This window comes from Juglans regia, chromosome 11 (genome assembly GCF_001411555.2).
Source record: "Juglans regia cultivar Chandler chromosome 11, Walnut 2.0, whole genome shotgun sequence".
NCBI lineage: Eukaryota > Viridiplantae > Streptophyta > Magnoliopsida > Fagales > Juglandaceae > Juglans > Juglans regia.
Genome location: NC_049911.1, coordinates 306651 through 368979, shown reverse-complemented (window position 1 = coordinate 368979; position 62329 = coordinate 306651). Strand labels below are relative to the sequence as shown.

The 62329-nt window shown below is 35.0% G+C and overlaps 5 protein-coding genes across 9 annotated transcripts; 4 read left to right on the top strand and 1 right to left on the bottom strand.

The window, feature by feature from the left end:
* Nucleotides 1-1657: 1657 nt before the first annotated feature.
* LOC108984272 (glutamate receptor 3.6-like) lies at nucleotides 1658-8631 on the top strand. 4 transcript variants are annotated; one of them, XM_018956169.2, is made up of 8 exons: nucleotides 3682-3762; nucleotides 3899-4301; nucleotides 4756-5028; nucleotides 5126-6462; nucleotides 6560-6837; nucleotides 7028-7059; nucleotides 7171-7577; nucleotides 8009-8631. In XM_018956169.2, the coding sequence occupies exons 2-8, from the start codon at nucleotides 4298-4300 to the stop codon at nucleotides 8495-8497; spliced, it is 2820 nt and encodes a 939-aa protein (XP_018811714.2). In that variant the 5' UTR covers nucleotides 3682-3762; nucleotides 3899-4297; the 3' UTR covers nucleotides 8498-8631. The 4 variants fall into 4 exon arrangements, with proteins under 4 accessions (XP_018811716.2, XP_018811714.2, XP_018811715.2 ...); XM_018956170.2 differs by lacking the exon at nucleotides 3682-3762 and having other exon boundaries at nucleotides 3776-4178; nucleotides 4265-4301; XM_018956171.2 differs by lacking the exons at nucleotides 3682-3762; nucleotides 3899-4301 and adding an exon at nucleotides 1658-1773.
* A 5350-nt stretch (nucleotides 8632-13981) lies between these two features.
* On the top strand, nucleotides 13982-18620 carry LOC108984273 (glutamate receptor 3.6-like). Its single transcript, XM_018956172.2, has 7 exons — nucleotides 13982-14063; nucleotides 14743-15024; nucleotides 15150-16489; nucleotides 16620-16897; nucleotides 17131-17162; nucleotides 17264-17670; nucleotides 17950-18620. The coding sequence occupies exons 1-7, from the start codon at nucleotides 13982-13984 to the stop codon at nucleotides 18343-18345; spliced, it is 2817 nt and encodes a 938-aa protein (XP_018811717.1). The 3' UTR covers nucleotides 18346-18620.
* A 14274-nt stretch (nucleotides 18621-32894) lies between these two features.
* On the top strand, nucleotides 32895-37831 carry LOC108984269 (glutamate receptor 3.6-like). Its single transcript, XM_018956163.2, has 7 exons — nucleotides 32895-32928; nucleotides 33512-33798; nucleotides 33902-35253; nucleotides 35433-35710; nucleotides 35990-36021; nucleotides 36123-36529; nucleotides 37361-37831. The coding sequence occupies exons 2-7, from the start codon at nucleotides 33531-33533 to the stop codon at nucleotides 37829-37831; spliced, it is 2808 nt and encodes a 935-aa protein (XP_018811708.2). The 5' UTR covers nucleotides 32895-32928; nucleotides 33512-33530.
* Nucleotides 37832-38719: 888 nt separating this feature from the next.
* On the top strand, nucleotides 38720-44298 carry LOC108983671 (glutamate receptor 3.6-like). The gene is made up of 7 exons (XM_018955385.2): nucleotides 38720-39020; nucleotides 39816-40133; nucleotides 40275-41626; nucleotides 41712-41989; nucleotides 42477-42508; nucleotides 42610-43016; nucleotides 43273-44298. The coding sequence occupies exons 2-7, from the start codon at nucleotides 39869-39871 to the stop codon at nucleotides 43762-43764; spliced, it is 2826 nt and encodes a 941-aa protein (XP_018810930.1). The 5' UTR covers nucleotides 38720-39020; nucleotides 39816-39868; the 3' UTR covers nucleotides 43765-44298.
* LOC108983672 (serine/threonine-protein kinase/endoribonuclease IRE1a) lies at nucleotides 44110-54498 on the bottom strand. 2 transcript variants are annotated; one of them, XM_018955386.2, is made up of 7 exons: nucleotides 54102-54498; nucleotides 52945-53170; nucleotides 50334-51757; nucleotides 49363-49535; nucleotides 45978-46224; nucleotides 45028-45331; nucleotides 44110-44478 (listed from the first exon to the last, which is right to left on the bottom strand). In XM_018955386.2, the coding sequence occupies exons 1-7, from the start codon at nucleotides 54248-54250 to the stop codon at nucleotides 44332-44334; spliced, it is 2670 nt and encodes an 889-aa protein (XP_018810931.2). In that variant the 5' UTR covers nucleotides 54251-54498; the 3' UTR covers nucleotides 44110-44331. The 2 variants fall into 2 exon arrangements, with proteins under 2 accessions (XP_018810931.2, XP_018810933.1); XM_018955388.2 differs by having other exon boundaries at nucleotides 54148-54257.
* Between the last annotated feature and the right edge of the window lie 7831 nt (nucleotides 54499-62329).

The following is a 62329-nucleotide window of genomic DNA, read 5'->3' as shown; positions in this document are numbered from 1 at the left end:
GAATGGTTGGTTTGACTTTTCATATTTCAAATTTTTAAAGGAGTCAATGAGAATAATAAATAAAAGTAAAATAAAATAAAAACATATACAAAAGGATAGGTTCAATCGATATGTACAACTGTTTCTTGTAGTGGCCCATTGGGAACAAATTTTTCAAAGCTGTGGCCGAAAGACAAGACTTGACTTGACCTGACGTGATATAGATATATATATATAAATACTTGTGAACCCAAATTTGTAGTTGTCCACTACTTTGTCGGATTTGATGATGTCTTCAAGGTGTGCTATGTCTGAGCTTTAAATAATTGACGCATGAAAATTGAAACCCCCCAACCTACTTTTCTTATTTTTGGTCGTCAAATTATAATAAAATATGATGCAGAACGCCTGATCTTATTTGAAAGATGTAAAAGGATGCAGTCCCAAACAAACTAGGCAGGTCATGATGTTCTGGAGACACTAATTATTAAGTGGCTTTTCAATTTTTCTGTGACACACATGGTGATTATCCAACACACGTACTCCTACTTCCTCTAAATAAATATATATATATATATATATATTATATATTGATAAAACGGATCATAATCCTTTATTAAAAGATGATTTATAAAATTAATTTGAAAAATAAATCAATTACAATTATTAGTAACTTCTCAATATATTTTTGTGACTGACATGATCTAATTCAGACGGTAAATCTCTAAAGACTTGAGTCTTAAAAAAAAATCACCTATATTCATGACAGAGGTTACAGAACCCTTATCCCGACTAAGCATGATAGGGTTCACCAAACTCCGTCAACACAGAAGGGGACCACTACTCCATTCGGACCACTATATATATATATATATATATATATATATATATATATTAACGCATTAGCATGGTTGATAATCATGAAGTTTCAGATCAACACACAACAAAAATAAAAAATAAAAAAGTATGTGCCTTTTTAGGCTACCCAATGAGTGAATTGCAGTTGTAATTCGATCGAAAGCATGACGTTATAATTAGAATATGATTTATTAATTATCTAGAGGTCAATTATATATATATTCTGCAAGGATTATCTAATATTTATTTGGATTGAATCGTAGTTATACATACATGAATGCATTAAGGTGGTTTCTTAGAGAGTTTCTTCTCAAGCCTAGAGGATATATATATATATATAAAAGACAGATAATTACATTATCATATATAATATTATAAGTCATAGAATTACAAGTTTAACTTTTTTCTAAATAATTCAAACTGGCGATAATAGATATACTGAATGTATCTGTTAATAACCGATTGTAGAAGATGACATTCAGCACTAAATCCCTTCATAGAATTAGTGGGTTGGCCACAAATGGTGGAATGGCAAATCAAGTTGTAAAGAGCTGAGACTATATCAGCAGGTCATTATGAATCCCATTAGTACTGTGATTTACAAAAATATTGCGATGGAGAAACAGTATCCACCAATGGTGCTGCCTATTCTCAATAATCCAAATGATCATCGATCAATGACAACTGTCGTCCAATTATTATTTTCAAAAAAAAAACAATAACCATATATTCAAATATACCAAGTATATATATATATAATGCATATATATATATCATGTGATGATCATCCATCAGATCTAAAACACATGACATTGCTGGCTAACTCGATCCATGCAAGCTTGCTAGCTAGCTTATGCATGCAGCATTGAACAGCAGCACTGCACATAGCAAGTGAAGGCTCAGTACTACTAGCTGCATATATCTTTCCAAGCTAAGGTTGGTAATTAATTTAAGTTTTCATTCCACTAATTTTGATCTTTTCTTTTCTTTCAACTTTTAATTTTTCCACAAGAGTAAGCTAGCCCCATGCAAGGTGAGAGTTTTAATAATTTGTTTCATAAAATCATGTGCATGGTCTGTCTCCATTAACAGATCATGGAACAACTATATATCCTTCGAGAGAGGCCAGTTATTATAATATTGTATTTTTCCAGTGCGTAGTAATTTATCTTTCGCTTGAAAATTATTATAAATCAGTACGTACCAACGTATATAAAATAATCTAATTCACATGGTAGCCTTTTTATTAGGAGAATGATAGTCTTACTACGGATTTACATCCATTGTACACCATTTTGCCCAGAAATCTGCCAAGTACCCACTAGAACTTCTGCAACTCCCGCCCACCGATATTCTCGTTTGTTTTTAAGATGGAATGAGAGAGTTAAAATAAAAGTTAAATATTAAATAAAATATTTTTTTAATATTATTTTTATTTTAAGATTTAAAAATTTTAAATTGTTTATATTATTTTGTATAAAAATTTAAAAAAATTATGATGATTAAATGAAACGAGATGAATTGAAAATTTTTATGAAAACAAACCAGCCCTCAGTCTTCAAACGGCACAATATTTAATATTCTTTCCTAACCAAGATTATCACGGTACCACTCCTCTTCACCGTTGCACAAAGATTATCTCCTAAAAATCATCTCTAACGAATACTTTCCGAGTATAGCCTCTCATATTTCCTTTCTTGCACAACTCATTTATTGCTTGTAATAGTATATCCAAGACTGTAATATAGTGAGATTTCTTATAATAAAAATAAGAATATTGGTCCTTAATTTACTTTCTTCTTGTATCGTACTAACAGAGTTTTTGTAATCTGAATCCTAACTCTATATTTTATCTTATTGCTTGTAATAGTATATCCAAGATTGTAATATAGTGAGATTTCTTATAAGAAACCCTAATCTGGCAAAAATACGTATTTCGCTCCAGCGGTGTGTCGAGCGAACAATCAATGATCATTGGCTCGAGCGGGATGTCGAGCGTGGTTCAAACGAATACTAGAGCTTGTGTCCTGGTCGAGTCCACTGTCGCGCGAGACTCGAGCGAACTCACGGGTTGAATTTCGCTCGAGCCCACTGTTGAGCACATCTAAAGTGAACTCACGGATTGAGCTTTGCTTGAGCAGTGCTAGGTCGAGTGACAGTAGAGCGAACTCTTTGATTCTTGATTTTCAGCTCCAAAACCAATCTCCCACTTGGAGACTGGATCTCCACACACCAGCCATTGTTTCCAGCCAAATCCTATCATCTCTGTAGCTCATACTTCTGTCTTCAAGCCAGAAAATGAACTGCAATCTTCCATGTACATCGCCCTTAGTCAGCACATCTACTAGACGATTCACAACTCCCATCATACTAGGTGAATCTAGTCTCGAATCGATCTTGGCAACCTCAGTAAACTTCCTAAGGCTATATCAAGAACCCCTTTGGCCTCCTCATATGTTTCGCGTGATCAAACCTGTTTTTTTGCACTCTTATATTTTCCTGCACATTATTGGACCTTGATGTTAAATACAAAGAATTAGATTTCTTATTCTGGCAAAAATACTTATTTCGCTCGAGCGGCGTTTCGAGCGTGCCTCGAGCGAACAACTAATAATCATTAGCTAGAGCGGGGTGTCGAGCTTGACTCAAGTGAACACTAGGGTTTGTGTCTCGTTTGAGCTCACTGTCGCGTGAGATTAGAGCGAACTCATGAGTTGAGTTTTGCTCGAGCCCACTGTCGAGTGCACCTCGAGCGAACTCACGGGTTGAGCTTCGCTCGAGTGACAGTCAAGCGAACTCTCTGTTTCTCGATTTTCAACATCAAAACCAGTCTTCACCTCTCTCTCTCTCTCTCAAATGCCTTTTCTTCGGAAAATCGCTTTTGGGTTTGTCCAAAACCACATATCTTCAGACCAGCATATGAAGGTGAAACAAAAACAAGAGCTAAATCCATTGTTTTCATTTTTTTTATTTATTTATTTTTGTTCAAGAATTGAGTAATTCTCTCTCCCTCAACTAGTTTCACATTTCAAAAATCTTCTAACTCACTTCTCTTTATAAGATCGCATCCTCCGGTCACGGTGCCGCATCCCTTTCTCCCTGGACATTGTGCATCTCACCAATTAAATGCCCTCCTTTTCACAATCATGCATGGCCAATGCGCCTCCAATGTCGAGTCTCCAGGTAGCATCCATTTTCTTGTCAGATTTCAAGTCGAGAGAGAGAGTCACCTGATGTGGGGTGGTGCACTGTGGAGGCCTGACTTCGCACTGTGGGGGTCGGGAGTTGTAGAGCTGTGCGTGATCTATGGTAAAATTTTGGACAAGACGATGTAGAAATGGGTACTGATCGAGCTTCAGACTCAGAAATTTCAAAATTTCTTAATAAATAACATGCCACGTCAACTTCCCTTTTAATTAATGGCCAGGAACCTCATTCACACCGGCAGCCGTCCAGATCAATGGGTACGTAGTTCTTGTTTCCCCGTGTTTCATGAATATAATGTCAATCCAACGCGTCTGGTATAGACTTATAATGTGAGTCACCCTGCCCCTACCTGCACGATTGTATTTGCCTTTGGCTTTTGAAGTCTATATAGGTTTTTTTATATATATCCACACACATCTAAGTATAGAACAACATTCAATTTCATAGCTTGTAAACAACTCATGTGCAGGGGTAAGAACTATACTTGAAAGAGCAAGTAGTCATGTTTCCATTAGTTTTCTTCATGGCCTCCTCATATGTCCATAATATAATACATATATACATATATATATATATATATATATATATTTGTGTTTTCTGTGTCGGTACCTTTTAAACATAATTTTGGTAGGAAGCAGGGCCTGTATGTAGTAGTGTTTCTCCTCTAATTTTCATCATTTATGACTAGGGCGTTGTTTGGTGTTTTTGCAGTGCAATCCACCATGAATATATTGTGGATTCTGTTTATGTTGTTCTACAATTGGCTTTTATTCACCACCGGTACTAGTGTTTCTAAAAGACCCGATGTTGTCAACATTGGGGCTATTTTGTCCTTCAATTCTTCCATTGGCAAAGTGGCAAAAGTTGCGCTAGAAGCTGCAGTAGAAGATGTCAACTCCAATCCAGTTGTTCTAAGTGGAACAAAGCTGAAACTCGCGATGCAGGATTCAAAATCATCTGGCGGATTTCTCGGAATTGTTGAGGGTACATCCTCTGTAAAATCTCTTGCACGTTTGTTAATTCCACTAGTCAAATTATAGAATCATATATAGATTACAATATTTTTTTTTTCCTTTCACAGCTTTACGGTTTATGGAGAATGATACAGTGGCCATAATCGGTCCCCAGCACTCAGTAATGGCTCATGTAGTTTCACATATTGCGAATGAGCTCCAAGTCCCTCTATTATCCTTCGCAGCAACGGACCCCACTCTGAATTCACTTCAGTTCCCTTATTTTGTTCGAACAACGCAAAGTGATCTCTTCCAAATGGCTACAGTTGCAGATATTGTACGATACTACGAATGGCAAGATGTCATAGCAATCTATGTTGATGATGATCATGGCAGGAATGGGGTTGCTGCATTGGGGGACAAGCTAGCTGATAATCGCTGTAAAATCTCATACAAAGCACCTCTGAACCCCAAACTAAGCCGGGAAGACATCACCAAGACACTGGTTAAGGTGGCTTTGATGGAGTCTCGGATTATTGTCCTCCATATTTATGCTACTTGGGGTCTAGAGGTGCTTGATGCGGCATGGGATATGGGGATGATGGGAAGTGGATATGTGTGGATAGCTACTGATTGGCTCTCTACAGTACTTGACACAGAGTCTTCCCTCCCATCTGAAGCAATGGACAGGATGCAGGGGGTTCTTACGTTGCGTATGCACACTCCGGATTCAGAACTCAAAAGGAAATTTGTTTCTGGATGGAGCAACTTAACTGCTGCAAAGTCGGACAATGGTCTTTTTGGACTAAATAGTTATGGTCTTTATGCCTACGACACTGTTATGCTTCTTGCGCAGGCACTTGACGCATTCTTAAATCAGAGGGAGAACATTTCATTTTCAAATGATCCGAGTTTAAGCGAGTTTCGTGGAGGGAACTTGCATTTTGATAATATGAGCATCTTTGATGAAGGGAATCATTTGCTTAATAGCATTTTGCAGGTTAACATAACTGGAGTAACAGGCCAAATCAAGTTCACTTCAAATGGGAATCTCATGCATCCTGCTTATGAAGTCATCAATGTCGTTGGCAAAGGGATGAGGACAATCGGTTATTGGTCCAATTCTTCCCGTTTATCTGTTGTGCCTCCAGAAAAGCTCAACACAGGAACCCCTTCCGATCATCTTTATGGTGTGATATGGCCTGGACAGACAACCCAAAAGCCTCGTGGGTGGGTATTCTCAAGCAACGGAAGGCAACTGCGAGTTGGAGTACCAAACCTTGTCAGTTTCCGTCAATTTGTCTTCCGAGTCGGTAACTCAGACATCTTTCATGGGTATTGCATTGAAGTATTCCTTGCTGCAGTTGAATTATTACCTTATGCACTGCCTTATAAGTTTATTCCATTCGGAGATGGACATAGCAATCCAATAAAGACGGATCTTCTATACAATATCACAACGGGGGTAAGTTATACGATCAGTTTCGAAGTTTATTACACTTGGTAAAGTTTTACCTTTTTTATACTCCTAGTTCACTGGTTTTCATGTTGCATGTACGTAGGACTTTGATGCTGTAGTTGGCGACATTACAATTACCACCAATCGGACAAAGATGGTGGATTTTACACAGCCATACATCGAGTCCGGGCTAGTCGTAGTTGCCCCTGTTCGGAAGTTGCACTCTAGTGCTTGGGCTTTTCTGAGACCATTTACTCCGATGATGTGGACCGTCACAGGTATATTTTTCCTTGTTGTTGGAGCAGTTGTTTGGGTTCTGGAGCGCAGGACAAATGATGATTTCCAGGGTCGTCCTAGAAAACAATTTGTCACGACCGTATGGTGAGTCCCTAACAAATATTACATTTCTGTAACTAGTGCTTTTTTTAAATTAAACATCATTTTGGCTCCGTAGATCCTCAAGTACTGTTCTTAATTTTTAATTTCCTTTATTTTGGCCCAATGTATAGATCTTTAATCTTGATCTAATCCCCTAGCTAATTGCTAATTAATCTCGGGCATCACTTTGCAGGTTTAGCTTTTCAACCTTGTTTTTTACTCATAGTAAGTCAAATCTTCTAGCTTATCTTCACTAATTAATTGCAGATTTAGAGCATCTTATAGCACAAGAATTTACTCCAAAATTGCTCCTTATAAATTTCCTGCTTTATATAGGAGAAAAGGTTGACAGCACCCTCGGTCGGTTAGTGCTTATCATATGGCTATTTGCGGTTCTCATACTGAATTCGAGTTACACTGCAAGTCTGACCTCAATCCTTACGGTGGAACAGCTTTCTTCCCCCGTCAAAGGGATCGAAAGTTTAGCAACAAGCAATGATCCCATTGGTTACCAGAATGGTACGTTTATTGACAGTTATTTAACAGAAGAGTACCACATACAGAAGTCCAGACTTGTTCCTCTCAACTCGGCAGAAGAATATGAGAGAGCCTTGAAGGATGGTCCTCAGAAGGGTGGGGTCTCTGCAGTTGTTGACATGCGTGCATATATGGAGCTCTTCCTGTCCACCAGATGCGATTTTAGCATAGTAGGTCAAGAGTTCACCAAAATGGGGTGGGGTTTTGTGAGTATCTTTCCTTTCGATCTGATTAATTATTTTCTGACTTTGGTGGTATAAAAAACAAAAATTTCCCCTGTTGTGAAATGCTTGTGTGGTTCTTTCACTGACCATTTATGGAGCTACCCGTGCAGCACATTGAAAACATAGAGCAGGAATGCTTGCTTGATTTCAAACAGTATACGAATGCGAACCAAATGAAGCATAGAAAGGGCATTTGTGCATGATCACACCTTTGAAACAACGCTGAGGACAAAATCATTTCTGCATCTTATTCTTGCTCATCTATGATTCTTTTTAAGGCATTCGACATTAGTGCATTCTTATGCGATCAGAACTTAGCTATATATATATATAATTAGATTCGGACTGCTTTACTTGAGATTGATTAGAGATGGATAGCATACAACATTTGATATACATTTCTGATTGAATAGGCGTTTCCAAGGGAGTCGCCACTGGCCGTTGACCTGTCAACAGCCATCTTGAAACTGTCTGAGAATGGGGAATTACAAAATATTCATGACAAGTGGCTTACAAGAAAAGCTTGCAGCTCAGAAGGTGCAAAGCAAGACGTAGATCGCCTTCCGCTTAAAAGCTTCTGGGGACTCTTTCTACTCTGTGGGTCAGCTTGCCTGCTTGCTCTGCTTTTGTTTATCATCAAGATGGTCCGCCAGTACATGAGGCGTTCTGGACAGAGCTCGCAATCGCAATCTGCACCAATTCAATCATTTCTGGCTTTTGTTAAAGAAAAAGAAGAGGATGATAATAGAATGGAATTAGAGGATGGACAAAGCAGGTCCAAGAGAAGGCCAAGGAAGATGGTCTCCAATAGAAGAGTGCGTGAATTAGATGAATCTGTAAACGATTCTGATCATGCTTCTGTTTGTGGTGGCAATGTGAATGAGGTCCACTACGTAGTGTGATTACGATGGCTGGCCTGCCTCGTAGTTGCATCGAATTGCGAGTCTACGAAAAGGACGTGGACTTCATATATAAATTAATGGATGCTCATGTTAATTATGTTATTATATAGAGTGATCATCGAACGTACGTATAATATTAATGATAGCAACTATATATATATATATATGAATGTATATGTATAGGTGAAGCTTATCAATAATAAAGATTTATAAAATATTTTCATTTGTAGGAGATAATAATAATGTGACTGCAGCTAATTGGGCAATATTGCCCCGAATTATATATTTTTCTTGTTTATTGGTGCGAGTTCACACAATTAATCTCCGAAAAAGAAAGAAATGCAACCTGCAGCCTCTAGCTCACGTTGCACTAGATGATTTATGATTTACCATTTAGATCGAGAAATCATATCAATTCATCTCATCTTATTAATATAATATTTTTAAATTTTTATATAAAATATAATAAATAATTTAATTTTTTAAAATTTTAATTCAATTTTTTTAAATTTTAAAATAATAATAATATTTTATTTAATTTTTAATTTTTAATTTTTATTTAAAATTATCCCATTCCATCTCAATGACTAAATTGGCATTTTTATGTTTTTACATTTTAATTAGCTCAAGTACTAGTACTCTTATCTTCTACGCACGACTCACGTACGTCTAAGCCCAAAAGTAAAAGATCAAATTGATCTAGCTAGCCTACGGATTGCCTGCGTGCACATGATGATCATCAGTCTAATTTACGTTAGATCGATCTTAATTAACTGATCGGCGTACGGTGTAAAGTTTATGTAGGCTGCAAATTTATAATTTTGGTAATTTGTAAATAAAAGTGCGGATGATGAGATGGATTAATTAATTGCGGTGATCAATATTATGTAATATTTCTTGTCAATTTCCTTCAATTTTAACATTGATCTAGGATTATAAATGAACCAGTCTGTTTGATAGTTCGCTCGATACTCGCTCGGTTAAACTCGAATCGAACTTGACTCGTGAAAAAAAAAAAGCTCGCTCGTAAAAGCAGATATCCGCTCAAATTGTAAATGACACATACCCGACAAACTCGACATGACTCGACTAAGCCTCGTTAAAGCTCGCTCGTTTATGCTCGAGTCGACTCGATTAAAACTCAGTCATATATTGATAAATATATACATACACCTATATATACATACACATATATATATATATATGTAGTAAGTAATAATATAAGCAAACTAATTTTATAATTAAATATATAATAATAATATGTAATCTAATTATTTATGTCTATATAGTGAATATACTTCATAAGTATATTTTATAATTTGTATAATAATTAGTCGATAAAACTTAATAATTTAATATACTAATATGTAGTAAATATATACATACACCTATATATATACACATATATATATATATATGTAGTAACAAATAATATAAGCAAACTAATTTTATAATTAAATATATAATAATATGTAATCTAATTATTTATGTCTATATAGTGAATATGCTTCATAAGTATATTTTATAATTCGTATAATAATTAGTCGATAAAACTTAATAATTTAATATACTAGTACGTGGGAACCATATATGAAATAAATATATGCTATCATATTAAGTGTATGTACTAATAATATATGTAGGCATATAATATATTGTTATTTTGGATAAATATCAATTAGTTAGATATTAATTATTTATAAATTTTATAATTAAATAGAGATTCTACTTGTTAGTTGTATAAATTTAATATTAAATTTTTTATTTTTATTTTTTAAATTATTAAATCTTATTCAAAAAATAAAAAAATCCACAATTAGAGCTCGAGCAGCTCGGCTCGACTCAAACTCGTTTGTGGGATGAGCTCGAGCTGAGTGTTTAGCTTATTGAGTCGAGCTCAAACAAAGAATAAAAGAAAATTTCGAGCTCGAGTATTTTGAGTTGAGCTGAGCTCGACAATCTAAAAATAGGCTTGGTTCGGCTCGATTACAGCCTTACATCGATCACACGTACGTATGTACATACATTAATTTTCACCTAGCTAATTGACTGGTTGATTAATCCTTTAATTTTTAGGAACCGATGATAGTGATGATGATACACTTCGGTATTTCTGTTCTTCCAATATTATAGATCACAACAACTCATCATGAAAGCATATCAGGAACTGCATGCTGGCCACGTTTTGCTATATCTGCTGATCATGATTCATTGCTATTGAATTAATCATGAATGGTTATATACATATATATATTTATATATATAATGATCAGCTTGTTGCATGCATCTAGGGCTGTAATTGAGCCAAGCCAAGCCAAGCCAAGCTTTGGCTTGTCAAGTTCAACTCGACTCAAAATACTCGAGCCCGAGCTTGAGATTTTTTTTTTTATTCTATGTTTGAGCTCGACTCGATAAGCTTAACTCTTAATTCAAGCTCGAGCTCGAGCTCATCCCGCAAACGAGTTCGAGTCGAGCCGAACTCGAGCTCGAGTTCGAATTGTTTATTTTTTTATTAAGATTTAATAATTAATAAAATAAATAAATAAAATCTAATATTGAAATTATACAATTAACAAGTAGAACCTTTATTGAATTATAAAATTTTAAAAAAATTTTAAATAATTAATATCCAACTAGTTGATATTTATCCAAAATAATAATATATTATATGCGTGTATATATTATTAATATATACACTTAATATGATAGCGTTTATCTATTTCATATATAGTTCCCACATACTAGTATATAAAATTATTAAATTTTATCGACATAAGTAATTAGATTACATATTATATAGACATAAGTAATTAGATTACATATTATATATTTAGTTATAAAAGTGGTATGCTTATATTATTAGCTAATACATATAGATATATGTATATATACATAGGTGAATATATATATTTATCAATATATGAATGAGTTTTAATTGAGTCGAGCTAACGAGTCGACTCGAGCATAAACGAGCGGGCCTTAACGAGTTTTAGCCGAGTCGAGTCGAATTTTGTCGGGTATGTGTCATTTACAAATCGAGCGAGTATTTGCTTTCAAGAACGAGTTTTTTTTTTTTTACGAGTCGAGTTCGATTCGAGTTTAATCGAGCGGGTTATCGAACAGACTGGTTTATTTACAGCCCTACATGCATCATTTTTTACTTTAAATTCAGAATTCGTACTCTAAATTATATATATTAGGGTTCTACAAAAAATTGATAAACAAACCTAGATCGGCTCAAACCGGCTGTCGAAGCTCAAAAGTGGCCGAAACCGGTGGAAACTCGGTCGACGTGCGGCAGCAAATAGAGAAAACTAATATTGGCATGTTTGGCGTCAGTTCAAACCTGGTTCAACCAGCTAAATCGACCAACTAAAGAAACTATTTTTTTATATATATTATGTACTCAAAACGATGCCATTCTACTTAAGTTTAAGTGGAATGGCATCATTTTAAGTCTGTAGTTGTCTTTTAAACACAACTGAAATTAAACCAAACGACGTCGTTTCAAAATAACGTTGTCTTCTTTCTTGTGTCGTCTTCCCAATTCTCTCTCTCTCTCTCTCTCTCTCTCTCTCTCTCTTAGAAGAATCTCGATCTAAGAACCGACCGTAAATTGTCAGAGAAATGAAGCATCGGTTTTGGCTAGTGTTTCTCCTCTCTGTGACCGGTTTCGGTCGGTTTTCTCTCCCAAATATTAAGCATCGGTTGGCGTCGGTTTTGTCCAAAAACCGAACCCAAGGGGTTGGTTTTCACCACTAATATACATGATCATAAATAAATATAATATTTAAGATAATATTTAACAATTGAAATTTAAATGATAAGAAATAATAATGGTACGATAAAAAGGCCAAATAAATCATTGAATCCAAAGCGAAAATTGGATATTTTTGGTCCGGTCCTTAACGGGTTAGGTGAGTGTCCTTTTCTCTTGAAGGGTGAGGTTGTGGAGTAGGGTTTGCAAAATTAAAACAGAATTGTTCAACAAACAGATTAGTAGCAGGTATGGCTAATGAATTGACTAGCTTATGAGAAAGTTTCAAACTAACAAATACATAGAAAGAAGAGAGAGCTATTATAGATGAAACCAAACATGCTGATGTGAGAGCACAAAGATGCCTTATGTTTGTTTATCTGGAAGAATGAGTTAGTGTTTAGGAATATTCTCATTGATCTTAAGATTGTGGAACATAGGGTGAGTCAAATGAAGATATATAATAGCTTCCAACTCGAGAGAACACAACCAAGTTTTAACTACAAATACAATGAGCGTTATCTGGAAATGTCCACCACAAGATTTTTGCAAGATCAAATGGGATGTGGTAGTAGATAAGAATCTTTGTAAAATAGGAATAAGAGTTGCTGTTAGAGATGAACAAGACAATTTTTTGGCTACTATAAGGAAGAAACAAGCATGATCTCTTCCTGACCCTTTATTAGCAGAAGCCACGACTGCATTGAAAGCGGTCATTTTTGGACCTGAATTGGGCATGACAAAGGTGATAATGGAAGGAGATTCTCAATTAGTAGTGAAGGAGATCCAATAGTTGAAGGAAAAGGACAACTACTTCGGAATGATCATATCAAACATTAAAATGTTAATGGCACAGTTTCAATCTTGTATCTTTAGGCATGTGCTTAGAGAAGGCGACTCAGTTGCCCATAACTTAGGACAGAATGTTTTAGTACTTTTAACGGGATGTGTAGTTGACATGGAGGAGCCTCCAAAATGTCTACAATTCTTGTATTAGAACAGTTTATCAATGAATGGATGTTTATAAAATAAAAAAAAATAAAAATAAAAAATCATTGAATCTAAATTATTCCAGCTGGCTGGCCTGCGAATATTCGGATAATTTATTATAAAGACGGTAGCTTTAATTTTTTGTTTGATGGTCACGTTTCATGCATGATATAGAAGATAAGTCATGTTAAAGGTTACCCCATTTATATTAATAATGTCTTCGCAAATAGACTAGAGCTAAAAGCGCAGCTCTAGTCTTATCCACACCTCCCGGGACCACCAGTTCCAACCACACACGTACACACACACACACATATATATATATATATATATATATATATATATATATATATATCGACAAAAAAAGCATTGAAAGCAAACTGATATATAGATGTGAGTAATTAATTTGGAGATCAGATGATTCAGGAACTTGACCTTCATGACCCTTAAATAAGTGAATTATATATATATATATATATATATATGATATAAATGCATTCAGCAACATCTCCACCACCATTAACAATAGTGGTACTGTCAATATCATGCAAAATAAACCAAGCACAGCCACAGGAACATTTGATAGGGCCCAGCTACTAATTACGCAAATTCATTCATGATAATTACATGTGTAGGACCATGAGGTAACAGCTAGCTAATTTATTTGCCAGTATTAATATTGCATGCAGAAGAAGTTATATTATTGATCATCATCATCGGCTTTCGTCTTGCGTATTATGAATCGACGGCCACCTCGTAGATTTCCATGCTCTACAACTCCTTACGTACCAATATTAATTCCCCACAGGTCAAATCCAGGTACTCGGTATTAATAATTAATTAATACTATATTTTAGTTCGTTCATGCATGCATGCTTGTAATTCTTTCCGGCCGGTGAGTACATGCATGACTGTTGCCTTTCGATCGGTTTTAGAGTTTCAGATCTTACATATGCTAACTGGCTGTGAAATCACCACTTATCTTAAAAATTAAACTTAAACCGATAAGAATATGTAAATTTTATTATTCGTATTATATTTTTAAAATTCTTCCTCATGTGTGAGCCAGTTTCTTTCTCAATAAATAGGCCCAATACGTAGAATATTTAATTAAATAAGTATAATATAGAGTCCGAAACTTATAATTAGGATCTCAATTCTAATACTATGTGAAATCACTATTTATCTAAAAAATTTAAATCAATGAGAATAAGTAGATTTTATTATTAGTATTATATTTTTAACACTAGCTAGCTAGGGACTTACTTTTAACATTCGAACCACTAATATTACTCATGTCCATATCATTGGAGTGCTGGCGATGATCAATTGATGTTTATGCTACCACTTTCTATTACATGCATTCATATATATTATTATAAGCTAGCTAGCGAGTTTGATGAAAAGGAAATACAAGATTTTCAGAACTATATGTGCCGCATATTTTCATCTTTTATGGCTAAAATCGATGCTTAATTGGTGTCTTGGCATGCTACAGTACTGAAATCCACCAGGAATATGTTGTGGCTTCTGGCAATGCTTTTCTGCAATTGGCTTTTTATTAGAACTGGTACTAGTAGTACCGTTTCTACAAGACCAGATTTTGTTAAAATTGGAGCTATTTTGTCCTTCAATTCTTCCATCGGCAAAGTGGCAAAAGTTGCATTAGAAACTGCAGTTGAAGATGTGAATTCCAATCCAGCGGTTCTTAATGGAACTAAGCTGAGTCTTACGATGCAGGATACAAAACTATCTAGCGGGTTTCTGGGAATCGTTGAGGGTGCTTCCTGATCTTCAGCATGCATCTCTCGCGCTCGCGTTTGTTATTAAAAATTTTTCATTACTTCTTTTAGACAAGCTGTCAGAGCATCTGATTCATAATTTTTCTTTTCTTTTCTTCTACAGCTTTGCGGTTTATGGAGAATGACACAGTCGCTATAATTGGCCCCCAGCACTCAGTTATGGCTCATGTAATTTCCCATATTGCGAATGAGCTCCAAGTTCCTCTATTATCCTTTGCCGCAACAGACCCCACTCTGAATTCACTTCAGTTCCCTTACTTTGTTCGAACAACTCAAAGTGATCTCTTCCAGATGGCAGCAGTAGTAGATATTGTAGGTTACTACGAATGGCGAGATGTAATAGCAATCTATGTTGATGATGATCATGGCAGGAATGGGGTTGTTGCATTGGGGGACAAGCTAGCTGATAATCGTTGTAAAATCTCATACAAAGCACCTCTGAACCCCAAACTAAGCCGGGAAGACATCACCAAGACACTGGTTAAGGTGGCTTTGATGGAGTCTCGGGTTATTGTCCTCCATATTTATGCTACTTGGGGTCTAGAGGTACTTGATGCGGCATGGGATATGGGGATGATGGGAAGTGGATATGTGTGGATAGCTACTGATTGGCTCTCTACAGTACTTGACACAGAGTCTTCCCTCCCTTCTTCGGCAATGGACAGGATGCAGGGGGTTCTTACGTTGCGTATGCACACTCCGGATTCAGAACTCAAAAGGAAATTTGTTTCTGGATGGAGCAAATTAACTGCTGCAAAGTCGGATAATGGTCTTTTTGGACTAAATAGTTATGGTCTTTATGCCTATGACACTGTTATGCTTCTTGCGCAGGCACTTGACGCATTCTTAAATCAGAGGGAGAACATTTCATTTTCAAATGATCCGAGTTTAAGCGAGTTTCGTGGAGGGAACTTGCATATTGATAATATGAGCATCTTTGATGAAGGGAATCATTTGCTTAATAGCATTTTGCAGGTTAACATAACTGGAGTAACAGGTCAAATCAAGTTCACTTCAAATGGGAATCTCATGCATCCTGCTTATGAAGTCATCAATGTCGTTGGCAAAGGGATGAGGACAATCGGTTATTGGTCCAATTCTTCCGGCCGTTTATCTGTTGTGCCTCCAGAAAAGCTAAACATAAAAACCAATTCCGATCATCTTTATGGAGTAATATGGCCTGGACAGACAACTCAAAAGCCTCGTGGATGGGTATTCTCAAGCAACGGAAGGCAACTGCGAGTTGGGGTACCAAACCTTGTCAGTTTCCGTGAATTTGTCTTCCGAGTCGGTAACTCAGACATCTTTCATGGGTATTGCATTGAAGTATTCCTTGCTGCAGTTGAATTGTTACCTTATGCACTGCCTTATAAGTTTATTCCATTCGGAGATGGACATAGCAATCCAGTAAAGACGGATCTTCTGTACAAGATCACAACGGATGTAAGTATGATCAGTTTCAAATTAATTAAACTTAAAAGATACTTTGTCATGCATTACGCTAATTTCCTTTTCTAATTAACTCGATGACTAGTTTTCCTGATCATCTATATTGTACGTGTATATATATAAGGACTTCGACGCTGTGGTTGGCGACATTACAATTACCACGAACCGGACAAAGATAGTGGATTTTACACAGCCATATGTGGAATCTGGGCTAGTCGTAGTGGCCCCAGTTCAGAAGTTGAACTCTAGTGTTTGGGCTTTTCTGAGACCATTTACAGTAATGATGTGGTGTGTCACAGGTATATTTTTCCTTGTTGTAGGAGCAGTTATTTGGATTCTTGAGCGCAGGTCAAATGATGTGTTCCAGGGCCATCCTAGAAAACAATTTGTCACCACTGTATGGTGAGTCCCGCGCGCCCTAAGAATGTTAAGATCAGTACGTAGCAGCTTTTATATGAATGCACGAATACTAGATTTCAGGTGCACGCAGGATAAGTACTACTCATGTTGACCTTAAACTATATATGATATATCCCTTTAATTGGCCGGCTCTTTATAAATTAATTGGTCCTTAAAATATAATCATGATGATCCTCGGCCTAATTGCTATAATTTCGTGATTCATGACTTTGCAGGTTTAGCTTCTCAACATTGTTTTTTGCTCATAGTAAGTAAAATGCTCCATCCATGCACTTATTGTTCATTAACTTTTACTAGAAATGAAATCAAAATTAATTAATGTTCCTCAATTATATATATGATTAATAGGAGAAAAGGTTGAAAGCACCCTTGGTCGCTTTGTGCTTATCATATGGCTCTCTGCGGTTCTAATACTGAATTCGAGTTATACTGCAAGTCTGACTTCAATCCTTACAGTGGAAAAGCTTTCTTCCCCCATCAAAGGGATTGAAAGTTTAATTACAAGCAACGATCCCATTGGTTACCAGCATGGTACGTTTGTTGAAAACTATCTAACCGAAGAGTACAACATACAAAAGAACAGACTTGTTTCTCTAAACTCTGAAGAAGAATATGAGAAAGCGTTGAAGGATGGTCCCAAGAATGGTGGAGTCGCTGCCATTGTTGACATGCGTGCATACATGGAGCTCTTCCTCTCCACCAGATGCGAATTTAGTATAGTAGGTCAAGAGTTCACCAAATTGGGATGGGGTTTTGTAAGTATCATTGCGCAGATATATAGATGATCAATCATGCATGCATGCATGTGTCATTAATTATATATTCTTTATTTTGAGACTATATGATCAATTGGTTATGATACACACACACACAAGCGCGCGCGCGCGCACACACATATATATATATATATGTTAGCTAGCAACTGGTTATTTTAATTAACATGAGTAGTATTAATTATGCTTATCAGCTTAGTTATATATGATAATAATCAGGTTTAATTAATGTGTTGTTTATCTGATCTGATCACTGATTAGGCCTTTCCAAGAGATTCGCCATTAGCCGTTGACCTGTCAACTGCCATCTTGAAACTGTCCGAGAATGGGGACTTGCAAAAAATTCATGACAAGTGGCTTGCAGGAAAGGCTTGCAGCTCAGAAGGTACAAAGGAGGACGTGGACCGCCTTCCGCTTAAAAGCTTCTGGGGCCTCTTTTTACTTTGTGGCTCAACTTTCTTGCTTGCTCTGCTTTTGTATATCATTAAGTTGGTTATCCAGTACGTGAGGCTTTCTCGCCGGAGCTCGCCTACTGATAATAATTCACGGCCTGTTCCTTCATTTTTCAAATTTATGGTAGAAAAAGAAGAGGACGTTCATGATCATCATCATGATATAGAAGAGGAAGGAAAAAGCGGATCCAAGAGAAGGTACTGATCATCATGAAGGAATATGAAGAGCGCATGCATGCCTGAATTAAGTTTGAATCTACAAATAATGAAAGGTTTTATATATAAGCTCGATCTGTTGGTGTTGATAACTTTTACACCGGCTATATATGAAACGTAGTTATCGGTGCAAATCCAAATTGATATGGGGTATCTAGATTTAGATTCTACGTTGATTGTTATAAATGTACTACTTTAATAAAATGAATTTGTATAAATATGGACGAAAAAACTTAATTTATTCCTTGGACTAGGACAATATTAGTTATTTTCCATCAAATCATATGTTTATGATGATCATTTGTGCCATGTTAGTGTCTCGTTTGGTTACGCAATTCAGATGAGATGAGATAAGAAGTTTTGTTAAAAATTTAATAAAATATTTTTATAATATTATTTTTATTTTGAGATTTGAGATTTGAAAAAAGTTGAATTGTTTATTATATTTTGTGTGGAAGTTTGAAAAAATTGTAATAATTATATGAGATGAGATAGTTTGGTTTCAAGTTTTGTAAGTGATTTTGATTTTGATTTTGGCCAAATTCTTTGTAGGATTCTTATTTATTTATGTATTTATTTCTCATACAATAATTTAGATTTTTCCTTTTTTGAAAAAATCTTTATGATTTCGAATTTTGTAGCAATTTAAGTCCAGCTTGTGGGTTTCATAAAATAATTTTGAATTTTACTATTAATCAATATTATTTATTTGTGTTTTGGGCTATCTCTTGTCTTCTCTGTGTTGATCATCTGTTGGAATTAACCGTCAGAATTAAGCTTTATTATGTCCAACGTCAGTTGACATAAAAGCTTAAGCATCTTTCCTAGGATTATATCTTATCAATTTTCATGGATGGTGGTCGTGGTAGTCATGGGGAGGTTCTGAATAATGAAGTCTTGCACCATGATCGTAGTGTTTAGGATATGATGATTGAAGATTTGTAGAGACAGGTTGCAGAGTAAATCCGGCATCTAACGACGCAGGATATTGGTGATCGTGATATGGAAGATCACGATTTCGATTCTAATCTTGCGAACCCGTATCACAATCGTGCTTTATTTTAGGAGTATCTTGGTAGGGAGGAGCGTCATGGAGACCTTAGTTTTAGAGTTGATTTACCAGAATTTTCTAATACTTTTCAAGCTGAAGGTTTCATTGATTTATTGCATGAGGTTGAGTGGATTTACTACTCTTATGAAGAAGAGTTTGAGGATGGACCTTTTTCCATATGGCAAACTCAATACCAATCTACAATACCCATCCTAATGAAGATAACCTAGTGGATGAAGTAACTATTTTTATTGAAAACATAGAAATTTTGAAAAAGAAAATGGTGGTAAAGTTTTGAAGTTTGAAGATCATGAAACAACTTTTAAGACAATTAACTATGTTGATTTTCTTGGAGTTGAGGATTGTTTTTTAAATTCTCATATGAAAAATATTTTTTTTGGATTTGAGATCATGTGGGAAAGAAACTTAATTTTGGAGTATAAGATGCTAAATATTACTTTATCATCGGGACAATACAACAAAAGGAAAGAAATATTGGCCTAATTGGACATCCAAAATATCAAGGCAAGAAAGTTTAGAATTCAAGGACGAATTCTCTCCAGTTTGGTGAGAATGGTGCAAACCCAAATTGATATGGGGTATCTAGGTTCAAATTCTGCGTTGATTGTGTTGAAGTATTACCTTAATAAGATGAATCTATACAAATATGGAAGAAAAAACTTAATATCTTCCTTGGACTAGGACAATATTTGTTATTTTTCATCAAATCATATGTTTATGATCATTTGTACCTTGCTAGTAAATATTTGGTTTCAAGTTTTGTAAGTGATTCTGATTTCGATTTTGGCTATATGTTTTGTAGGATTCTTGTTTATTTATATATTTATTTCTCATACAATAATTTAGATTTTTTCATTTTTAAAAAAATCTTCATGATTTCGAATTTTGTACCTATTTAAGTCTAGCTCATGGGCTTCATAAAATAATTTCGAATTTTACTATTAATCAATATTATTCAGAGTTGTTTTCTCTGTATTTTGGGCGAATCTCTTGTCTTCTCTATATTGATCATCTGTTGGAACTAGCAGTCAGAATTAATGTCTATTATGTCTGGCATCAGTTAATTAGCACTATTCATTCTCTTAAAGTTTAGTCATGCATGTTAAGTGAAATTAAAATATGCATATATCCTGCTTGTAAGTGACTAGCTTGTCAAATTTTCTCTAGAATATATATATATATATATATATATATATATATAATTGGCCTTAGCTAGCTAGCTTGGCATTGCAAATTATATGCATGTTGTAATATTTTTGTTGGTTTTGATCTATATATATATATATATATATATATATATGGAGTCTACAAGGATATATAATGTGAACAATTATATATAACTCATGTTAATTAATATTATACGATAGAGTGATATTGATTATCTTCTCTCTTATTTATAGGATTGTTCATCCGCCTCGACCTGAATTGGATACTTCCGACCTAACATGAAAGCAAGCAGTTCCGCTTGGTTATTTCTAGTCAAGTTTCCAAAACTGAAATTCCAACCCAAATTTATTTCCGAACATGATCGATTTTCTGACCCGTTTTGTTATGAATTTTCAGTTAGAGTCGGTCATCAGCTATTTTGTTCACCCTTACTAATTTATATAGCTTTTTTCTTTAGAATTAGAGCGACACTCCAATTTTATTAAAAAATATTTATTTATGGCAGATTGGAAGTTACAATTAGATCGAACATCTTAATTGGCAAGTACAACTTTGTGTAAATCTAACTTATATGATGAAATCATATTTTTTTTCTTTTTCTTTTCTTTTTTTAAAGAAGAGAAGAGGTCGCATGTCCAAGAGTGACCCCCTCTCAATTTTATTAAAAAAACCTTCACTTATGGCGGAAGAAAACAATATTAACATCCAAGACCCAAGGGATTTACAAAAGACAAACAAACCATCCCAAGCATCAACACTAACAAGTAAAAACATCACCTATACAAAACCAACAATAACAACTAAAAAAAATCCTTATTTATCCCTAAGATAAGCCATTACCAGTTTATCCAATCTATACATACCTCTTAAGTCTCTTGAAAGCTACCCATCCATTCGGAACACATTATTTTCCACCTTTGAACCACTTTGTGCCAAAGAATCCACCACTTTATTAGCTTTTCTAAAACAATGATAAATATTGAAATCAAACTCATCTAAAAGAACCAACACTTTATCCCAATAATTCCAAAGATACAAAATTATACACTTTTTAGCCAAAATCCAAATAACAACCACCAAAGAATCACATTCAATGTCAACCGTTAAACAACCCATCTGCTTGCACAATATCAAACCCTCTAACACTACCCTCAATTCAGCTTCATTATTGGAATAAAAACCAAAAGATTTACAGAAAGCAAACACAAAGTTGCCAGTACTAGCTCTTAATATACCTCCCCCACCACCATTACCCGGGTTGCCCAAACTACTACTATCTAAATTTAATTTAAATCTATCAGGGCTAGGCTTAGACCAATGAATTACTCGAGTAGTAACTCGTCATTTTTCCACAACCTGAATCTCTAACCGATTCAATATAGCAATATCAGAATTAGTCAAACGCTTGACCTTAGTAACCTTCTCAGCCACCACACAAACCCAATATTTAATTGAGCTCCAAACCACACCCAAACTCCCAGATTTCCCTTCCATCCGGGCTACACACCGCCTCCACCACAACCTCCAAACTACAATAATAGGAATAATGCCAAAAAGAATACCAACCTGTGATTGCCGCGAAGCTCTATTGAACCAGGCTTGAATTCTTTCACGCCATCTCTATTGGGCCAGAAACGGAATGGACATTTCTGCTGAGACTTTCACGCCATCTCTCATCTAATGCCCCAAACCTATAATCAAAATATTTTCTTCTACTTGTTCCTTTACTGAAGTGCATTTTATCAATATGAAGACTAGAAAAGAAAAGCTCATGGAGAGATGTAAGTGAATGATCATTACAATAGTTCACGTATTAGGATATCTTTGCAGATACTTTTTGGCAAATTCTTGAAGAGTTCTGAAAAGAATATAATAAATATTCACTGTGGCCTTTTGGCATCATTCAAAGGTGAGAATCCATCTACACAGGTTCGATGAGTATTGTCTTATCCATAGTTTATATGTTTTCTCACCTTTCAACCATTTGTGCTTCCTTCCTAATTGTTGATTAACTAGCTAGATTATGTTGGCAGGCTTTTGACACTGGAGTGAAAATGATCAGTGCAACAAGCCACTTTGTGACCCAAAAACTTGATGCAGGCTTCTGTTATTGAACATATGGTGATCGCAAGATTGTTAACAACCATTTTACCTCCATTCGTGACTCAGCTGTATTGGAAGGACCATCATGTACATGTACTCAACTCTATGTGTTTTTAAAAAAAATAATAAAGAACATTGACTTGGAAGAAGCTAATAGAACTGCTGATTTCTATGTATCCATAAATTTTCTTAGATAGTAGTCGGTTTCTAGATTATACATATATGCTTTCATGTCCGATAATGTTGTTGATTCTTTCTACAGGATAAAAGTTGTGATTGTTGGTTAGTTTTCATAATTATACATGATTTCTCCGTCCAACTCTGAACAGTTCAAAATTATCCATCTATACCAGCTTGCAGGTTGAGAGAGTTTCCCACAGATCAGATAACATGCAGAGTTTTGTGCAGAAATCAGAGAACCTTGAGAAACAATGCCTCGCAAAGACTATAAAATCATACTATGAGCTACGAGTGTTCTTTTGTGAGCAAAACATGACTGTTGTGTTTTGATATGAAGGATGTGAGCCGCAAATTGTATGTATATTCTATTTTTCATTTCAATAGTTTACATAACATAGTTTCTCACAGTTTTATACATATATATATTTCTAGGCCATAGTTTTGTAATTGTAATGACAAGTAGAAAAATTAAAAAAATCAACATGTAAACTTCAAAGCTTTTATTTTTGTATGTAACATGAATTCGAAGACATTTTGGAAGACTATTATTAGACGAATGTCATACTTCCATAATTTTTACCTTTTTTTTTGGGTAGGGGGTGTTCTATATAGAATTATACTATTACTTTGTTTTCAGTGTTTGGGCATCATATTAGTTTGTTTAAAATTAATCATGTGTGAATTGGGTTATCCAATGAATGCATTCTTCTTTCATAGTATAATGCCTTCTTTCCAGTGGTGGGAATATGCAGAGAACCAAGATATTTGCTTTCAGGGCACCTCAACAGAATTTTACTATTCAAGATTTGAGTTGGGCTAGATCTCGGTGTTGGTTCCTATTCCAAGATTTATACATTTCTTTTTCTCTATTTTCATTTTTGCTAGGTTTGGTGGGTTTTTTAGAGATCTGGCTCGTTTGCGTTTTTGTATTTTTGGGCGCTAATTGGTTTGTGTTGATTTTTTTTTTCTTTTGTCGTAAGTTGGGTTTTGATGAGTTGATGGTATTTGGTAAGATTTTTAAGTTTTTTTGTTTTCGAGTATTTTGGCAGTATTTCTCTAATGATTATCAATGGGTCTTATGCAATAAAATTATTTGGTTTTGTTGACATGTTTATGGCAGTTTCGTTCCCATTTTAAAAACATATAATGTCATAATAGGGTGTTCGGACTTACAAGAAAGATAATTTGGTAAATTAGGCTAGGATATGATGGAACATCGGGTTTAATATGGATGCCTACAAAAGTCAGGGCCAACATTTTATTCCCCATTCTTCATACCCTGATATATGTGCCCTGTTGCTTTCAAAAAATAGAAAATGCAGCTCTCCCAAGCTGTGTGATTGTATTAAGCTTTATAGAATGCTGAACTTTTGTTCTGCCACAAAAAAGAATAGTGTAGGAACTTGAGACAACATGGCCTATTGGGATTGGTACTGGAGCTTCTCACCTGCACTTTTAGAAGCTTAGCATATATGTGTGGGGAGGGGGAGATGTAGAGAGGATTTAAGGATTTATATGTGGGGAGGAAAACTTGCCATTTATTTCTGTTTTAGATTTTATTTCCCTTTCAGTGCTATATATATTATATATATATAGATACGTGAGAATTAAGAAGAAAACTAGCTATGAGTGATCTATGACAATGAAAGCACAATATTCAAAGTAATTTTGAACAAATTAACAGTAGAAAATTCAAATGATCAAAGCAAAAATATTTAAGCACATATATATTGCTTAAAAGGATGGCAATCCTGAAATTCCATATATATCTCTCTTCATAAACAATATTATATCACGACTCTAGATATAATATTGATGTCCTTACTTCAAAGCAGGTATATATTGTTCTTTATAATGAGAATTGAATTAATCCTAAATGTCATGCTTATTTAAGCTGTTTTTAGCTTTCACAGCCATTGTTGAGTTGTTTTTCTACTTCAATGCATTAAACTACTCACTAAGCGGTTTTAAGTGAAAATTCATTATTTTTATCTTTTGTGAACATTACTAATCTCCAAAACAAATTTCTCTTAACTAGGCAAACGTGTCTAGCACGTTGCTCCACTGCTAATATATATATATATGTGTGTGTCATTTGTCATGCATGGAAGATTTATGCGCATGGCTGAAATTTAAATGGAAAATAGAAAGCGAGAAAATCAAAGAATTAATAGAGTAGAAAAAGCTCTTGATGCATGCATTCCCCATATTAACAATAGTACTACCGGCCGATTGATCTGATAATGCTCTAATTATAATAACAGATTGTACTCATGATTAGTTAATTGTCATGCGCGCACAGCAGCTAATTTCTATATAAAATTAAAGTTTTTCTTATTTTTTATTATATATATCACATGTACGACCCTTTGGGGTTTGGAACCAGACATGTCATATATAATATCGGCCTTCACCCAGAATCAGCCACAAGATCAATGCGCTCATATATGCAAATTGGTAAACATGAACTAATTAAAAGCTTGGATCCGTACAATTAATGATATTTAGTAAGGCATACATCATGTATATATAGCTTGTCAAACAAACGGATCGATATTAATGGATGCTAGTAGCTTGTAATCCAAATTGAAATACCGAAATGCATGTACGTGCCGAAACAAGTTCAAGCAATCCATTAATATTAATTACCATATATTAACACAAACATACCAATGGCAATTGAAGACTTACCAAGCGTAGATGAAGACTTACCAAATGAAGACCCCTCCATCACAGCCTCCCCAATCACAATAACGACCACAATATCTTCTGAAGATACTCCAGCTCCCTCATACAACGGCTACTTCTCCATTATATTTTTTGTGAACTTACCTTGTATACTTAGTCTTCCAACGGTACAATACCTCTGGTGTTGATGTAATGAATAATACAAATAGAAATGGTAGACTTTCGGCATACTTACGATGACTGAGACATTGTATCAAACAGCTTGAGCTCCTATTGTCTTTATGGTATCAGAGACTGTGTGAGTGAAGAGAGTCTTCCTCCATGGCCACCATTGCTCTCAATGTTGGAAATTTTGTCACTTTACGCCTCAACAACAACAATTACCCCATTTGTCGTGAACAACTCCTAGCCTTGGCTAAGAGCCAAGACTTAGTAGATCACCTCCTTCGTGAGGACTCTGTTCCTCCCGAATTCAACCTCCCTCTTAATGGAGCATCAGACTCGGGAAAACAAGAACAAACCTCAGAGTACCTTCAATGGTGCAAATCAGACCGCCTACTCAGAGGATGAATTATTGGTACCCTCTTAGGAAAGGCACTTGGCCTTGTTGTCGGATTGGACTCTGCCCATCACGTATGGATGGCACTCAAGGCAGGTATACTCATGATTCATAAGAACGTGAATTTCATCTTACCCAGTAGCTTACATACCTCAAAAAGGATCCCTCAACGCCACTTGCAGATCATCTCCGAACTTTCAAAATCTGTGCGATAGCTTGGCATCGATCAAGAGACTAGTTTCTGACAAAATGAAAGTGTTTTCTCTGTTGAACAGCCTTGGTGCCCACTATGAGCCGTTCACCATCTCGATGCTCAAACCTCCCATGCCCTGCTACTCCAAGATACTCTCATTCCTTCAAGGGTATGAAATCCATGATTCTAACAATTCTTTTGCTTTTTATGGCAATCGGGTAGGTACGACGACCTCCAAGGACCATCGTGATGGTGGTCGCTTGTAGCAACGAACCTTCTCCTCCCATGACCGTGGGTTTCACCCAGCCAATCACTCCACACGCGAGACCTAGTATGTACTGGTTCCTCACACAGTGGGTCTTTTAGATGGCACATCTTCAACACAAGAGCCCACTGAATGGCCCACCAAGGCCCATGACCCACCACCCACATATCAAATTTGTGGAAAAAGGGTTCACATTGCACTTAAATGTTGGAACAAATTTAATCACTCGTACCAACATGACGATATTCCTCAAGCACTGGCCACTATGACATTGGACCAACTTTCTCCTGAAAATGAATGGATTGCAGACACTGAAGCATCTACTTATATGACAAGTAACTCAGGTATGCTTGAAAATTTACGTCTTTTTTTTTGTACTAATGATTTCATTATTGGCGATGGTAGTTCTCATGCTATTACACATGTTGGTGAGACATATATTAATAATGGTTCCTCTCGAATTAAATTACGTGATGTTCTTTTAGTACCAGCACTAGAAAAAAAAGTTATCTATTGGCCAACTTACCATTGATTATCCATATAATTGTGAATTTTATGGTAGTCGTTTTGTTCTTAAGGAAAAGGAGACCAACCGCGGCCTAATGAGCAGGCAACGAAAGGGTAATCTCTACACTTTATCTGCCCCTTAAGAAGCACATTTGTCAACTCATTTTTGAACTATCTCTGAAGATGTGTGACATCAACGTTTGGGATATCCTCAAGCCTCGGCTATCCAAGTCCTTAAATCTAAAGGACTTATTCAAATTTCAGGCACTAATACAATTAAGTCTATTTGTGAAAGTTGTCAATTAGGCAAATTAAACAAATTTTCTTTTTTACCCTCTTCTAGTTTAACTCATACTATTTTTTATAAAGCTTATTATGATTTATGGGGTCCTACTCTTTTTACTTCTGTTGAAAAATTTTCTTACTATGTCTGCTTGATTGATGTTTTTTCTAAATTTATGTGATTCATTCCGCTCTGCAAAAAATCTGATTTTTCTCAGCCTTTTTATCTTTTGAAAAATATGTCGAACGCCAATTCAATAAAAAAATAAAAGTTTTTCAAACTGATGGGGGTAGTGAATTTGCTAACAATCAGTTTACCTCTCATTTACAACAAGGCATTATTCATCAATTTTCCTACACCATACCCCTGAACAAAATGGCACCATAGAACATCGTCATCGTACCATTCGTGAACTTGGTATAATAATGTTTTTTCATAGTGGTGTTCCAAAGCATTTTTGGGTTGAGGCTTTTGTCAATGCTGTCATTTTAATTAATCGTCCTCTTCTACTCTTAATTTACAATCCCCTTTCTCAATTTTTTATCGCACATTTCCTGATTATCAATCTTTGTATGTTTTTTGCTCCAAATGTTATCTCTATACTTGGGACAATAAGCAAAATGAATTTGATCCAAAAACCCATGTGTCTTTTTAGGCTATAGTGACAGCCATCTTGGGTACAAATGTTATCATCCACCTATTTGTCGTACTTACATTTATCGCCATGTTGTTTTCAATGAACTTACTTTTCCTTATAAAAATCCTGGGAACCTTCACCTTTCCCCACCCTCCGAGCCAACATTGTCTATCTTTGACATCTGAATTACACCTCCCTCAACCCCACCAAAGGGCTTACATAAAAAACACCATATTCTGACCCTGCTCATTATCGCAGTCTTGTTGGTGCACTTCAATATCTTACCCTTACTCACCATGACCTTGCATACAGTGTTAACTTTGTGTCTCAATTTATGCACTCCCTTACTAAAGCTCATTTTAAAATGGTCAAACGTATACTCAGATATGTGAAAGGCACAGTTGACTTAGGCCTTCATTTTAGTTCCAACTCTACACGTGATCTTTATGCCTTTTCTGATGCAGATTGAGCTGGATGTGCACTCACCCGACGATCCACAACAGGTAGTGTGTATTTCTCGGTAGTAACTGTATTTCTTGGTCTGCAAAAAACCAACATATTGTTTCTAGCTCGAGCACCAAAGCCGAATATAGAGCTATGGCCCAAACCACCGCTGAACTCACTTGGATCTATTTCCTTCCTCGTGATCTCGGCATCATGCTACATGCACCACCTATGCTGCTTTGTGACAATCTCAGTGTACTTTACATGACCATTAACCTGGTTTTCCATGCTTGAAGAAAACACATTGAGATCGACTATCACTATGTACGTGAACATATTGCTCTTGGGCTTCTCCATACTCGCCATGTTCTGGCATCTTCGCAACTTGTAAATATTTTTACCAAACCACTTGGGCGCCCGACTCTATCTCCTTTGTGCACCAAACTTGGCCTCGTACCTCGTACCTCAGCATAGTTTGCGGGGGCATATTGACACAAACATACCAATGGCAACTGAAGACTTAGCAAGCGTAGATGAAGACTTAGCAAATGAAGACCCCTCCATCACAACCTCCTCAATCACAGCAACAGTTATCAATCACAATAACATCAACAATATCTTTGAAGATGCTCTAGCTCCCTTATACAACTGCTACTTCTCCATTATATTTTTTGTCAACTTACCTTTTATACTTAGTCTTTCAACGATACAATACATTTGGTGTTGATGTAATGAATAATACAAATAGCAATGGTAGACTCTCGACATACTTCCGATGATTGAGTCTTTGTATCAAATAGCTTGAGCTCCTATTGTCTTTAGCGCATATATATATATATATATATATATGTGTTATTATATATTAATAGTAATAAATAGCACAAAAAAAAGGGTAGCATTGCATTTTTTCAATCTTATTACACACAATATCTTGCCCATATGTAGGTGCTATTGTGTGTGGTACTTTGGAAAATGGCATGAGATAGTTATTAAGATTGCATTGGTCTAAAAATCACTTTCTGCCTAAAGGTTTTGGCATTTTGAAAACTGATGTGATTTTGTTGATTAGCTTCATGATGTTTTAAGAGTACCTTGTAGCATATTATTTTATCAATCCAAAGGTGACTTTACAATGATGCTCCTAAGCTCTTATAGTAATTAGGCTCATATGGTTTCGAGCTTAATTAACAAATATCTAATAAATAGCCCATGTTATTTAGATAAATATGCTGTCATCCATTGACTGCATGCATTATAATTGATGATATTAAAGAAAATGTATTGTTTTACGTTTCCATAGTTTTGAATGTCTCATCTCTTTGTGAAGTCATTTTTAGAGAAAACGAATGAATATCAATGAGTGTGCCACTTTGGCAGCTACCGCCCATTTTTATTTTAAAAGATTTCTCTTAATGAGAAAATAAGGATAGTCTTAATACCCAAAAATTCAATCACAAAATGATAATTGTGCAACAAAATCATAATTATCAATTTATCAAAATCAAAGTCAAATTTCAAATGTGATTGAGCAACAAAAACAGTATGGACAGATTAGGCATATATGACAAGTTATTATAAACAATATCCAAATAAGCATATATTTATAAAAGAATGCCCATAACAAGTTACAAAATTAATATGCATCCTAAAACACTCTTACAAAGAGAGTACATATATGTATAGATCATATAAAAGACTGAATATTCTCTAGAAAATTTTATTAAAATAAAAAATTTACTGTAGCCCCTCGAAAAAATGTGTAACCAATATTCAAAATTATAAAATAGTGTCTTATGATGGTACTAAAATTTTTTGAAAAACATTGAAAATTTAATATGGCGAGTTAATAAATACTGAAAAAATAAACAAACAAAAAAATGACTTTACGAGGCCACACATGCGTGGACTTCGTCTTGGATGGAGGTGAAGTCATCTTCAACCTCCAGCCGGGTTTTCCTACACCCGTGGGTCTGTTTTTCGGGTCTATGGGTTCTCTAAATGAGTTTTTTTCAATTCCTTGTGATTTTGGGGTCAAAAACCAAAATGTTTTTAGGGAAAAAAATTTTAAAACCCAAAAAACACATATATGGTGTTTTCACTTTTCAAACAATGGGTATCAATATTTGATATAGATTTTCAACCTTTAAAAATGGGTATGAACCCTAGCTTTTGTAAAACACAAATTCGGGACAAAAGGAATAAATAGAAGCATATGCAACTAGTAGACAACATCCCATAAACTTGCTTTGTTAAACATTTGATGAATTAAAACAATATTTCAATTATTAATAAGGAAATCGATTTTTTTTTATCAAATAGAGTCTAAAAATTAAAAGGTTTAATAAAAACCTTAAAATATAATAAAAAATCTCGATCAATATATCAAAAGAACAAAGAGATTGAGAGGAATAAAAGCCCTAACATTTCAAAATTTTTCAACAAACTAATTTCGACGAATTTGATTAATAGTATTCGGATTATATAGGAAAAAAATTTGAAAAATCCAAACTGACAAACAGTTTTTTTTTTTTATATATACGAAGAATTCTGACATATAATGAGAATCATGCTCATGCATGCAGTCTTCGTCAATTAAGTACTAATTAAATGTCCCTGCATGCACACGGCCAAGCGAGTGCATGCTAGCGAGCTGATCTTTTTCGCTTATCCATGCATGTTTTTAATTAGCATGTTAATTAATGATAGCTAGCTTGGCTCACTCAAACATCAATATCTTAACTGCCAAATTAAATAACGAACGATATTCCTTTGGTACTCCGCATTAATTTGAATATTAATTGTTTTATTCTTTAATTTATTTAGTAATTACTGAGTACTCAACACTAATTACTATTTTTGGACTTCCAATAACGCGCGATCGAGATGCTACTCGATCGACCTAGCAGATTAATTTCAATGAACGCTCAAGAACAACAAAAGTTAATAAATTTTATTCGATCGAGGGATCAGGGAGCTGGCCAGCCGGTAGGCCGAGATCATGTTAAGGTATAAAGGTATAAATTTTAAAAAATAAGATAATGTGTAACAATTAAGGTCCCGTTTGGACAGGGAAACTGTTTTGTTTCGTCTCATCTCATCTCATCTTATCATTTTAATTTTTTTTAATTTTTATATAAAATATAATAAAAAATTTAATTCTTTTAAATCTCAAAATAATAATAATATTTTATTTAACTTTTAATTTTAATCTAAAATTATCTCATCTCATCTTATTATCTAAACTGAAATGTGACATGTGTATAGTGTTGTTGACCTAATTATATATATATATATATGTTGTTACTTAATTGAAGTAGTGTTACGACACAGAGATATTTGATTATTATCGTAAAAGCTAGCATGACCGAGATCAACACGCGGGACACACGTACTGCGCGATCGAGCTAGGAGAGGCCTCTAGTCATTTTCTTATCAATGTGCCACACATGATGGTTGACGGTCAAGGCTACACAAATATCTATATGAATTATATATATAGAAAGTAGTGTTTTAAAAAGTTAGTTTAATGTTCGAAGTCCAACGACTTGCCCTTTGGGGATGCCCGCCCGATCGAGGTCTCGGCCACATGCATCGACCAATTCATGTGGAGTACCTGTACTTACTACTTATAAAGATTCTTAATTATTAATTAAATATCCCCACGACAAAAACAATGAATGATCCCATGGTGGTATATATGCCTCACATGGGATCGATATATATATATATATAGTCCATGATGATGATCGTTGACCTTACAGCTTGAGATTTTGACTCCAAGAAATTAAAATTGGGAAGCGCGCACTAATTGATTATAATGATCCTATCTCTCCACTAGTTTGCGTTTACAAATTCAAGTGGGTATAGTGGAATTGATACAATGGTTACAGAGTGCCGATTAATAGACTATATATCAATCGGTCATTATGGATTCCATTACTGGGATATGGTATTGGATCACGAAATACGCACTACTACTACTGCTTGAGAAACCCAGGTATTCACATTAATAATGAAAACAATTGACATTAATCTAGTCAATTGTGGCTGCGCGTGACATCATTAATTAATTGAGGCTAGCTAGCTAGCCTTTTATATATATATATAAAAATAATAACAGCTAGCTAGCTAGCTCAATGTGGAAGATTATAAATAAACAAGAATATAGTACATTTAATTGGTAAGTACATAAATCTACTCATCGATTGTCGGTCTCGATTGGATTTTGATAATTTTTTTTTATTTAATGATATATTAAAAAAGTATTTTTTAAATAATATTATAAATTTAAAAAAAATTAAAAAATATATTTTAAAAAAAAATTACTCTTATAGAGACCCATCTCGTGCTCGGTGGTGTAGCATTGCTCAACTATATATAATAGCAGGCCATGCAGCTAGCTAGCTAGCAAAATCTATATATGTATCTAACTCCGATCGATCGAGCATGTTGAATTAAGCGCAATCCATAACAGGTGATCAGGGCTTAGAATTAAGTAGTACTACTTGCTGCATATATAATCTCTAGCTACATGATAATATATCGCTAATAATTGCTAGCTCTTGCAATATTAATTCCCATCTAATATTAATATTCCAGCTGGTTGTTACGTACGTATATAAGCTTATGATCATTCTAGCTATCTAATTGCATGCATATACATATATATATATATGGCTGTTAATCTTTTTATTTTTCTTACACAATATGCATGCATGGAGGACGACGTTGTTAATCTTGCAGCTACCACATATAATATGTGGTTTTCTTAATTTTGGTTGAAAAAAGTCAGTTTCAATGGATTGACTTTCAAGATATATTCCAACTGGGCTTATAATCACCTGCAGATCTATTAATCTTCTTTCATGGCCTCATATCAAGTGCATACGTAAATATATGTATCTATATATGTATGCATGCATGTCTATTATTTCTCTGTATATATATACATGTATGTGTGTGTTTTTATTAACATAATTTGGATATCCGCGCGCGGTTTAGTTTCATCGTATATATATGACTATATATATTTTTTCGTTTGCTGTGTTAATTTGTAGTACGTACAATCCGTGCACCATGAAGATCGTGTACTTGTGGCTTCTGGGAATGATTATCTACAATGGGTGTTTTATTAGCACCGGTACGGCTGCTTCTCCAAGACCGGATGTCGTTAACATTGGGGCCATTTTGTCCTTCAATACTTCCGTTGGGAAAGTTGCAAAACTAGCAATAGAACTTGCAGTCGATGAAGTGAATTCCAGAACAGATGTTCTCAATGGAACTAAGCTAAAACTTGCGATGCAGGATACAAAATTATCTAGCGGATTTCTGGGAATTGTTGAGGGTACGTCCTCTGCAACAGTATCCTACGTCTTCTATTCTTAAGTTCACAGTTTTTCATTACTAGTACTTCCTTAATAATTTATTTCCGGTTATTTCTTTTGCAGCTCTGCGGTTTATGGAGAACGATACAGTGGCCATAATTGGTCCCCAGCAATCAGTTATGGCTCATATAATTTCACATATTGCGAATGAGCTCCAAGTCCCTCTATTATCCTTTGCCGCAACAGACCCTACCTTGAATTCACTTCAGTTCCCTTACTTTGTTCGAACAACGCAGAGCGATGACTTCCAGATGGCAGCCGTGGCAGATATTGTTGGCTACTACGAATGGCGAGATGTAATAGCAATCTATATTGATGATGATCATGGCAGAAATGGGGTTTCTGCATTAGGGGACAAGCTAGCCGAGAAGCGTTGTAAAATCTCTTACAAAGCACCTATGAGCCCCAAATTAAATAGTGTTGAAATAAAAAATGCACTTTTTAAGGTTGCTTTAATGGAGTCTCGGGTCATTATCCTCCACATTTATGCTACCTGGGGTCTAGATGTACTTAATGTGGCCCGGGAACTGGGAATGATGCGAAGTGGATATGTGTGGATAGCCACCGATTGGCTCTCCACAGTATTTGACACGGAATCTTCCCTGACTTCAGCGGCAGTGGACAGTATTCAAGGGGTTCTTACGTTGCGCATGCATATGCCCGATTCAGAACCCAAAAGAGAACTTTTTAAAAGGTGGAACAATTTGACTGCATCAAATACAGAAAACAGTCGTTTTGGACTAAATACTTACGGTATGTACGCCTATGACACTGTTTGGCTTCTTGCTCATTCACTTGATAAATTTCTAAATCAGGGGGGGAACATATCCTTTTCAAATGATACAAGTTTGACCGAGTTTCACGGAGGAAGATTGCAGTTTGATGCTATGAGTATCTTTGATGGAGGGAACCTGTTGCTTAGTAGCATTTTAAAGGTTAATACAACAGGTGTAACTGGCAAACTAGAGTTCACTTCAGAGGGGGACCTTTTTCACCCTGCATACGAAGTCATCAATGTCATTGGCACAGGAATTAGGACAATTGGTTATTGGTCCAATTCTTCAGGCTTATCAGTTTTGTCTCCAGACAAATACAATGCATATGAGCCCAATACTTCCAGCTCAAAACAGAAACTATATGGCGTAATCTGGCCTGGCCAAACCACTCAAAAGCCTCGTGGGTGGGTTTTCTCAAGCAGCGGAAGGCAACTTCGCGTTGGAGTGCCAAACCGTGTCAGTTATCGTGAGTTTGTCTCGCGGATAGAGAACTCTGATTCGTATGGTGGCTTTTGCATTGATGTATTTAATGCTGCAAAGGATGAATTACCATATGCAGTCCCATATAAGTTCGTTCCATTTGGGGATGGACATAAGAATCCAGTAACCTCAGATCTTTTGCACCTGATCACAACTGGTGTAAGTAGAAATTCATTCATATATTACAAGAAGTTTCTTTAGCTTAATTTGTTATATAGCTAGGTATAGATATATATATATATATAGATATAGATGTGTACGTATATATGAAGCTCTAGCTGTGTTGCTATTTCACTGGTTTAATTTCCTGATCTTTTTAATGAACTCCATATATTTAGGCCTTGGATGCTGTGGTTGGCGACATTACAATTACCACAAACCGGACAAAGATGGTGGATTTTACGCAGCCATATATCGAGTCTGGGCTAGTAGTAGTGGCCCCAGTTTCGAAGTTGAACTCTAGCGCTTGGGCTTTTCTGAGACCATTTACTCCAATGATGTGGTGTGCCACAGGTGTATTTTTCCTTGTTGTGGGAGCAGTTGTATGGATCTTGGAGCGCAGGACGAATGATGAGTTTAGGGGCCCTCCCAGAAGACAATTTGTCACCATCATATGGTGAGTCCATATGTGTGTGTGTGTGTGTGTATATATATATATTTCCACTTATATATATATATCATGCATGATCTTGATGACCATGGATAGATATTGTGAAGCTGTATATATAAAATGAAAGCTAGGTCAAGAAATTAAAATTCCTTCATTAATTGGTGATGCTAGTTTGGAAACAAATTAGAGTACTCAAATGAATAGTCTTCATGAATCTTGATCTAATATATATATATGATCTCCCGGCCAAATGCTAATCTGGTGCATGGTGTACTTAATTTGCAGGTTTAGCTTTTCAACATTGTTTTTCTCTCACAGTAAGTAGTGATTATATATTAATTATAATGCTCTAGCTAGCTGATCATCTAGCTATTATATATAATTAATTAATATATTATATATACATGTACGTTCATAGGAGAGAGGATCGCAAGCACTCTGGGTCGGTTTGTGCTGATAATATGGCTGTTTGTAGTTCTAATACTGAACTCGAGTTACACAGCAAGCATGACATCAATCCTGACAGTGGAACAGCTATCATCCCCAGTGAAAGGGATCGAAAGTTTAGTAACAAGCAGTGATCCAATCGGCTTCCAGAGAGGTTCATTTGCTGAAAATTATTTAACAGACGAGCTCAACATACACAGGTCCAGACTAGTTCCTCTGAATTCGATTGGAGAATATGAGAAAGCATTGAGGGACGGTCCCAGTAAGGGTGGAGTTGCTGCAGTGGTTGACGAGCGTGCATATATGGAGCTCTTCCTTTCCACCAGATGTGAATTTGGTATAGTTGGTCAAGAATTCACCAAAATGGGCTGGGGTTTTGTAAGTATATATTATATCTATAGATATATATATATTAATCTAGCTAGTAATTAAATACCTATATATATATATATATATATATATAGCTTTGTGCTGCGCGCATGCATGCACTACTCTTGATCTGCATCATTAATTCGTTGAGCTACTAACAAACGCGGCATATATATTATATACTGCAGAAAACATTGATCGATCATGAAGTGCAGGAATTAATTAATGCGCATGCATTTTTAAACCTGCATACAAGTGGAAGGGTTAATTAATATCTATTACTAGTGGTATATATATATCCAAAGTACTAGCTAGTGGTATATATCATGCGCGCGCATGAGTAGTGAATATTGCAAACCAGGAGAAGTACCACACAAAACGGGATCGGATCTCCATGTCAGCATTAATACGTTGATCATGACCATCATGCATGAGTGCTTAATTATATAATTTGCAACATGTTCAGCACAATACATGAATATCGATCCACATATTAATTATTTTTTTCTCTCTGCATTATATATATATATATATATATATATATATATATTTTTTCAAATATGTTAATTAAAATAGAGTGGGTAGGTACAATATTATAGCAATATTTTAGTAGTTGTACTAGCACTCTGACTCTGATGGCCGGGGTGATTATATTTTATCAAGGGTTATATATTTAATTCCCCCTACAATTCATCAACTTATTATTCAAACAGTAGTAGTACTAGTACTTATAATTAATTAATAACATTAGGTACGTACTAATTAATTATGATAATAAAATTAATTATGTTAATATAATATTAAATAAGTCGATGATCTGATTATGTGGTTAATTAATAGGCATTTCCACGAGACTCGCCACTAGCAATCGACATGTCAACAGCGATCCTAACACTGTCAGAGAACGGGGGTCTACAAAGGCTTCACGACAAATGGCTCACAAGAAGTGCATGCAGCTCTGAAGGTACAAAGCAAGACGTCGATCGCCTACAAGTCCAAAGCTTCTGGGGACTCTTCTTACTCTGTGGCTCCGTTTGTCTTCTTGCTCTCCTTTTTTATCTCATCAAGATGATACGTGAGTACATGAGGCATTATTCCGGGCAGATCATCAGCCCCCAATCTGGGCGTCTCCAATCCTTCCTTTCATTTGTTAAAGAAAAGGAAGATCATCATCATCATGAGGAAGCTGCAGCAGGAAAAGGCGAGTTCAAAAGTTCAAGGCCAATTAGGGATCAGAGGGTCTCCAGTAATGGAAGAGTGCATGGAGATGATCATGATGACTCTGTAGTAAGCGGTTCCCATGCATGTTAGTTTATATATATCTATATATATATATATGCTGGATGTAACATATATAATTTACTTCCAGCAATATGCTTTTACTACTTCTGGATCAAGCTCTAGCAAGTTAATAAACTTTTTAACTTTCCCTATCTGCGTGATGTGATAAGCTGGACGTTGGGCCTCCACAAAGTGTATAATAATGGATGTACGTACGTACAAGGACCTGATCATCAATGCATGCATGCAAGTATACTGCTCATATTTATATATATATATATATATATATATATTTAGTCAATATTATATATTACTGAAAATTAAACTATTTCAAGCTAGACATGCAGCTACTCATGAATTATATATGAATGTTTTGTTAATTAATAAGCAAAAGTGTTTTTTCAATTGGTTTGGAAGTGGCTGTCCAAAATGAACGTCCTCATGTATAAAAGTATGAGAAATGATACTTGCAGTCGTGAGCGTACAGTTATCGTGCAATCGCTTTAAAAAAAGTGAATAAATAAGGGACTCACATGAAAAGAAATTAATTTTTTAATAGTGGATCCTACTCTTTTTCAAAACGACTACACGATATTTACGCATTCCACGACTGTATGTAGCGTTCCTCTAAAAGGATATGCATAAAGTTACAACATTTTTATCGGGTTGACTACAGAGATGTCAGAGAGCACTCATTTATAATAATGCATGGCTATTGGGTGGTCCCCTCCAACAGCAACAATGACAAAAGTAATAAATTAATAGATTAACTAATGAGAATGAAAAGGATTAAAATTTATTGTTTGCCATCTGAAAAAACGAGTGCAAAAATATCTACAAGGTTCCCAAAGCACCTTTTCTCTGTTTCACCCACATGAAAATTATGCGCCTCTTGTGATTGCTGCCAATATAATAGAAAGAGAAATGACCACTGCCAACCATTTGAGCACTGGATATCCTCCCCCACCAAAATCATTCCCAACTTCATTAATCACCACCCAATCGGGACCAAATGCCCTCTTCGATTTCTCTGTCTCTCCTGTTAAATTTCATGCCCATGTCCATGTATCCACCACACATGCGTGTACATGAACATACCGACGACAATCCAGATATGATATCCGCCTCACCGACCGAACGGCATGAGCATGACAGTTGCAGTTGCATACCACCATTCCATCTTTGTTACACTTAATTTATATGCACTGTATATATCAGTGTAAGACCACGACTTCCTTAACTTCTCCTTCGTTGTTTGTTCTTTAATTCTCTGCAGTTCCTGTTCTTTTCCACACAAAAAAAAAAAAAATTCCAGGGTTGTAAAAATAGTTGTAAAGCGTTGCAGGTTCTAGGTGTCTAAGCTAAAACCTTTATCCTTCACCTGTAGTATTAAACTTCTCGAGATTTCTCTTATCCCCCTTATTTTCTTTCTGTAAAATCACCACTTTTTGTAGCCCCACATGTATGTCCTGCCTATTGTTTTCATTGTTTCAAATCGGTGTTTCTTTTTTCGTTGATTTTCCCCTCCCACTAACCTTTTGTCCCCTTCTTCCTTCTGCTCTAACGGTTGTTACTTTTTTTTTTCCTTGGCTCTGGAGGTTGCTACTTGTTTTGCCATGTTTTATTCCTGGATGGATTTTTATTCTTACTTGTCCGGGGTCTTATTAGGTCTTGATCATTGAGCAGAAAACACACATGTTTCTGTGATCATGTTAGTCAGTGATTCCATGCTTCTTATTTTTTGTATCATTTTTATATCTAGACAATTTTTTTTTTTTTAATTTATAGGTTTTTCTGTTCATTTTAAGAGTTCAAAAATTTGATCTTGAATCCGCAAATTCTATATCACCATTCCTTGCTTCATGTTCTGCGATAATTCAGTCATATGTTGCTTAGACATACTTTCAGGTGTTCCTTAAATCTAACATCTTTTTGGAGTGTATGTGTTTGGAACTATCGTTGCCATGCAGTTTTCTCGTTTCTTGATGTTTTTTTTTTTTTTAATGTTTTGCAGAGAGAGGTGATAATTTGGGTTGGGGTTTGTGATTAAAAAGGGGGCTATTTACCATGAATATGTTGTGGCTTCTGGTACTGATAGTTTTCTACCATGGGACCTCCTCAAATGGGGTTGTTACTAATGTTTCTAAAAGACCGGATGTTGTAAATGTTGGGGCTATTCTCTCTCGCGGCTCTATTATTGGCAAGGTTGCGAAAGTAGCAATAGAAGCTGCAGTTGAAGATGTGAACTCTGACCCAGGTGTTCTTTCTGGAACTAAGATAAATCTTACGATGCAGGACTCCAACTTCAGCGGATTTCTGGGCATTGTTGAGGGTATGTTATTCCTCATATCCATTGTTTGTTTTTTCATTAATCATCTCCTCTTCGTTGTTTTCATTTGTCATCTTCTCATGAGGTACGTTACTAAGAATCGGAAATGGGTTATGATTTTGTGTTTTTAATATGTCATAACAGCCTTACAATTCATGGAGAAAGACACCGTGGCCATAATTGGCCCTCAACTCTCTGTAACAGCTCACGTAATATCTCATATTGCTAATGAGCTTCAAGTCCCTCTATTGTCATATTCAGCTACGGACCCCACCCTGTCTCCACTTCAGTTCCCTTTCTTTGTTAGAACTGCCCAGAGTGACCTTTTTCAGATGGCTGCGATAGCAGAAATTGTGGACTACTATGGATGGAAAGAGGTGATTGCAGTCTACGTTGACGATGACCATGGCAGAAATGGAATTGCTGCATTGGGGGATAAGCTTGCTGAGAGACGTTGTAAGATCTCATTCAAGGCACCTATGCCTGTTGAAGTGAACCGGGATCAAATAACTGATGTACTGGTTAAAGTTGCTCTAAGTGAGTCTAGGATTATTGTTCTTCACACTTATGCCGGTTCTGGTCCAGATGTTATAAAGGTTGCAGAGTCTCTTGGGATGATGGGAGCTGGGTATGTGTGGATAGCTACTAACTGGCTCTCTACTAACCTAGATACAAATCCTCAGCTCACTTCAGATGCAACGGAAAACTTTGAAGGAGTTATTACTTTGCGTATGTACACACCAGATTCAGAACTCAAAAGAAAATTCGTTTCTAGGTGGAGTAACTTGTCTAGTGGAAAGAGTATCAATGGCACCTTTGGACTAAGTACTTATGGACTATATGCCTATGACACTGTTTGGCTTCTCGCTCATGCAATTGATGCATTTTTCAATCAGGGGGGAATCATCTCATTCTCAAATGATTCAAGGTTAACTGAGTTTAAAGGAGGGAGCATGAATCTTGATGCTATGAGCATCTTTAATGGAGGGAACCTATTGCTTAAGAACATCTTACAGGTTAATATGACCGGTGTAACAGGATCCATTAGTTTTACATCAGATAGGAACTTCATTCATCCTGCATTTGAAGTAATCAATGTCATTGGCGTAGGATATAGGAGGATTGGGTATTGGTCTAACTATTCTGGGTTATCTGTCCTGCCTCCAGAAATACTTTACACGAAACCACCCAATCGTTCCAGTGCAAACCAACAACTAAACAGCGCGATTTGGCCTGGACATACAACAGATCGGCCTCGTGGGTGGGCTTTCCCAAACAATGGAAGGCAATTGAGAATTGGAGTGCCAAAAAGAGTTAGTTATCTTGAAATTGTCTCACAAGTAGAAGGCACTGACATATTCAAGGGGTACTGCATTGATGTATTTACTGCCGCAGTGAACTTGTTGCCATATGCAGTCCCTTATAAATTAGTTCCATTTGGTGATGGTCGTAATAACCCAAGTGACACTGAACTTGTGCGTTTGATCACTACGGGTGTAAGTATTAGCAAAACAATCTTTCTAACAACTCCCAAGAATTTCTTTTAATTTTCTATTTCTCTGGTTTTCTTCAACCATGTAGGTGTATGATGCAGCAATAGGTGACATCGCAATCATCACTAACCGGACCAGAATGGTGGATTTTACACAACCATACATTGAATCTGGGCTAGTAGTAGTGGCCCCTGTTAGGAAATCAAACTCTAGTGCGTGGGCATTTTTAAGGCCATTTACTCCCACATTGTGGTGTGTTACAGCTATATTTTTCCTCATTGTTGGATTAGCAGTTTGGATTTTGGAGCATAGAATCAATGATGATTTCCGGGGTCCCCCTAAAAAACAAGTCGTCACTGTTCTATGGTGAGGTCTTGAACATATCAAATCTTATGAAAACCGCCTAATGCTTTCTGTTTTGCTTAATGTAAACCCACCAAGATAAGTTTCTTCCAACTAGATTTACTACGTGATTAGTGTAAACATATTATCATCAATTTGCTTTGAAGTTCTTTTTTCTGTTCCTTCTTTGTGGAAATAAAATCATGATGACGAAAAATGACTAGCAATCTTTTCGATTTGATTTAGGGAAAGCAGAGAACTCCTTACTCTTCTTTGCTGCAGAGATCTAGAGATCAAAGTACTGACATGAAAATTGCAATTTATTAGGACTTTTCGATGGGGTTTCATTTATGATGACACAAGTGCAAACCACTAACTGCATCAAGATCGTTTTGTTAGGAATTTTCTTCTTTCTAGCATAATTTGTCTCTGGTGAATTAATCATGTTTGTATTGAATCATCTTGGTGTAATTCACCAATCACTTACGTTTGTGCTTTGTTTGATCTGTAGGTTTAGCCTTTCAACTTTGTTTTTTTCCCATAGTAAGTGATTTGGCGCTAATTTGTTTCTAATTTCTCATAGCCATAGATGATGGTGGCTGCACGAGTATAGCTCAAGTTAACTCTTTTCTGTTACTCTGCAGAGCAAAATACGATCAGCACCCTTGGCCGCCTGGTGCTAATTATATGGCTATTTGTGGTTCTTATAATCAACTCGAGCTACACTGCAAGTTTGACCTCAATCCTTACAGTGCAGCAGCTTTCTTCTCCCATCAAAGGGATTGAAACTCTAATTAGCAGCAATGATCCGATTGGCCACCAGCAAGGTTCATTTGCGCGCAATTACTTAGTGGAGGAACTTGGCATCCGCGAGTCCAGACTGATTCCTCTTAATTCTCCTGAAGAGTATGCCAGAGCCTTAAAAGACGGTCCCCATGGGGGAGGTGTTGCTGCAGTTGTTGATGAGCGTGCATACGTAGACCTCTTTCTCTCAACTCGATGTGAATTCAGCATTATTGGTCAACAGTTCACTAAAGCCGGGTGGGGATTTGTAAGTATCTATTTTTATCAATGAAACCATACTCCCCTGCACTGCTTGGTTTTAGATTGATCTGTTTTCTCCTCTTCAAGGTTCTTTGAACACATATAAATATCTTCTACAGTGGTTTATTCACATGTTTTCACGAAAGAGTAAAATGTAGGTGGGTCTAGACAGATAAGGAAATGTTTAATCAATCGTACTTTTCATTCCCCAGTGCTGTTGGCCAGTAACAACATGCATGGTTTTGTTCTTCTATTATCATCAGGCATTCCCACGGGACTCACCTTTAGCAGTTGACATGTCAACTGCGATTTTAAGATTGTCTGAGAACGGAGACCTCCAGAGAATGCATGACAAATGGCTTACGAGGAGTGCATGCACACCACAAGGCACAAAGCTTGAAGTGGATCGTTTTCAGCTCAAGAGCTTTTGGGGTCTTTTTGTGACATGTGGGTTTGCTTGCTTGCTCGCTCTCTGTATATACTTCATTCTGATGTTGCGCCAGTTCAGCAGGCACTCAGAGGAACTCGAGCCTTCTGGTAGTGGTAGAAGCTCGGCATCTGGACGTGTTCAGACATTTCTTACATTTATAGACGAAAAGGAAGAGGATGTCAAAAGTCGCTCTAAGAGAAGGCAAATGGAGAAGGCCTCGATTAGGAGTACAGGTGAAGATGAATCAACCCACAGTTACAGTTCCAAGAGAAGACATATGGAAGCAAATTCCACTAAGAGTCTTGATGTTAGTAACGAAGTCTAAATACATCATCTACAGCTTAGACCTCATACACTTTCTTATACGTACACATAATACATACATTTATAGTTCCGATCCAAAGAGGAGCATATAATATATATCACAGTCCAAAAGGTGAAGAAGACTGTCAAGTTGCCAACCGCGCGCCTCAGTAAGTTCTAAAGTAATTTGGTTATTCATGATAGAATCTCCTTGTAGCCCAGATTTTTGTAAACTCATTAGCCGTCTATTCCTCTATAAATCACCAAATTTTGGATTCAGAATGAACTTTTGATTAATACAGAACATGAAACATTTATTTCCCTCTTGGCTAGCCTTCTACTTTCTTAAAAAAAAATCCGGGACAAATAAATTTAGAAGAACTATAATAACACTGTCATCACTCGCCTGTGGTGGCAAGAGTACACATGGTAAAATTAATTAATACACATTCTATACATTATTTAGTATGTTTACACCTATAAACACCATGTTTATCATGATTAATTGAATATGAACGCTATATAATTAGATCTGAATCACCAATGCAGCCACAAACAGTTCATAATCAGTTAAATATAGGCCCACGTGCTAATCAACGTTGATATTCAAATACTTCCGAAACCATCCCTCTCCCCGACAGTATCTGCAAACAACATTGTGGACCTCCATTAAGAGTCTTGGAAATCGACTAGCAAAGTAGCTATCAAATCCTTCAGGTACTGGTCCTAAGAGCCCCTGAAATAACCATGAATAATTATAAAAAACAACAACAATCAGCTACATATTTGTTCAATAACAATCTATCCCCTATAAAGATAAAAGGGGGATATGCAAATTATCCAATAGTTTATATGACAATAGATCTACTCGTATTCAGTCTACGTGACGAAGGATAAATGTTCACTGAGGCCGACCGGCCTAATAATGGCAACTTTAAAGTGAGACTATCAAACAGACCAACCCGGCCTAAAAAGAATAAATATCTTGACCCAGTTAAGGAGTAGATTGCAGCTCCACCGACTTCAGGACTGATTTCCATGGGCCCATCATCCGACCCTTTCATTCTGGAATGCATGAGAACCCTACAAATTTGAGTTTTCTAAATTTCTTTAAAACTATGTGACAATTTCATAAATGCAAGTCTTGTTATCATTATTGCAGCACCATCCGATAAATGATCGTGATACTCTAATGCACGTGTCCGTTTCTATGCATATGGGATTTGGAATAGATCATATACTAGAATAAGCTGAACATAACCCATGCTTAGTTCAAGAAACAAACCTGAATTTCTTTTGGAAGTTCTCTGTAATGATTCAACTTGTTTCGCATGACACGCAATAAGTCTCGAACACTATCAAATTTGTACCGTCTATAATGGCCAATGTTCGTGATAAATGCAGGATCCATCTTTTGATCCCATTTTGAGCCCAATGCTACCGACCCGATGCTTTCTAATGCTTTAAAGAATTCAGAATTACTCTCCCTGTCCTCCAATTCGACCCGGTCACTAGTATCCCGAAGAAATGACAGTCTAGTCTCAGAACTCCAAAATAAAGGGTGGTGCAACACCTCTGATGCCCTAGGTCTGAAAGCAAATACGTATTTCGTAAATGCAAATATTACTGAAAAAGAAGCATATAACATGGGAGTAGGAGAAAAGCTCATATGATGTGCTAATGATTGAATGGTAAAAATCAATCAATCGTTGACTGTTTAATTCTGTCGTACACTGAACTCAAGACAATACTCTTGCTCAACAAGCACCAAATCACTTTTTGGGGTTGGTAAATCGAATAATGAAAACACATTATTAGAATTATTAGAATATCAGTATATTCAACATAAGTAATTAGTGGTTAGACCACCCTATTACCTGGTAAGAAAGTATAGAAGGTTTTTGGAGGTCAAGACCAATCATAATGTGTCGATCCTTCAACCCATAAAGTAAACTAGATATGGGCAGGTTTGTTGTGGCTGGGAAACAAAATAAATCTTTAATTTTAATGGAGCACCGAAATTCTACCTTACTCGACTCATAGGTAGGTTTAGACAAATGTTTTTGTTTGGAAATCAGTTAACATGCCAGAACTTTTTTTAAATTGATAAGCTGAACTAAAATAATTTAAAACGATTTGAGAAATAACATGCCAAACTTCCATAATCTGGTAGAGAATAGTATTGCATACTAAAAAACAAACATTTTCAACAGCATTAAGAGAAGTAATGCTCACCTTAATGCAGGGTCAGGACGCAATAAACGAAAAATAAGATCCACACCTTCAGGGATATTTTCCACCAAAAAGAGGTCCATTTGGTTCTTCACAATGTTGATATCACGTTCAAGACGTTCACCAAATGGATGTCTGCCTCCAGTTATGCAGAAAAAAAGGATACAGCCTAAACTAAACAGATCTACGGCACGAGTTTGCCGTCCATGCAGAAGTTGTTCCGGTGCTTGCCAACCAGAACTGCCACAACCTATGGTATGTGATTACATATTAATAATTTGAATAATGAATAAGAAACACATAAATAGCGAGATAGGATATAACAATTGAGACAAATTGATCCAAGATTGCAAGTGCCACAACTTGTGTAACACCCGGGCCTAGCACCAAGCCTGTTTTCTTATATTTTCGGGTTAAGTATATGAAAAGCCCAATTGAAATTTTTCGAGTACTATTTTATGGGCCAAATTGGTTTTTCTAACGGTTATCAAATTTTCTAATGGACTTGTCATTGTAGTTAAATTCTTGGAATAATTTTTTGAATCGGGTTAAAAATAGTTTTATAGGCCAAGAAAATTTATAGGACAAGTTGTAATATTATAGAGTTTTAGATTGAGGCCCAAAATTTAAGGAAGAGTCCATTTATTTTTTTCACTACCAGTCATAGGCCCAAATTTTTGAAATGGACCAAGAAGCTCTAGTCCATGAGATTTTCTTTCTGACCCCACAACACGCACGTAGTTTCCCTCTTCATGCACGTCTCCCCTTCCTGTTTTCTCTAGGGCTTGTTTTGGTTTTAAATCTCCTATATATATAGATACATTTATCCCACATGCACATTTACCCCTTCCCTTCTCTAGGGTTTTCATGCCACCCTTATACATATATATATATATATGCACTTATCATTTCATGCATAGAGAAACTGCCGAAACACTGTTGCTGCCCTCTTCAGCCTTCTCCTCGTCGCTGCCTCCCAACACCTGCTAGCTCAGCCACACACAGTTGCTTCACGGAGTCATCTCTGCACCCTCGCATGATCATCCACCACCCCATGCACCACCGAAGGGTAGCCACTGCACAGGCCACACGAACGTAAGCCCCTGAACCAAGAACAGTCGTAGCCTCCATCCACATAAGTTCGCAGCAAGCTCCTTCGCACCGCCACCTCCACCTCACGAAAACCGCCTACCCAAGGCCTAGCGTACTACTCCGTAGCCCTCCCCCCACCGTGCACCACCACCCTCTTCACAAACTCAGCCCGTTGTCCCCTGTTTTCCCACTCCCAAAATAGAGCAAGTCCTTGCTCAAGCCGTCCACTGAGCTCCCCTCCGCCGGCCTCTCACTTTCCCTATGCCCCTCGGTTTTCAGCCACATTACACAACGGAAGCCACCACACGTAGCTCCCAACCAGTCGCACGCCTTCCCTTCCGCACGTCATACTCTCTCCATTTCTCACTCATGCTTTCACCGTGTTCTCTCTCTCTCTGTCTCTCTGTGCTCCGCAGCGATCACCACCATCCACCAAGCCCCTTGCTCCGCCGCACGCCTCCGCCGCATGTTTTTGTTGCCTTTTCGTATGGTTTATAGGAGGTTTTCTGGAAATTACGACTTGGCCATCTTAGTTGTAAAAACAAGATTTTAGAAATGGGTTGTTTTATTTTGGGCCACAGGGACTTGTTTTCTACTTGGCCTTTTAATTTTTTAGTGTGTTAGGTTAAGTTATTTTGAAGTTAAATGTTTTTGGGTTGGGCTCGTTTTCTTAAATGGACTGGGGTTTGTGTTGAAATTAGATTAAGTATATTAAGTAGATATTGATGGATTTGGAAAATGATGGCATTTCAGGATTATGAGAATTTTAGGTTTTGAGGAATTAAAAATAGGACGATTTTTTTAGCATTTCACGTTTAAATTTCGGAATACTTGTTCGAGTGAAAATTTACGGAAATTAGGTGATTATTTTTAGGTGACGACTTATATTTGTTCGGCATTGTTAAGAAAAATTTCTGATAAGCTAAAAAGTTCGGATAAGCAGAGTTCTTATGCTAAACTTTGCATAAAAATCAAATGGACTGAGGTCAATTTTGAAAAATATGCATGTTTTGTTATGAAAAGAAATTTGAACTACCTCAGTTATTTGTTCTGCATTACTCATGAGATTTTGTTTAAGAATAAAGTATTTTCTGACATAACTAGTGTAGACATGAGTTATTTTACATTTTATTTCTGAACTGTACAAAAGAGAGCGAATATGAAATTTTGTGCATAAATTATATTTTTGTGATCTGATTCTATTCTGTTTTGAAGATGTTCAATACTCTGATATGATATAATGTGATTTCTGAAAATCTCTAGCGTAACATTCTGTTTCTGTTCCATTCTGACCTTACCACAGGTGTAAAACTGTGACCTCTATTTAGGTTGGTACCAATTTTTTTTGTTTCCGGTGCACTCACTTTGGAAGTGGTTTTCTGCAAAGTATTTCTTGTGTGCACACTCGAGACTCTGAGAATAATAAGGGGAAGATTCACATTCAATTTCTACTTGGTTGGTTGCCAGGGTTTGCACAATCCTACCACGGGGGTTAAACATGTTCTTTGTTCTGATATGATAAGATAAGATGTGATGTGATGTTTCAATTTATGCTATGTCAAAGGGATTTTGATTATGAATATTTTTTAATTTTCGCTCTGATATTTTTGATAATATTATGATTCTGCATTCTGAAAAAAAATATTTTGTTATGCATTCTGAAAGAAAGTATTTTGTTCTACATTTTGAACTCTGTAAATGCTCATGTTTACACACTAGTATATGTTCTCTGCTTACTGAGTTGTTGACAATTCACCCCTAATCTCAAAACATTTTTCAGATAATTTTGATGGTTCAGCTGGAGAACAAGAGTTTGAAATTTTAGCAAGGTGTGATGATCGTAGACGAATAAGTGTTCAAGGCTACAAGTACTTATTTGAGAGTCAGTTATTAAATTGATTATTTTCAGATATTTTGATGTGTTGAGTTAAGGATATTTTCGAGTCTTTGGGAAGTTTTTAATTTATGTTATTGAGAATTTCTTCATTGTACTTATGAAATAACATGGATATTTTGTTTGAGCAAATGAATTAATATTTTATGGAGTTTTCTGAATTTTATAGTTGTGATATTGGAGATGATTTTAGGTAATATGAGCTAACTCTCCGGAAACGGGGCGTTACAACTAGAATTCTCATTACACCAGACGGAAAGGTAAACCGATCAAAATGGTCAAACCAAGCATACCTTTCAAAACTCATCACGCAATAGATAACATCAGTTATGCATGTACTAAATAATGTTGTATACAAAGGGCGAAAACTACTGAAAAAAATAACTAGGTAAGAGTGCTTGCCAGTAGCTTGATGACTCAAGGAAGACATATCCCCAACAAGACGCTTACTAATGCCCATGTCAGAAAGTTTTGCACATAAAGATCTTTCCTTCATTATCAAGACATTTTGAGGCTTTAAGTCGCGATGAATTATTCCCAATTCATGCAAATGCACTAGCCCATAAACCACATCCCTGTGTCAAATGCAAGATAAGGGGTTAAGAAGATGCTAACAAAAATCAAAACTATTTAGCCTACACTTGTGTTCATGTGGGGCTTGACAGGCACAATGGTCACATTCAAAGCATTGAAATCAATATCAAAACGAATATGCATTTCACCCTCCTAATAACTGAACTTATGGGTAGTACAGAAAACTTGGGGTATTAGTATGGCAATTCAAACTTTCCAGGGTTGTATGATGATATCCACCAAAGATGTATGTTTAAGTCCCACGAGTGTGGAGTTTTGCCTCATCTTTCTCATGCATTAATGACAACAATCCAACCTCCTGGATGGATCTTTCATTATTATACACCCTTGTTACAAATAACAGTAAATCATTGTGAAGATATTATATACAAAATCCTCAAAACTGCTCAGCACATGAATGAGGCTTGAGTCATTTCAGATGCTATGCCAAATAAATGAATGAAATTCAAACACTAGACAACACAAGTGCAAACATGCATGACCCAAGCCTAATGAGTTATACTTAACTGTCAAGCAGCACTAATAACTGTTACCGGGTTTGCAGCTAAGTGGGAAAACTTGCAAAATCACTAGAAAGATTAATAGTTAGTAATGCCAAATAGGAACAAAGAAGAAGAAAACAAGGCTACACATAAATAGACATTATGGCTATGATGATAGGAATTATCTGAGCTAAACACAAAGGCTACTTTCATCTTTCTTTCTTTCTTTCTTTCTTTCTCCTTTTGATAAACCAACAAATACTATCACGTGAAAACAATAAAGACATACCAACCAACCTCATCATCTTTAACAATAGAAGTGAAGGATGACCATTTGCTTTCCACAAATTGATACCCGACAGTCTATTCTTCATGGACTCTAGACGGGCTTTATAATCGATCATAGCTCTCGTAGCTTGTTTCTCATTGAATGCTGGGTATTGTGAATAATCTGTGTAAACCTGGATCAAATCATCCAAGCTGCAAGTACACCGCTCCAAAGAGAGATAGACAAAATCTTGATCATATTCCACTCCATACCATCGAACAATGTTTGGATGGTAGTCAGATGCTATAAGATTCTGAATTTCTTTAAAAGCCACATCATTATGAGCATGGACCAGACGTTTTACGGCAACTGGTCGACCCTCATAGATTCCCTCGAGGATAATGGTACCATTACTTCCCTTAGCAATTTCAGTGTTTGATACAAATAGTTTACCTATCCTGCGTCCATTTGCGCCACCATCTAAAAGTTTACTGAGGTGCAACAGTGTTTTGTTCTCACCATCAATGTGTGCATAATTATCCTTTTTCTCAACATCATCATTGTTTGCTGATTTTTTGTTCTTCTTCCTCTTCAAAGATGCAGCTTTTGAGCTAGAATTACAAGGCAGCTCATTCAACGAAACTTTTTCTTTAAGAAACAGAACAAAAGCTTTAACGACAAGGCCCACAACAAGAATGATCATGAACATGATGATGGAAAATGCTAATGACCACTCACGAAACATGATTAACATGTGACTAAGAGAAAATTTAGTGCTATGCACTTCAACAATCCCTGTATCATCAATCTCCCTAGGAGGCAATTGAAGCATTGTGTCACTATCATCTACAAGTCTATCAACCTTGGGTTTTATAGGAATTATCAAACCTGAAGGAGGCATTGGCAGCAGCACATCTCCAAGATGAGCCCCTGGGAGCGTTTCAATCCCAGAGGATTCTAGCATAATATGACTACGATGGCAGAAAATAGGGCCTCTTGTGTGACATGACAACGGCAAAGCAAAGTCAATTCCAGTTTCTAAACCAAGCTTATCCAGAAAATTCAAAGGACCCCCACTAGAAGCATCTAGACAAAGCAAAGAAGCCCCAATTTCAGCAATCGTCATATTCCACGAAGTTTTGTCCGAGTCTCGAGCAAATGACGTCAGTAGATAATCTGTCCTTGTGATGTGCAGTCGCAAATCAACAATATTTGGACTCTTAGATCCAGGCTTTACCAACACCTTACTGGATATATCCTTATATGAAACACTCTGGCTTTCATCATCACTTCGCAATGTTGATTGAGAATTGAACCTGTAAGTGCGGATCAACTTTCCAGTCCTAAGATCAACCTCAAAAACAGTTGTTTTCTTAGATCCAAGCGTAACAGCCCCATCCTCTGATATGTATGGTGTATTTTTGACAAATTCATCAATAGACATCGATAGTTTCTGCATTGGCAATAAGAATCAGTAATACGACATATCACAACAAAGTGAAACAGTATTTACACACGACCAGAACTGGTATCATAATAGGTGAACTCGTAAGGGGACACTTTTAGGTTGTGCAAGCAGCATTAAGTGATTAGAAGAAAAATAAAAAAATATGCATGTGACAGTCTCTAGTGATCATAGACATCAAGCAACTACAAAGGTTAAGCCGCAATGGAGAGCCTAGAAATTCCTTCAGTGTCAACAATCCATCGAAAAATGCAACAACTTTTTTTTATTGGCACTAGGTGTCCGGGAAGAGTATCCCGACTAATCCCAAGGGTGCACAGGCCCTCAGCAAGGAGTTTCCCACAAGTCCACCTCAGGTAATTCAAGGGGAAAATCTCTTTGTCTGATGGCCCTTACAGATTGTTTGCATCCATTAGGATTCAAACCTTGGATCTTGGAGGGAGCATACCACCAAGACGAAAGCCATTACCACTTGAGTCAACCCCTAGGGTTTAACAAATGCAACAGCTTAAAAATAGAACTTAACTTCCTCATCATTTTTTTAATGACAAGGAACCCTGAAGACCGTGCAAACACGTCGTGTATTTTCTATACCTGCAGTGCGGCCCATCATACGGATTAGGTAAATCATTGGCTTTTCACTCATGGGACGTGACTCTCATAAATTATTTGCACCCACAAGTTTGAACCATAGATCTGGACAAGCATATCCCCAAGAGAAAGGTCCTTACAACTTGAGTCAATCCCAAGGGACTAGCAAATTCACTTTTACAAAATATATTTTTAATGATATGGAATCCCAACAAGGCAAGGGCCAACGAACCAACCCTAGGGTAGTAAACCCCGGGTTCCACACACAACACACAACAACAAAAATGTAAGAAACTCATAACAAGTCAATAATCAACACTTTTCAATTGAAGCTTTTGTTTTCTTTATAGACAAGTGAGTGGGTCCAGAAGGAAAGGGGGGGGGGGGGGGGGAGGAGGATAGCAGACTGCCACATGAACTTATGCTCTAGGGAACCACCTGATATTCATAATTCCTCCTCTTTCATTTCCCTCACACTATTTGCAAATATGTAAAATGTCTGTTAAGAACTTCTAAGAACGAAGTTGGCCTTAGGGTCCATCAAATTTCCAAGTTCATCTCATAAAAGTGTTGATACAACATACCACTCTACCAAAGTGCTCAGTGTGCATATACAACTCCCAGTCATCTCCACAATCTATGAAAAATCTGCCGCCCGCATTTTCTTTATCTTTATCTTGGCTGAATGGAGCCTGAAATGAAGTATAAATTGGTGCTCCTGATGCAAACGACCAGATAACTCTCTTAGAGTTACTCTCCACCAAATAGACTGTCCCATCCAGGCCAGCAATCAGTGTCGTACTATGTTCACTGTTCCCAAGGAAAGGCAACATAACATAATTAGATACTCATACCAAAAGAAAAGAATATAGATCTGTGCGTGAGTGTGTATAGTGTTACTCAAATGAAAGCTAATCTACAATTAACAGGTAACGATGCTTAACTCGGATAGGGAGAGAGAATACGGAAAAGACTTTTTAATTAGTAACCAAAAATTTTATTGATGATATTGATAGGCATAGCCTAAGTACACGGGGCATATAAGTGACGAGCATACAGAAAAGAATTCAGAGGATTTAGCGGGGTACCTTGCCATCTCAAACTCCCTTACATGTCCCTCAAATGAAGTGGATTTTTTATGAACGAGATAGCGTTTTTATGAATTTCTCCATGCTTTAATCTTCAACCATAACAATTTCATAAAATTTGAACAACTTCTAACCACAATATCGTCACTATTCTCAATCTACTCCAAATTTACATAATATCTTATCATGTCCTCCGCTTTCAAGTTTCAACCATACCGCCAAATAAGTGGAGGGATATCGAAGCTCTCCACCCTTTCATTTTAAACATCCAATTATTGGAAAGGAAAAAAGTTTCTCTGAACTATTCTTCCACTTCTTATCATCTCCTCTCCTCACCCCTCCCTCCAAAACTCCAAACCTAGGGTTAGTAAAACTATGCTTTTTCTGCGAGTCGGGCCCAACAACCATTAAAGGCTAACTAAATGCGATTTTGAAAAACTAAAAGGTCAGTGTCATTTCAAGACCCTGACGGTTTTTTTTGCTTCAATAGTTCAATTCACTCCATAAATTATCCAGCGTGCATGATACAGAGTTAGCAGTTAGGATTGCTGAACATATTCGATTTCAAACTATGTTCCTCGAAAAATTTATTCAAGAAACTTGGAAAAACAAATAAATTCACAAAAAGTGAGAAAAGAAACAGAAGGACTCACGGTGAGATAGACAAGAGAGACCGACTCGGGCTCCGAGATAACTCACCCCCATACGGACTCCAAAGCGATAACTCAGCAAATGAGCTCGAAAACGCCGAGATTACGAATACCAAAAACAAGCATAAGATACAAATAAAATGGTGTTTCATCTCCGAAATGAGATAAATTGGAAGTTAATGTTGATAGGTTTGAGAAAAGAGAGGCTGTGAGTCGTGGGAATAAGGAGATGGTCAAGGGTTTTGGAGATCATGGGAGAGTAGCATCAGGCAGCATCGAAGATTCTAAGCTTCTTCCATCCCTGCAATTTTAGGATCTCCGAACCCGTAACCTTAGGGCACTCGCAATGTCTTATCTATTTGGCATTTTTTACGTAAAAAAACTAGCAATATGTCAAAATAAGCTCTTAAAACTAATGCAAATTATATATGAACTAAACAGATTCTCTAAATTTAACAGATTCTTCAAATAAAAAAAAACATGTATTAATTTAAGTATTTTTTATGATTTCTTTCTTTTCATTACTTTTTTATTTTTATTATTTCTTGTTTTCATGATTTTTTTTTCTAATTTTCACATCTACACTCTCATTCATAACATGAAAAAGTTATAATGTTATTAAGGGCTCGTTTGTTTTTAGAGATGAGATGAGTTGAGATTAAAGTTAAAAAGTTAAATAAAATATTGTTAGAATATATTTTTTAATATTATTATTTTTTTGGGATTTGAAAAAGTTGAATTGTTTATTTTATTTTGTGTGGGGATTTGGAAAAGTTGTAATGATGAGGTGAGATGAGATGAGATGTTTTTGGAAAACAACCAAGGCCTAAATAATAACAATAAAGAAAATAATAAAGTAGGCAGTAAAATCAGCCATATTAAGTATAATTGATATAGGAAAATGCTGGGATAGATGAATTAGACCCCCAAATCGACCGATTCTTAGTTTTTTTAAGAAAAAAATTTAATAATTAAGGAATTGTTTATTAGTGAATTGATTTGTTTTAAAAAAATATATTTAAAAATATTTAAAAAATATGTTAAAAAAAATTTACGCCTATCAGTCAAACTATCGGTACCTTTTATCGGTACCGACAGTAGGACCCATTGAAATAATAGGCATAAAGATTAAATAACATAATAGACAAATTTGATTTCATTAAAAATATAATTACATAGAAATTAATTCTCGAAAGTAATGATGGAAGACATTATTGTGAAAAACATACATAGCGATGACAAACAAAGTAAAGTAAACACAAGCAAATCAATCACACGACACAAAATTAAATATGATTAGGCAATGTGCCTACATCGACAGAGCTATAAAAGATTTTATTATATTGAGGAATCATAAAATACACTTTGGAGAATATCACTGCTCAGAACACTTAGAGTTTACTAAAGTGTTCATTGAGTACATATTTATAGTGTCACACGACGGAAACCCTAATTTTCACTTTTCTACATTATTTGCTCGAGTGGAGTGTCAAGCGCGTCTTAAGCGAACTCTTTGTCCAAGCTTCGCTGGAGCGAATGTCAAGCGAGTGTCAAGCGAACTTTCTGTCTAGCGCTTTTTTGATTACAAATAGTGCCAAAAATTGAATGCGACTCCGACAAATCAGAGTCAAGTTAAAGGTGTCGTTGGACCAACTCTAACTCTGACTCTGACATTGTACATATTTTTATTTATCATATATACTAGAATAGGTACATAGTTATATAACTATAACTTATATAGTTAAATTCAATAATATACTAGTTAGTATGAGCTCATTATTATAAAATAATATACTTATACTATAATATAAAGAGACTAATGATCGTTTAATATATGTAAACATCATAATATTACTACCATATATAATCAAGTATAGAAATAAGTCATAGACTAGTATTTAAATAAATCTAGTATAGTAAGTTAATAACACATATACTAATTAACTTTTTTTTTTTTAATAAACCTCATTTCATTCATTCAAATCAGTCATTACAATCTATATCAGAAGTAATCAAACTTGAGATAAAAACAGGATATTCTTCAATCCAACATGTAAAAGTTTATATGTTTAAGGCAAACTTTGCCAAACTATGAGCAATCATATTGCCTTCTCTTCGAACGAATTGTATCTTCCAGTGCAGCAACTCTTCCAAGCTACTCTTCACATCTTCCACAACCTGTCCATACCAAGTCCAGCAAGCTACATCTTCTTTCACAGCATTGATTACTAATTAACTTAAAGTATAATAACATGTAATTAAACATTAGAAAGTCTAGTATATAATAAAGTTAGACATTAATAATAATAACATATAATGCTAATATATAATAACATGTAATTAGACATTGTAGTATAGACCTAGTATAATAACGTAATAACACATAATACTAATTTACTGAAATATAATAATATGTAATTAGACACTAGAAATAAGTCTAGTGTAGAAATAAGTTATAAATAAATTAGATACTAGTATAATATAATAACATGTAATACTATAATACAATTACATGTAATTAGAGACTATAAATAATATGTAATACTATGGTATGATAACATGTAATTAAACAATATAATATAACTCTAGTACAAGAATAAGTTAGATATTAGTAGAGAAGTAAATTAGCATGGAATGATTTAGTCTTTAGTTTTAAATTTTTTGTAAAAAATTGAAATTTAGAAACCCACAAAAAAATCTTTTTTAAAATGAGCTAAATATAAGGTAAAAAAAAAACCCAAAGAAAGCCTAAATCCAACTCCACTCCAACTCTATTCTAACAACTCGAAGTCAGAGTCGGAGTCAGATTGGAGTCTACATAAGTCAAAGTTCGGATTTGAACTCTGACAAACTCGGAGTCAGTGCTCACCCCTAGCTGGCTGAAACAGTAAAAGTAAATAATGATTCTTCTAGGCAAAAGTTGTTTGTCTTAAACTGTCGGCTGCAACAGTAAAATTAAATGATTGAGATTCTTTGACGAGGCCTTTTTGTCTTGAAGCGTCAACTGAGATAATTTTCTGCTAGAGTGATAATTGTTGAGATTCTTTCTGTTTGACAAAATTATTATTTTCTTCATAGCATAATTCGAGGATCATAGTCTAAAAGATCCAAATCAAAATGATCCTAAGCATCTTGAATTAAATGGACTATTGAAAGGAAGAGGTCTGATAAGGGGAGGCAAGTTGGACTGGAGATAATCTGGTCTGTTGTGATGGAGAAACCTGCTGTATTTAAGATAATTTGACTTGAGACTGACTCAATGATGGATCTTCTTCATCGTCATTGTCTGAGACCTGTGACATTATCTCAACTAATTTTTTTAATTCATTTTTACTAGTTATTGAGGCTAATTGGACTTGAAATATGCTTTGTTAAACTAAGACTTTAGGAACTTTGCTAATTTATGAGAACATTTTTACGATATAATCATAATTATATTTTTTCCAATATTTGATGGAAACTTGGCTGGCCAAGAACTTAATGTTTTTGGGTGAGGGATGTGGGATGATAATATATTCTCATTTCATAATCCAATTTAATTTTATTTTTGAAAAAATAAAAGAAGAGAAGGGCAATGCTTCAATGTGAGTGGATAATCATTTTAGGATGAGTAAATTTTGAAACTCTCTTGGAGTGGAATGGGAAGAAGAGAAAGTTCAGGTCCATAATATTTCCACCATAGTAGAAACTATTGTGGGAGTGCCTTTATTTTCTGTAATTTGTCGAAATGAAGAAACCAATAATGACATAAATTTTTATTTTATTTTAAGATTTTTTTTTATCATGCCTATTGATAATCATAGTAATCAAAGTATGAGGGTCATAAGGTTGGAAAAATCTCTTTAATAAATAAGGGTTCTTACCTCATTGTTCTAGGGTAATGACTTGTTTAATGGTGACTTTATGGAATGCAATAGTGGGAGGTGCAAGAGCAGCCTGTAGGCTGCAGGGGATTTTAGAGATGATAATTGAATATGTGTCTACTAATATGAACCCATAAAAATGTTGATTTTTCTTAATATTTCGTGAGATGTAATGCTAATATGACATGAGGAAAGCATTGAGTAATTGTTGAGGCTCAATTAAATGTTGAATTTCGATCTCAATTGGAAATACTAGGTGCCAATGCAATTTAATAATCATTAAAGAAGTTGAAGGTTGTGAAAAAAGCGAAAGATTATTAATTTAAGAAAGAGTAGAAGAAAAAGAAAAGACAGCTCTTGAATAAATCTGTAATTTTGAAGAAGATAAGGGGACATTACCAATGGTAGTAATGTCCCCAATACCCTGTATAGTTTTAGAGTTACAAAAGGATTTGGTGAATGATAGGGGGGATGGTTGCCTAGCATATGAAAATTTGGATTTTACTCTAGATTTTGAATATGATATGATTTTCTCTGTAAGAATTCTTAAAAAAAAAAATCAGTAAGAGAATTAAACTTTTATTTAATATGCTCAATATAAAAAAAAAATGATTAATATAACTTGTCATCTAGCAAATATTTATTTAGAAATCAAGTTTTTCACATCTTTAATAAAAACTTCCCTAGCTGACTTGCTATCAATTCTAAGTAAAAATTTTTGATTTAACAAATAATCTTAAAATTTTGAAATACATAATGCAATAGCTAAAATTTCTTTCTTAATACTACTATAATTCTTCTAATCATGATTCCAAGATCCTGAATGAAATTGATTAATTTGCTCATAGTTAGATTATAATCTTTGCTTCAGGATTCCTCCATAATCGAGGTCAGAAGTATTCATCTCAACAATTTTAAAAATGTGAGGAGGATAGAGTCCTAAGCACGGAAGTTGCTTAACGTGAGATTTAATTTGTTTTATAATATTTGTATGTTTTTCTGTCCACGGAGGTGGATTCAGTTTTAATCTTTAAAATAAAAGTTTACATAATGGCCCAAGGGATTAATAAAAGTCTGCAACATAATTAAAGCTTCTAATAAACATTTGTAATTGTTATTTATCTTTGATTTCATCAGAAAATTTATTAGTAAATTGTATTACTCTACTAATAGGTGTAATTGTTCATCAGTAAATATCATGTTCAATAAATCTAATTTTATTTTGAAATAATTTTCTTTTAGGTGATGAAAAAATCAATCCATTTTGTTTAATAATTTGAACAAAAGTATTCAAATGTTTTCAATATTGTTCAATCGATGAAGAAAAGGTTAATACATTGTCTATGTAAATTATAGAGAAGTGAGTGAAGGGGGTAAATATGTCATTCATAATATTTTAAAATTCACTATGAACATTCTTTAATTCGAATGGTATGACATTTCATTCATAATGTCCAAATGGGACTGTAAAGACAGTTTTATAAAGATGTTTTTCAACAATTTAGATTTGTCATAATCTACTATTCATATAAGATTTTGAGAATACTATGCCATTATAAATGCGAGATAATAGATCATTTTTATTGGGAGTGAGATAACGAATCCATTGTAATACTATATTTAATGGTTTTTAATTTAATGACTAGTCTAGAAACATCACACTCTAATTTTGCCTGCTTTTGAATATAAAAAGGCAGCACAATTCCACAATAATTTACTTTTTTTTACTAACCCTTTTTTTAATAAGTCACTAATTTCCTTTTCACAAAATTCTAATAGTTTATTATTCATTTAGATAGGCCTAGTGTTAGTTGATATATTTTTCTAGTAATTTTTTTATCATAAGGTAATTCGATTATATGTTGTTTTCTACTCTAGAAAGTATTGATCAAACTAGAGCATACTTATTTTTCTATTATTGTTTTAAAATTATTAATATTTTGAATTAATAATGGGTCTTTTAATTTTTCTTCAATCCTTTTGTATTTTAGCTCTTGTTTTAGAAAATTTATTTAATTTTCTTTCATATTGATTTTTTTTTATTAGAAAATTAATTTATGTAGATAATTGGGTGTCTTTTAAGGAATTTATTTCCTTTGAAAAAGGTGGAAATAAAAATTTGAACTGAATTTCCTATTTTAATATATTTGTAAAGATTCCTTCATCTATTACAGAAAAAAAGATATAATAAAGAAATGAATGAATTTTCTAATATTACTTTTGTATTAATATTTTTTATTAGAATAAATGTAGTTTTAAAACAAAATCCGTTGTTACATATATATACATTGGATAATTTATAATTTAGTTTTAGTTTTGTGCCATTGGATGTAGTTTAAATAAGCTTCAGTATCTGGTAATGTAACTATTGTAAAAGAAAATTCTTAATTAATAGAAACTGTTACTTCAATGTACAATTTTCAAAAATTAATTTTATCTATTATGTTAAGGCATTTATCTGTTTCATCTTGGAGAACCATTGATGATGAGGCTTCTCCTTTATATTGGTTAGGGCAGTATTTTTTTTTTTAATCAATTCTTAATAATATAATTTTTTGTAATAATTGTTCATTTAAGATTTCTAATTTAAAGTTTGATATTTTTACATTCTTAACCTATTGTTTTATTTCATTAATTTCTTGTTGTGGTTTTGTAACTTTTTTTTTTTTTTTTTTTTTGTCTTAAATCTACTAATTGTTTCTTAAAATTATAGGGTGGTTCAGACCCATATATTGCATACATAATTTTCATATTAAAAGTATCTTTTAATTTTATCAAATAATCGTTTCTTTCTTGTAGATAGTTAATCTTACCTATTAATTATAAGATAACATCTTTGTGTTTTGAAATAACGTTAATAGTTTTGTTACACATGCAATTATATTTATTTAAGCAATAACATACATGAGCTACTTCTTCATCATCTTCTGATTTTGTATCAAAATATTGATTCAAAGTACTCAAATCTTTTAATTGATAAATCTCTTATGAAGAAGTGTCCTCTTCGTCAGTTAATGTTATTATAAAAAGGTTTAATAATTTTATATTTAATTCATTAATACGTTGTTTTACTATACAATTTGATTTTTAATAGCCAACTTTTGCACATTTATAAAAATAATTTATTTTTTCTTTTTATTATATTTTTTTGTGCTCTTTGTAGGTTTATTATAAATTTGTTGTTATATTTTCGTTTTTTATTAGAATAAAATTTTTATTTCATTTTTTATTTCTTTTAGAAAGAGACAATAATGAAGTATAACCAAATTGCTTACAAAAGGTGCCTAAGGCCTCGCTTGGTTATACATATGAGAAGATAAATCTGTGAATAATAATGAGATAATTTGTGAATAGTAGTAAAATTGTTTAAGTTAAGATGTTTTATGGAATTTTGGAAAAGAAGAGAAAAACATTTCAACAAAATTATGATGAAATTAAAATATTGTTAGAATATAATTTTTTAATATAATTTTTATTTTAAAATTTGAAAAAATTGAATCATTTTTTGTGTTTTGTTTGAAAGTTTAGGAAATTTGTAATGATTATGTAATCATTAGATAAAAAAGTTGAAAATTTGAAATTGAAAAGTGTTTATGTTTAAATGGTGTTTGGATGTTGAGATGAGATGGGTTGAGACCATTTGTAAAATCAAAGAGGGCCTAATTCTTTCTTGGCAAATTTATTTTTCTTTGTCAATATGTTTTCTTAAATAATTACAAAATTCTTTTTCTTTATTTTTTTCTTTTTAATTATTTCTTTTTTTTTCATTATGTATTTTTTTTTCTAATTTTCACATCTACACTCTTATTTATATAACATGAAAAAGTTATAATATTATTAAAATAATTTATTTTAATAAAAAATACTCATTTTAAAAGCTTTCCAAAACATAAAAAAGATTACATTTACTAAGAGCATCCACATTGGCTTCTTCAAATAACATTTCATTTCTAAATTTAACTAACTTTGTCAATAGTTGGCCCACATTGAATTAGCCAAACATTTTTCATCATAAATATCATCTATAGTAAATTCATCTTTTTCTTCAAAGATGAAAATCACTATTTCACCTCCAAATACATTGTTTATTAATAGAGAAATTCTATTTGCAGTCTCTGCTTGAAGACTGTATGTGCACGCCCTTTATTAAATGAGAAAAAACATCATTTTAGGTGGGATATTTTTGTAATTTTAAAAAATTTTAAAGATAAAGTTGTATATGCTTGCATTGCAGTCCTCAAATGGTGACTATACGTAGCATTGCTCTTATTAATATCCCCTTTCTCTCCTGCGTCTCATTTCTCTTTCTTATTCCCTCTTCCTCTCCCGCGTTTATTCTTCTCTTCTTCCTTCTTTTCTTCCCTATTT

Excerpts from the sequence above, each read along its gene's own strand:
- LOC108983671 (XM_018955385.2), top strand. The coding sequence starts at position 39,869 with ATGAATATGTTGTGGCTTCTGGTACTGATAGTTTTCTACCATGGGACC. Across the intron at positions 41,990-42,476 it reads CAAGTCGTCACTGTTCTATG|GTTTAGCCTTTCAACTTTGT; the intron begins GTGAGGTCTTGA and ends TTTGATCTGTAG. Across the intron at positions 42,509-42,609 it reads AACTTTGTTTTTTTCCCATA|AGCAAAATACGATCAGCACC; the intron begins GTAAGTGATTTG and ends GTTACTCTGCAG.
- LOC108984273 (XM_018956172.2), top strand. The coding sequence starts at position 13,982 with ATGAATCGACGGCCACCTCGTAGATTTCCATGCTCTACAACTCCTTAC. Across the intron at positions 14,064-14,742 it reads TCCCCACAGGTCAAATCCAG|TACTGAAATCCACCAGGAAT; the intron begins GTACTCGGTATT and ends GGCATGCTACAG. Across the intron at positions 17,163-17,263 it reads AACATTGTTTTTTGCTCATA|GAGAAAAGGTTGAAAGCACC; the intron begins GTAAGTAAAATG and ends TATGATTAATAG.
- LOC108984272 (XM_018956167.2), top strand. Across the intron at positions 5,029-5,125 it reads ATTTCTCGGAATTGTTGAGG|CTTTACGGTTTATGGAGAAT; the intron begins GTACATCCTCTG and ends TTCCTTTCACAG. Across the intron at positions 6,838-7,027 it reads CAATTTGTCACGACCGTATG|GTTTAGCTTTTCAACCTTGT; the intron begins GTGAGTCCCTAA and ends ATCACTTTGCAG.
- LOC108984269 (XM_018956163.2), top strand. The coding sequence starts at position 33,531 with ATGAAGATCGTGTACTTGTGGCTTCTGGGAATGATTATCTACAATGGG. Across the intron at positions 33,799-33,901 it reads ATTTCTGGGAATTGTTGAGG|CTCTGCGGTTTATGGAGAAC; the intron begins GTACGTCCTCTG and ends TTTCTTTTGCAG. Across the intron at positions 36,022-36,122 it reads AACATTGTTTTTCTCTCACA|GAGAGAGGATCGCAAGCACT; the intron begins GTAAGTAGTGAT and ends GTACGTTCATAG.
- LOC108983672 (XM_018955386.2), bottom strand. The coding sequence starts at position 54,250 with ATGAAACACCATTTTATTTGTATCTTATGCTTGTTTTTGGTATTCGTA. Across the intron at positions 46,225-49,362 it reads CTTGAGTCATCAAGCTACTG|GTTGTGGCAGTTCTGGTTGG; the intron begins GCAAGCACTCTT and ends CACATACCATAG. Across the intron at positions 45,332-45,977 it reads CGTCCTGACCCTGCATTAAG|ACCTAGGGCATCAGAGGTGT; the intron begins GTGAGCATTACT and ends ATTTGCTTTCAG.